Raw genomic sequence first — 72,089 nt, forward strand, 5'->3', positions numbered from 1 at the left:
CTATTATGCCTCCTCTCCTCACTCAACCTCTATTCTTCTAGTCTGTTTTCTTTACATACTATAATCTATTATTCTATCTATTTAGCCTCTTTGTTGTCAAATAGATAGCAAATGGCCATGAAATAGGCCAAATATTCAGCAGCATGAGGGCCACTGACACCTGGGCCCACCGGGGGTTTTCCTGGTATCCCAGTGGGTCAGTCTGACACTGGGTCAGTGACCCTCATTTGAAAGCTGGGAAATGTCAGAAGAAGAAGGCAAATAATTAAAAAAAATTAAATCATGAAGACAAATTGAAACGTTGTTTAGAATTAGCCGTTCTATAACCCATGAAAAGTTAACTTAAAGGTGAAAAAAAAGGGCCAAATGAAAAGTTGCTTAGAATTAGCCAATCTATAACATACCATCACTAGCCAAAAAATTCACGGACAGTGATACTACCCCCTCCATATTTTATGGCGAATACAGGTATGTGATCTGTTTTCTGGAAACCCATTATCCAGAAATCTACGGTAAGGACATCTCCCAGAGACTCAATTTTATCCAAATAATCCAGATTTTTACAAAATCCTTTTTTCCCCCCTTTTTCTCAGTACTAATAAAACAGTACCTTGTACTTGATCCCAACTAAGATATAATTAATCCTTATTGGAAACAAAACCAGCCTATTGGGTTTATTTAATATTTACATGATTTTCTACTAGACTTAAGATCCATTTTCTGGAAAACCCCAGGTCATTCTGAATAACAGGTCCCACACCTGTACCACAAATGCAGACCCCAGGCATTACATTTCTCTCTTTAATTCACAATGGTCTCCTCTTCTTCTAGTCTTCAAGACACATTTCAGGGGCAGTTTCCTGTCAGTTTAACAGATTTTGTGACTCAAACAGTTTGTTCTCTGATAGTGAGGTCACAGTGAGGTCTCAGGTCATTTTGCCTGGACATGTGTTTTCAGAAAGAGCCAGCACTTTAGGATGGAACTGCTTTCTGGCAGGCTGTTGTTTCTCCTACTCAATGTAACTGAAGGAATCACAGTGGGAGTTGGATTTTTACTTTCGAGTGCTACTTTCATATCTACCAGGAAGCTAATATCTTGTGTCATGGAGCTTTTATCTTGTTACATGTCCATTGTTCTGCTGATGGACTGCTGAGGGGGAAAGGGAGGAGGGTGACGGCACTCCAACTTGCAATGCAGCAGTAAAGAGTGACTGTAGGTTATCAAGCCACATGACTGAGGGCACCTGGGAAACTGACATGTTTTGCCCCATGTCAGATTTCAAAATTAACTATAAAAGAATCTGTTTGCTCTTTTGAAAATGGATTTCAGTGCAGAATTCTGCTGAAGCACTACTATCAACTTATGTGTTTTGAAAAAAAACAATATGTTTTCCAGTTACAGAATCCCTTTAAAGTTTGCTACCCTATGCTAGTATTTTTAAAAAATGTGTCCTATAGTGAAGTCCTATGCTAAGACTTTAAAGTCGCAGTGACTTGAATGCACAGTTTAGATAAGTAAAATCTGTAAAGTGACACAACATGTTGACACTTACTTTTTAGCAAGACTCATGCCTAAACCATTCTGTTCACACAGTCAAATCAATGCATATCGTTGTTACATACAGAAGAAGCCTTGGTTATGACAGTAGATTATGAGGGCTAATTAAAGAATTTCCCTACTGTCTGGATATATCACTGTTATTGATCCTTCAAACGTTGCTGTTTTCTCAGCTTCGGAAATAATGAAAGGTTATTATATCTGCTTAACCAAAGCAATTCTGTTTGCATGCAATCTCTGCATTATCCCCTGCCCTGATCTTTGCCCTGCTATGTCATGATATTAACAAGCTAACTATGTATGTTTATATATATTTATATACTGTATGATATATATATATCTCATATATTCCCACGTTGATCCTTGTTAATTGCTCCATGTGAAACGACCCCCCAGCACAGGAACTTAACACATACAAAATTAGCACCAGTTCACAGATTGTAGGGATTCATTGCTATCCAACTTAACACCAACCATTCAGCAGCTGCCGCACTATTAGCCCAGCACCTGCTTTTGATCCCGCCATCATTAACTCATGCAAATATATTGATTAATTTATTCTAAGAAAAATATAGGAAATTAATTTTATCACTTAGACGTTATTTACTTATTGTAACTCCAAATTGATCTCATTTTATTTGGAAAAGCCACAACCAAACTTCCATGCCTGATTTGACCTTTTTTTTTATTTTTTAATTAAAAAAACTCAAATTTATCGGACCAGGAAAAAACCTGATACAAATGAAAAAAACCTGAATCTTGCGAGTTTTTTTGGACTTTTTCCCGAATCTCTTGATTTTTTTGGGGTTTTGCCTGAAAACTCCAATGATTTCCGAGCTAAACCCAGAGCAAACCATGATATCTTCAAATTGGGATAGATGCCTTAAGAGTGCTTCCACAACCCCCAAATTTCGTATATTGTATTAGCCCTGAAGCCGTGGCTTAGCTTCCTGTGGTTTTTATTAGCACCCCATACCCGCCCCCTTTATACTAATGGTGGTCCTATGCTTTTAAATATGGGCGTTGGTTTGGGCAATCTCTCTCTCTTAAAAGCCGTTATGAGCGGGGGAGGATTTAGCCTTCAGACTGAAACCAATGTTCAACACAGTGAATACAGGTAATGCTATTATGCAGAGAACCAAGTCTTTTTATACTATGACCTGAGATAAATAAGTTAGGGACCACCATATGGGGTTTACCTTGACGTGGTATGGTGGCTTTTCAACTTTATGATCATAACTTTGTAACAAAAAAACCCTGTTTCAAAATTAAATGCACTGGCATATTTACTTGAATTACTTAGACAGGGCTTTATACTTTTTGAAATTATACTTTGTAACTAAAAACCCCATATATACTGAATTACTTATGAGACAGGGGACCAGGGAAGTGCATTGTAAATAGCACTTCCCTTATACTTAAACATACCTTGATTTAGCCTTAAAGGGCATGTAAAGGCAAAAAAATTAAATCCCATTTTTACTTTCTTTAATGAGAAAGAAACCTTTCTCCAATATACTTTAATTAAAAAATGTGTCCTGTTTTTATAAGAAACCTGACTGTATGCAGTGAAATTCTCCCTTCATTTACTGTTGTGGATAGGAATTGTCAGACGGTCCCTAACTGCTGAGCAGGGAAACAATCATACTTATGAACAGCAGGGGGAGCCCCCACCTTACTTCCCAGCCATGCAGAACTCAAGCAGCTTTGTTTATGACGATCCCTAAGCAGCCCAGACCACACTGAGCATGTGCACAGTCTTAGTCTTGCAAAGATGTTTAAAAAAGTAAAAGATGGTGACCCCCTGTAGCCAACTTTGAAAGCATAAATTATTTGTTTGATTAGGCTTGTGCTGCAGTAAGTTCTCCAAGCTCTCCAACCCCTTGGATGCTGCTCTCATTGGCCTCAAAGCAGGAGCTCATTTTTGAATTCCAGGCTTGGAAGTGAGTTTTAATTGTATAAAATTAAGTATAGTGCCAAGTAGAGCTTCCTGTAAGATGCCAGTCCACATAGGGGCTACCAAATAGCCAATCACAACCCTTATTTGGCACCCCAAGGGACTTGTTCATGCTTGTGTTGCTCCCCAACTCTTTTTACATTTAAATGTGGCTTACGGGTAAAAAAGTTTGGGGACCCCTGCACTATATGGTCAAAATTAGGGATGCACCGAATCCACTATTTTGGATTTTCGTTCGCGAAAGATTCGGCTGAATACCGAACTGAAGGGGTGGGAAGGGGAAACCATTTTTTACTTCCTTGTTTTGGGACAAAAAGTCATGCAATTTCCCTCCCGTACCATAATTTGCATATGCAAATTAGGATTTGGTCTGGCCGGGCAGAAGGATTCGGCCAAATCTGAATCTTGCTGAGAAAGGCCTAAAATCCTGGCCGAAACCCGAACCGAATCCTGGATTGAGTGCATCCCTAGTCAAAATGATCCAGACACAAAAGCAGACAAATTAATCTTTATGAATGAAAATGTTTTTAGTTGGAACACTCACTGGTAAGATTGAATGCGTCTCTGGAAGCAACGTCAGCATAAGTGCAGGTTTTTTATGGGTGATCAGAGGCAAACAAACCTCACATGAACATGTTTAGTCATGAGTCAGTCGGAGTGGTGTAAAGGTCGCTGCCACTGAATTATGGAGTGATAACACCATCTGATGGAAAATGTTGGGGTTTGGCAGATGCCACTAACTGCATTTTGCTGAACACACTTAAAAGTGATATGAATCAATTTCTTAGTACAGGGCATAGAAAAAGTAAAGCTAGGCGTGAGAGGGGGAGATCTAGCCAGTATCTACGAGCAGATTTAGTTAGATTAGTCGCCCCAGCAAATCTCCTCTTCTTTGGGGTGACAATCTCCCCGAAACTGCCTGCCCTCTGCCGGCTAAAATGAAAAGCGTTTGGGGGAAGGCACACACGACACTTTGTTTTACGAAGTCGCCAAAGTTTTCTCGTGAGGCAACTTTGAGGCAGTTCGAGGAGATTGTCGCACTGAAGAAGAGGAGATTTGTCGCTGGGGTGACTAATCTCTCCAAATCTCTTTGTGTGGCCAGACCCTTAGGAAAGAAGCCTTCTGGATTCTTTATTTACACACCAGGATACCACTAGGTCTGAATTATACATTTGATGTTACTTGTTATACAAATGTTTTTACCATTTTTTAAAAAGGGACTACTTAATTAATCTATATAGTTAACTTGGGCTCTTATTACAGCTTTTTTTTTTTTCACAAATGTTTTTATTAGTTTTAAGATACAGACAAAATAGTTCGAAACAAAATTAAAAGAAACAGAAAAGAAAAGTAATATATACAGTCAGTGCCAAGTACAGATTCTAATAATAGAAAGCAAAGACAACAACAATGGTCGAAAGTCATGCCAAGTGTTTGCAGTAGAAAGAAACGGAGAAGCAATCCCCCAATTGCAGACATTGAAAGCTACTCACAGTTGAAAATTCCGAAGACGGCAGGTTAGAACATTAGAGGCTATTCAGTTTATGAAAAAGTATCAGTAAACAATCGATTAAGACGATGACTCCTGGGGGGTCCCTTAGTAGTTGGATGTTGTGGGTTTCCCTCCGAACTCAACAGGTGGTCCGCCTCACAGACAAGATCGGTCCCCAGCAGCAGCTCCCTGTCATACCATGTGGTGTTGTGAAAGGTTTGAATAGTAAGGGATTTCGTCAGTGGTGGGAGGGTGTTTATGTAGGATATTCAAGTGTCAAAGAACGATTCTGCGTTTTTTTCTCTATGTGTAAGGGATTCTATCCAATCTAGGTGGAAGATATAATGTAGTTTACGCTGTACCAGAGATAAGGGCGGGGAGATGCGGGATAGCCAAGTGTGTAAGATAGATTTTCTGGCCGCCGCCGCCAATCTTTCAGCTAGGGCTCGTTCCGACTTGGAGATGTGAAGGGTAGAATGCAGTTTACTAAATATAGCCCAAGTGGCAGAAACAGTTAGCGTTTTACCAGTCAAGGTTTCCCAATAACTGGCGACTTCCCTCCAGAACTGCTGTATAAGTGGGCAGAACCAGAAGCAATGTATCATATCAGCTGTGGGCGCTTCGCATTTGAGGCAGTTATCCGAGTACGTCGTACCTATGTGGAATCGCTTTAAAGGTGTCAGATAAGTATGGTGTAACAGTTGCAGGGACATTTCCTGGTATACACTAGCAGGCAAATTATTCATCATTCGAGCGTGATAACGAAGAATGTCCACATTATCAGCACGTGGAATGATTGAGGTCCACTTCGTAAAAGCCGTAGTGGCAGTATCAGCATCAAGAGTTGTCCTTATCTGTTTGTAAATGTGTGCAGTAGATTTGATAGTATCGCGTTTGGGCCACAGTGAATCAAGTGGGCTATTTTTATCCCTGTCCGACAGGCAAGTCAAGCGTTGCGTGACAAAATGTAAGAGCTGTAGCAGTGAAAATTGATGAGATTGTAAAAAAGGGTATTTCTCAAGCAAGGTAGCCATGGGTTGTAACGAAATATCGGGGGTGATCACGTCTTTAATATTCTGCAGGCCGTTTGTTTGCCAAGCGTTAAAAATCAGACTATTCAAACCCGGGGTAAAGTCCTTGTTACCAAGCCAGGTGAGGTTTATTGAATTAAAAGGGGAAAGATTTGCTCGCTTCCGAATAGAGTGCCAGGTTCTGTAGGTGTGGATAAATAGGGGGTGTCCCTGCATGTTCTTAAGGATTTCCTGCATGGGTGTGTGTAATAGTGAGTTAAGTGACACCCCCTCCGACAGGGCAGCATCTAGGGAGATGGTGGTGTATATGTTCCGGTAGTGAAGCCAGTCACCCACATATCTAAGAAGAGCCGCATCGTTGTATTCCAGTATGTTCGGGAGATTGAGACCACCTTCATGTTTTTGGTATTGGAGTGTGGTGAATTTTATTCGTGGACGTTTCTTATTCCATATAAAGGTCCGTAAAATGTGTTGAAGTCTCCTGTTATCAGTCAGGGAAATGCGGTAAGGCAACATCTGCAATTTATAAAGTAATTTAGGGAACATAGTCATTTTTATTAAATGGATCCTACCCGAAAACGTTAAAGTCGTGTTCATCCATTTTTGAGTGTCTTGTTCAATTTGGTCAATGGTACTTCTAATATTGGATCTGTACATGTCCTTATGGTGCTGCGTCAAACAGATACCCAGGAATTTGATATGGTGTCTAGCTTTCTGAAATGGAAATGGAGTCGCCCAATCCGAGGGGGTAGTGTGTTGAAGGCGCAAGGCTTCGGATTTCCCCAGATTAATTTTAAAACCGGCTATGGTGCCAAATGCATCGATTTTTTCCAGAATTACTGGTAATTCAATGTGTGGCTGATGTAAAAAAAGGAGGATATCGTCCGCATAAGCTATCAGCTTAATCCTTTGTGTACCGATCGGAATACCCTGAAAAGTATCACTATCAAGTAACTGCCTCAGCAGAGGATCTAGGGCTAAGTTAAAAAGTAGCGGCGAAAGGGGACAGCCTTGCCTGGTGCCCCGTCGTATTGGGAATCTGGGTGAGTTTGTTCCATTCGCCGTGATGTGAGTGTAAGACTGGGAATATAGGGTTCTAAATAAATTGAGCATTTGTATGCCAAAATGTTGGAATTTGAGTAATCGTTTAAGGTGAGCATGCGTTATCCTATCAAAGGCTTTATCCGCATCTAGATTAATTAATATACCGTGTTTTCTCTCCTCCAGATTACAATGATATATAGCAGCTATAGCCTTCCGGAGAGCTTGGACCGGGTATCGCCCTTTGAGGAACCCTACTTGGTGAGTGGTAAGTATGTGCGGGAGGATGAGTTGCAGCCTGTCTGCCATGATTTTGGTCAAAAGTTTCAGGTCCTGATTCAATAAAGAGATGGGTCTATACGAGGAAGGAAGAGTGAGATCTTTCCCCTCTTTCGGGATCAATATGATCCTGGCCTCGTTGGCCTCATTCCACAGGGGGGAACCCTGTAGAACATCATTAAAAAGTGTAGTAAGTAAGGGGGCTAGCTCTGGGAGGAGAATTTTGTAATACTCAGCGCTTAGACCATCAGGGCCTGGGGATTTCCCGTTTTTTAGACGTTTTATCGTCGACACAATTTCTTGTTCAGTCACAGGTGCGTCTAAGATTTCCCTATCCTGTACCGAGAGTTTAGACAGCTGGGCATCTCGCAGGAAAGAAAGACCTTCCTCAGGAAGATCCTGGTTTTCTTCGTAGAAAAGTCTAAAGTAAGATTCTAGTTCAGCCATAATGGTGTCAGTATCCCGGGCCCAACCATCCTTTGTTTTTAACTTTTTAATAAAGTGTGACGTAGCGTTGAGTCTGGTCAGTCTAGCTAAAAGCCTACCCGGTTTGTTTCCCCACCTGTAAAACCTATTCCTCGTATGAGAGATTTTGTAGTGAGCACTGTCATGTAATAAAGTATTGAATAAAGCCTTTGTGTCTGAGTATTTCCTTTTATCCTCCTCAGAGTTCGTACGCTTGAAAGCCTTATAGTGAGTCGTGAGTTCCCGTTGCAGAAGCATGTATTTGTCCCGAAAGCATTTTTTTTGTCTAATTATGTACGCAGTAATATGGCCTCGTAGTACAGGTTTGGAAGCCGCCCACAGTAGATTTTGGTCTTCCCAGTGTTGTATGTTATCGTCTAGATAATTCGCCCAATGCTGTTTAAGGTAAGTTTGGAAATCAGAGTTCTCGGACAGGTAGGAGGGGAATCGCCAGTTATATGATGTCGTCCTGGAGACAATTTGTTTCAAAATCAGAGTGACTGGGGCATGGTCGGTTATATGAATGTCGCCTATGGCAGAGGCCAAAATATTGGAGGTTTGGGATTCGGCTAGAAAGAAATAGTCAAGCCTAGAATGTGTCCCGTGAGCTCCTGAATAAAAGGTATAATCCTTGGTGTCCGGGTAAGTAAACCTATAAGTGTCGTGCAATTGTAAAAACTCACACAAGGTATGTAATGGGGCGATCCTTCTGATCGGGTATCTGGAGGTGGCGTCCGATCTGTCCATAAAGCGGTCCCACACTGTGTTCATATCGCCGCCCAATATCAGGTTGGTGGGTCCCCAGGAGTCAAGCCGTTGCATTAATTCTGAAAAGAAAAAATTATTGTCATCATTTGGGGCATATACGTTAACCACAGTATATTTCGAGTCAGGAGTTTCAATGTCTACAATCAGGTAGCGTCCATTTTTGTCTCTATATGTTTTAGTCACGGAGCCATTCAATGATTTATTCAGTAAAATTACTACCCCCCTAGATTTAGCAGTGTAAGATGCCACTATTTGCTCCTGACTCCATGAGTCTCTCAATGCTATTTTATCAGTGTTTTTCCAATGCGTCTCCTGTAAAAGGACGATGTGAGCTTTCTCACGTTTCAGAAAGTCCAGGACTTTCCGTCGTTATATTGGGGTATTTAAGCCAGCAACGTTCCAGGAAAGTAGTTTAAGGTGTTTGGGTCGATTAGTCAGGGAGAAATGTTGCGCGGGTTCACCCATGTTAGTAAATTTAACCAATACCCGTTTTAGGGGTGAGCAGGGTGATCCTTAGCTGTCGGGGGATAAGCATTCTGTCCCAGCAAGCAGAAGCCATCCTGGGGGAGTCCGTATGGCAAACATGGGAGGGGCAGTTATAGAGATCTGTCTCAATCACTTGGCAAAATAAGAACAAAGTAACTATATACAAAGGAGGAAAGGGGTTTTCTAATGTAGTCATTACAACCTTAAATCCCAGATACAACCACAGTAATATGGGGAGACAGAATAGAGCTGTCACGATAGGCGGAGGAGTTCAATCAAGTAAATTAACATTGGTGTGGTAGGTAGGTGAAGAGGCAGAAAAGTAGAGAGAAAGGTGTGGAGACATGCAAAAAACAATGGAAATTAGCAACATTTGCATGGGTGCAGAAAAACAATAAAAATGAAGGTAAAAGTAATATCCGATGATGAAAACCAAATGTGGGAGAGGGTGGGTCAACAAGGTTCCAACATCTAGTCAAACCATGGAAGAATGGGATAGCATAGTCAATATCTCCAGGACAATGCCACGTACGGTGAGAGTTCCAGATGGAGGGCCATAATCAGGAGTCACAGATCACCGAATCTGCCCCCAAGTCATAGTCCCTGGATAGGTCATGCAGATGCGGAGGAGAATCATAATCAAACAGAGGGGGGAAATTGTAGTGATGTTGCAGCATCAGACCCAACCATGGAGAAGTGGAGCAGAATAATCAATATCCATAGGGAACATCCAACCACGATGACAACTTCAGAGTCAGGGACACAATCAGAAGTCACTCATCAGCCAGTTGTCGAACCATCCCCTCACATCAAGATCCCGTAGGAAACGATACTAAAGCAATAGGTAACAGTAACCAGGGTAAGTGGGGGTTCAACAGGATACTCAAAAAAAAAAAATACAAAAAAAAAAAAAAAAAAAACAGAAAAACCGGAGGCAGCAGTCAAGAGTCGGGAGCGGCCAAGAGGTGAACCAACCCCCTGTATCAAATTTCCATAAGAGGTAGTGCAAGGGGACAGCAAGCAGTAAATGGGAAAAACGGAAGGTAGGTCCACCAGCTCAGGTCTGGGAGTTAGACTCAACGTATTTCAATGCTTGTTTGGGGTCTTCAAAGAAGCGGATTCTGCCGGTATCTCTCTCAACAATTTTGAGTTTTGCCGGGAACATGAGAGAGAATTTGTAGCCAGAGTCATACAGTTTTTTGCAGACAGGTGCAAACTCTCTGCGTTTTGCCATCACGGAAGCAGAGTAATCCTGGAACAGTAAAATGGAATGTCCATCATAGTTAAGGTTACGTTTCTTTCTGTAGGCTTCCAGGATCCTGGTTTTGTCAGTGAAATTCAAAAGTTTAAAGATGACTTGTCGCGGACGTTGAGCGTCCTGGGTCGGAGGTGGGCCGATTCTGTGAAATCGCTCCACAAGATAGGGAAGGTATTGGTCCTCAATACCAAGGGCGGTGGGAAGCCAATCATGTATGAGTTTATCCAGGTCTTTAGCTTTGACTGATTCAGGAATCCCCACCAATCTCAAATTGTTTCTCCTACTACGGTTCTCCAAATCCTCTACTTTATCAGACAGGATAGAGATCTCCTTCTGCTGCAGATCAAGTGTGGATTGTGCCGTAGTTAAATTGTCTTCCAGGGTCGATATTCTGTCTTCAGCCTGGGTCAACCTCTGGGATTGGTTGGTCATTTGTTGTAGAATTTCAGAGACAGATTCCTTAATGCTTGCCAGCTTCTGGTCAAGCAGAGGGCCTAGAATGTGAACCATGTCTTCCACATGAGAAGCGGCAGAATCAGTTTGGGTTCCCATTTCCATATCACTTTCGGTCTGAGCGGCTTCTTGAGTCTGTTTCTTGTCTTTTGGCTTGGTGATTGTCCTACGCGAAGTCATAGTAGTAGGTTGGCCTAAATATTTTTCCATCACGTGGTGGCAGTCCCAAAATCATGGAATGCAGAGCCTACTTAAGAGAAATGGTCATCAATTGAACAGGTGTACAGTGGTTGTATCATCCAAAGGTCCTATATCATGGTAGAACGTAAGGTGCTATAATAGTAAGGCAGTCCCCCTCCTCGAAGCAACATCGCTGCAGTGAAAGATTTAGGCATAGGCAGCAGACGATGCCCAGCAATTGCTGTAACACAGGAAAGTCAGAAATGTGGGTGCATACCCAGTTATCCAGCTCGCAAGAGCGGTTCAGTGCGCACAGATAGCAGCAGTGAAAATACAATATGGCAGTTTCGCTGATATGGGGCAAAAGCAGGTGGCTGAACTGTGAGGTGGTGGGAGCCCAAATGGTAGCTGGTGATGCCCTCACGTTGGCGTGGCAGAAATTGGCAAATCACTGTTGCATAATAAACATCAAAACATAACTGCGTCACTGGACAGTAGCAATAAATAGTATTCACGCTGTAAGGATCAATATGAGATCAGGGAGGCAGTAGTAGTGGAAATCCTGCCAGTTTGTAAGTTAGGCCGCCTGCTGCGTCATGCAAGCAAATATGGCCCAGCCACAGTAGACAGTAACTGCATCACACAGCTGGTGGGCAAAGGAGTGCATACGGTGGGATCGTAGCCGGATATAGGAGCTGTGGGCAAGTGGTAGTGGCAATGGGCCGTGAAGGTGCGCTAAGCGCGAAGGCAATTGACAGGGCCACGTGGTATGTTGGGCCTACCAACTTGGCGTTGCCGCCGCATAGGCTTCAGCAGGGACAATCAGCGCCAGGCAGCTAGGCGAGGCCTCCCCGGGAATCAGCAAACCCAACTGTGAGTATCGCGTTATAGCAGCGTATACTTCACCGGGAGCGGGTCCACGTCCGGTCCTTCTAGGAGTCCTTATTACAGCTTTTTATATTTGCATTTATGGGCAGATGCAGATTTGGGATCAGAGAACCCCACTACCATTTCTGCCTCATTCAGCTTTAAATTAAGTTGGCATATGAATTAAGTGGAGGACACATCTCGTAATCTACCGTGAAAATAGCAACTACTGAAACTCTAAATCTAAATCTAATAGCTATAATTAAAAATTGGACCCAATGCTTTTTAATAATGTTTACAGCCTGGTGCTGCCTTTAAAATAAACATTTGGTTGGTTCATTATCTGTGCAATCAGATGTGTTTAGCACGACAGTCACTACAGGGCAGTGGTACAACTGCCTCGTGACTTTTTGATTGAAAGTGTTTTAGATGGAATACTGTAATATCAACAGAAATAATGAACTTGTGGGAGAATGTAATAGAAGTACCAAAGAGATTCAACAAAATTAAGAATGAGAATTAAGAATTATGCTTAGAGGCATAATAATGTTCATTACACGGGAAATGGAAGTTCTGCATTGTTTTTACGATCCACTTTTATTTTTTTCTTTAAATACTCACTGGATAACTATATGCTTCCAGTAATTAGATTCTATTTCAGATATTAAATAGATGTGCAAATAATTACAGAAATGCTTTGTTGAGGTTGAGATACAGTATATCATGTTCAAATGAATGAGAAACCTTTATTTTATGGTTTCACACATGGAAACTCCATTGAGGTCTATGGGAAAATCTGAATTAGGGGATGTGTTTCTCATCGAATTGAACCTGGTAGGAAGGAGTATGGATTTAGTTTCACTATGTTTGTTAGTCTGTTCCATTTATGACCTTAGAAAAGTAGGGTAGAAAACATTGGGGTATAGGTTTGATTATACTTGGGATCAGTGGTGTTCCAAATAAAGAGTCTTTTTTTAATTCGGGCAGAGACACAAGTGGAGATTCGGGGAGATTAGTCGCCCGTGACAAATCGTCTCTTCTTTGGGCGACTAATCTCCCCGAACTGCTTTCCCACCGGCTAGAATGTAAATCGCAGACAGGGTGGCATTCGGACTGATTCGGCCAGAGTCAGTTATTCTGTAGGCTTTTGTTTGTGCAGGAGTTGGTCATTTGAGCTAGCTCTAATACACCTACTAGGAAAGGGAGCTCTCCCTAAAATATGTACTAGAGCTACCTGTCAATCAAAATCTGAACAGGACTTCTGGGTAAAAAGAATATGGGGCAGATTTACTAAAGGGCGAAGTGGCTAACGCTAGTGACAATTCGATAGCATTACCGCCCGCAGGGACATCGCAGATTTACTAACGGGCGCAGGTGCCAATTCGCCAGCGAAAGAGACTGGCGCTAGCAGTCATTGCACTCTATCGCCAGGCGACTTGTTGCTCTGGCGAACAATTGTTATTCACTAAAGTGCGGATTTTACTGAATGTTATCTTTTTCACCAGAGTTGCCTTCACCACCTCAGACCAAGTGAAGTGCATTAAAGTAGCTACATCTTCCTCAATCTTCTGTCACTTACATTATATTCTGTGAGCCTGAAAATGCATCAAAGTCCAAAAAATGCTAGCGTCTTTTCCTTTTTTCAGCCTTACCTAACTTAAACTTTTTTTGGGTAACCGGTTTTCCCCATATATTTGCAAACATATGGAACATTAATTTTACAGTGGGCTCATGTGTAGGGCATTAGAATAACTCTATTGTTTTTATTAAGGTTCCCTGGACATGTGTTTTAAAAAGTATAATTTGTAACTATTTGCACCATCATTTAACATAAAGACGTCCATACAACTTTAAATTTCCCACCCTATGCAAATTGACCTGAGCTTAAGATCCCTATTGAAGTTTCCCTAGGCAGAAATGAACGCTAGTGCTCCTTCACTATCAAATACTCGCATTGCGGAAGTAATGCTAGCGAAAAGGCCCCAACGTTTGGCGCCCACGGCAAAACTCCGCATTTTAGTGATTTAGCGTAGTCTGAGTGCATTTGCGACTAGCAAAGTGTTGTGATGGGTGCATATCGGTCGTTGGCGACAATTCGCCCTTTAGTAAGTCTGGTCCATGAGGTTGCGGAGTCAGAGATAGAGAAGAGATACTCGATTCTCAAAAACAGTACAGAATTTTTAATTGATTTTATCTAGAAAGTGTTGTATTTCTGTGAGATAAAGCTTATCTTACATTTACATTTTTGCGATAGATCCCTTTAGATGTAAAAAATAAATAAACAAAAGCCAATAGGATTGTTTTGCCACGAATATGGAATTATGCACCTTAGCGGCCATCATGTACAAGCTACTGCTCTACTTTGTTGGAGAAAAAGGAAATCATTAATTTAACTTAACTTAATTAAACTGGACTCTATGGGAGACGGCCATTTAGTAGAGCAGCCTGAATATCTAACCTGAATATCTAGTCCTATTACACTTGTATTGTTATTTAGTAGAGCAGCCTGGATGTACAGTGATATTACACTTTTTACAACAGTATTTAGACTTAGGGAAGTGATGAATCCCTTGGGGTTGGAGAACTGTAACTGGAACCCCAGAATCTAGTTCAGAATAATACTAAGATGCTCTTGTATGGCATTTATAATATCTTGGAAAAATACATTTTGAGACACATGCACTACATCAGTTCCATTGAATATTACATTAAATAATCATGAATAGTGATGGGCGAATTTATTTGCCAGGCGCAAATTTGTCGCGAATTCCTGCGATTCGCAGCAGGCGAATAAATTTGCGAAACCGCTGCAAAAATTCGCCAGCGACAAAAGAATGTTGCACCGGCGAATGTGCGCCAGTGTCCAAAAAACAGATGCTGGCGTCCAAAAACCGGCGAGAAGTTTTCGACGTTTCGCGAATTTCCTTTTTTGAAATTTTGATTTACATTTCTTTTTTAATAAATAGGCTAGCCTAAGCCAGTATAAATGTGTTTATATTTAGGTTAAGTCCACACAGGGCGTTTTGGGGATATTTGATCGCCTGGCGACTAATCGCCCCATTTTTGCCGCGACCAATCTCCCCAAACGCCTTCCCTGAATGAAAATGAAAAAACGCTGGCTGACCCTTAAACACAAGAATAATAGAATTTACATTTAGTACTTATTTTGTATTTTCTGATTGAGCATTTAGCCAGTCATTTTTATGGTTATATTGTTATTGAATTTGGATTTGCTTTTGTATTATTCTATAAAATGTCAATGACTTTGCTATGCTGTGTCTCATAAACAATAACATTTGGATACATTTCTCTCAAATATTTTTAAGAAAACAATATAGAAAGAGAAAAGGACAAATGATCAGGTTATTTCATTCTTTGGTAAATCTATCTCTCCTGTTTTGAGACAGAATATTTTAATGCATTTTGTATACATTTTGTATTTCTGACAGTAGCATTAACAAAGGCAGTAACTTAAAGGCTAGGCTTAAAATACATGTATGAAATATCTGAAGCTCTTAGTTATGGAATGTTACTTTCAATAGAGTCCTAATTAAGCAAACAATTCTTTATTGTATTACTTTATATTACGGATATGGGATACATTATCCGGAAACCCGTTATCCAGAAAGCTCCAAATTACAGGAAGGCCATCTCCGATAGACTCCATTTTAATCAAATAATTGTAATTTTTTAAATGATTTTCTTTTTCTCTTTAATAAGAAAGCAGTAAATCCCAACACTTGATCCCAAATAAAATATAATGAATTGTTAATAGAGGTAAAACAATCATACAGGTTTATTTAGGGACAGATTTATTAAAGATTGAAAATTTTGAGTTTTGGAGGTTATTTTGGAGTAAAAAAAATAGATTTATGAGTTACAATTTTTCGAAATGTATTATACCCCAAACCTGCAAATAGCTTGAATCTGAAAATACACCATCTAAAACCTGTCGAGGTCATGTGGAAGTCAATGGCAGAGGTCCCTTGAACATTGGAAAATGTTAATAGCCTTCATGATGTTCGAGTTTTTTTCAGAACGTTTCGCTCAAAAATGTGATCAATTCGAGCGATTTGAGTTTTCGGATTGTTAACCCCGGATTCGAGTTTTTTCCATTCAAGTTTTTTCTTAAATTAGAAGCCATTAAAGTTCATTTGACCTTTGATAAATAACCCCCTTAATGTTAAAAAATTTTTTTAGTAGATTTAAGTTATGGAGATCCAAATTATGGAAAGATTCCTTATCTGGAAAACCCCAAATCCCAAACATTCTGGAGAACAGGTCCCAAGTCTGTACTATATAATATATAACATTACATTTTATTGCTAGTTTTTATTTAATTCTAGACATTATACAGCTGCTTATTTTTATTTTTTTAATATTAAAGCATATAATCTGCTGGCAGTTCTTTTTATAATGAGTAATTCCTCTGGGAGTACATCTATAAAAAAGCAAAATGTTCTGAACACAATTTAAGACATTGAAAACATGGTAAATAAAAATGAATCACATAAAACAGACTTGAATGGGAAGCATTTGAGACAGGTGTGTTAAGGTGCAGCATGGGAACTAAAAAAGGGTTGAGTAAGCTATAAAATTGGCACTTATAGTTAATTTTCACATGGGATTTATGACATATGCATGAATTCACTTATATCAAGGGAACAAATACTTGCATGTGCTGTATGAAGCACTAGTGTATTGTTTTGTGAAATTGCAGTAACCCATGGGAATAAAAATCGGTAAACCTTATATGACATCAGGGTGAGGGAAAACTTATATCTTCTAACTATGCCATACACTTTATTCTCTGGAACAACTCTAGTAAAGATGATTCAGAGACATATGTAAGACATTTCAATATTAAGTCTGGGTTGCTGGAAATAATTCTTGAACTTTACTCCCCTTCTCACTACTTCAAGACTTCAAGCTGCTCGGCATCCTAATGCCTCACACTGAAAAGTTATGAAATGGTCCCTTTAGTGTCTCATAAGGGAGGGTTCACCTATCCCCTAATGTTGTGATGTCAAAACTTGTTGAAGTTATTTTGCGCAGGATAGTGCTTTTTTCATGGTCCCTCTTGTAGTTTTATGTTCATGGGCCCTCTTGTAGAGCTTTGTTCATGGACCCACTTGTAGAGCTTTGTTCATGGACCATCTTGAAGAACTTTGTTCGTAGACCATCTTGAAGAGCTTTGTTCATGAACCATCTTGTAGAGCTTTGTTCATGGACCCTATTGCAGAGCTTTGTTCATGGACCCTCTTGTAGAGCCTTGTTCATGGACCCTACTGCAGAGCTTTGTTCATGGACCCTCTTGTAGAGCCTTGTTCATGGACCCTCTTGTAGAACTTTGTTCATGGACCCTCTTGTAGAGCCTTGTTCATGGACCCTCTTGTAGAACTTTGTTCATGGACCCTCTTGTAGAGCCTTGTTCATGGACCCTCTTGTAGAGCTTTGTTCATGGATCCTCTTGTAGAGCTTTGTTCATGAACTCACTTGTAGAAGTTTATTCATGGACCCTCTTGTAGAGCCTTGTTCATGGACCCTCTTGTAGAACTTTGTTCATGGACCTTCTTGTAGAGCCTTGTTCATGGACCCTCTTGTAGAGCCTTGTTCACGGACCCTCTTGTAGAGCCTTGTTCATGGACCCTCTTGCAGAGCTTTGTTCATGGACCCTACTGCAGAGCTTTGTTCATGGACCCTCTTGTAGAACTTTGTTCATGGACTCTCTTGTAGAGCCTTGTTCATGGACCCTCTTGTAGAACTTTGTTCATGGACTCTCTTGTAGAGCCTTGTTCATGGACCCTCTTGTAGAACTTTGTTCATGGACCCTCTTGTAGAGCCTTGTTCATGGACCCTCTTGTAGAGCTTTGTTTATGGACCCTCTTGTAGAGCTTTGTTCATGAACTCACTTGTAGAAGTTTATTCATGGTCCCATTTGTAGAGCTTTGTTCATGGACACTCGTGTAAAATTTAGATATTGTTTAGTGTCTTACTGTAAAAACAAGCAAGTCTGCTGAGTGTGCCTCTGTAAGTACATAGGCCATTTAGTATTCGTGTGCCAAAATTAACAAGCAAGATTTTTATCAAGCAATATTGTAATCATTTTCTACAATCTTAACATTCTTGACACTAAAAGAGCTAAAAATGTATGTTGCGCTTGTTATATTAACAATATGTTGCTGACTGTATTAAAACAGTAATGGTTTCTGGCTGCCCACTATGGAAACATAAGAAACACACATCACGAACAGTGCAGTATTTCCTGAGGGCAAGACAAAATGCCTTCTTGTACTATTATATGTAGAAATTAATATGCACACTATTTTGGAACTTTCCTGTTATTTTCAAACACAATAGCAGATTACAAGAAATGACCATCACAACGCCAAGCTAAACCATCACATTTATGCACACAATTAAATTACTTTCCATTGATTTATGAATAAAGCAGCTATTATTAAACTGTCAACCAGTTAGTAAATAAACGAGAATAATCCAAGAGGCTAATTTCTTCATGCTCCTGAAATATCACACTTCTGATAAACGTTGATGCATTGCAATTATTATTTTTTTTAATATACAATCCTTAAAGGGCATGTAAAGGCAAAAAAATAAAATCCGATTTTTACTTTTTTTGATGAAAAAGAAACCTATCTCCAATATACTTTAATTAAAAAATGTGTACCGTTTTTATAAATAACCTGACTGTATGCAGTGAAATTCTCCCTTCATTTACTGCTGTGGATAGGAATTGTCAGACGGTCCCTAACTGCTGAGCAGGGAAACAATCATACTTATGAACAGCAGGGGGAGCCCCCACCTTACTTCCCAGCCATGCAGAACTCAAGCAGCTTTGACGATCCCTAAGCAGCCCAGACCACACTGAGCATGTGCACAGTCTTAGTCTTGCAAAGTTACAAGATGGTGACCCCCTGTAGCCAACTTGAAAGCATAAATTATTTGTTTGATTAGGCTTGTGGTGCAGTAAGTTCATGTTTATATTTAGTATACAAAATACAGCATTTCTAGCCTTATTCTATTTTAGACTTTCATGCCCCTTAAAGAAATGATGCAACATTGTCCTGTAAGAGGGAACCATGGCAGTAGAGCTGGGCAAAGAAATTTTGCTCCCACGGCATTTCCCGATGGTCCGCCACACCATTACCTCTTGTCTGGAAGAGCTAGTGCTGGACATACACCAGGAAGGGACACTGACTAGTCTAGGGATTAGATGCCCAAATAGTTGCTGCTGTACATACCACAAGAAACATATTTTCTAGAAATTGTGGTCCACTAAATAGTTGCACTCTAGACAAGTGCCTTTGCTACCCCTGGTTCCAGCCCAGTGCAATGGTCAAACTTCCCTTCTCTGATCATCATCATCAATGTCTTCCACAAGGTTCCACATAGTTATTCTGATCAAGGAAACTTCTTCCTCTACATATGTTTATTTTTAAAGCATTGGGTACAGTTAATTATCATATAATGAAGTCTAGTAGCCAGATCCTGGTATAGTGCTGGGTTAGCTTTGCAAAGTGATTATTATTTTTGAACCTGTCAGAATATTTATTATTATTATTTTGTAAAACATTTAAATGTTTAAAAAAATGAAGGTATTCAATTCATCATATGGTTTTATGGATAGCCCTTCCTATATGTATACTGTAGGGATAGTGACAAGGGGCAACTGCTGAGATACTGCCTGTTCTACTTCCATATTCCTTGATTAAAGGACATATACTGTAAAGTGTATTTCTTTTTAGCAGTTTAGCATGCCCCAATGAAATACCATTTACATGTCCTCAGGTCTGGTAGTATTATGTGAAGGGTCAGTCTATCTGCTCTATTGCCATTTTACCTGCAGAAATATTGATTGGTAGCATGAAAGGTAATACTAGATAAGTTCTTGGTACATAGTCACTCAAAAATGTGCTTTTCTCTTTAAAGGAGAAGGAAAGGTTAAAACTAAGTAAGCCTTATCAGAAAGGTCCATCTAAATATACCAGTAAACCCCCAAAGTAATGTTGCTCTGAGTCCCCTGCCAAATGAAACACTGCATTTCTTTCCTTCTATTGTGTACACATGGGCTTCTGTATCAGACTTCCTGCCTTCAGCTTAAACCTCATTGCCCTGGGCGTGAGCATGCTCAGTTTGCTCCTCTCCCCCCACCCCTCCCTCCTCTACTGTAATCTGAGCCCAGAGCAGGGAGAGACTCAGGCAGGAAGTGATGTCACACCATATTAATACTGCAGCTCCTATACTAAACAAACAGAGAGTTTCTAGAGCTGTTTACTCAGGTATGGTAAAATATTCTACAGAATAAATATAGCATTCTAGCTTGCACTATTGCAGCTAATCTATTGGCAATAAAATGCCTCCGTGGCTTTCCTTCTCCTTTAAACCTTGAACTGCTGTGCATCATTAAATCTTGGTTATGTAGGGGAAATCTAATCTGTATGTTCATGTTTAATTACATTCTAATTTCTGTTGAGTATATAAGTATAAGAGAGGTCTATCCTGGCTGTGGGGCTGTCATTTCAGTGGTTTACCTTTCTGGAACACAAATCTTTACATTCTAGAAATGCGGAAATATAGAATTTGATGAAAGTCACTAACTATCTAGTCCATCGCATCTGACTATTAAAGTGATTGAATGAAGTATTGTTGTAAGTCTTTATGATTGCTGTGTATCTATCCCAGGTGTGCTAATGTAAGAATGTGATATACGTTAGTTAAAGCCTCCCTACTGGTCAGGAATTCCAGCATTGGACTTTTCAGTGTTGGCACAGGGAAAGTTTCCTTTTCTAGGTTAAAGTATGCCCTGTGGGATGGCAGTAGCATTTTATAAAATGCCCAGCTCCCTAGCTGATATATGGGGATGAATAACCATGTAACTCCATCTGGGTGCTCCATCTGGGTATTTGGGGGTCCAGATGCTGAAGTAGGTCCCTAATGGATTAAGATAAGGTACCAAAATGACATGAATGAGGATTAGATCCTGCCATAGTACACCTCGGGGTGTAAGGCAGATCAGGGTTAGTTCTGAGCCTCAATTAGGAAATGAACTGAGGTTAGTATTTCTCAGATGATACACATTTAATGTGGGCACCCCATTGTCATTAAGGGTTCAACCTGTAGTGAGATGCAGGGTTGTCATCTGTTTAATTTTGAATTTAACAATCTGATTCTAATATGGGCAGTCTGGCTCCAAACTGCCAGTTCTGTTTTTGGAGTCCTGAATCCTGGGCAAACCACTTTCAATATTTACCCTGAAATACACCAAATGCTGTTACATCATTGCCCCACCCCTTATGTCATAAGCCCTAAACATCATCAACCCCACACCCTGATGCTGTTATATTTAAGCCATTGGAAATTATCATTCCTAAACCCTTTCTATCAAATCATATGCTGTTCACCTAACACAGGGGTCCCCAACATTTTTTACCCATGAGCTAAACTCAAGTATAAAATAATGTTGGCGCAACACAAGCATGCAAAATGTTTTTGGGGCTTCCAAATAAGGCCTGTGATTGGGTATTGGTAGCCCCTATGTGGACTTGCAGCCAACAGGAGGCTCTGTTTTGCAGTATACATATTTTTTATGCAACTAAAGCTTGTCATTAAGCCAGAAATTCAAAAAGAAGCACCTGCTTTGAGGCCACTGGGAGCAACATCCAAGGGGTTGAAGAGCAACATGTTGCTCACAAGCTACTGGTTGGGGATCAATGACCTAACACAACAATATCTGTGTAAACCCACTGGGTGCCCAACTGATAGGGTAGACCTCGCCAGGTTCAAAGCAGTGGACGGGCTAGTGCAGCCAGCAGGTTAGTTAATATTAGATATGGGGTGAATGTTAACTGTCAATCCTGGATGGTGCTGGACGTATAACAATGTTTACATTGTATATAAGCGTACCGGTGATAAATGTTTTATTACGTGAGCACTCAGTTATTTGCCAGAAAACCATTAATCACAGTTCTGCTTGTTTGGTTCCACTAATTAAGGAACAAAATGCTGAAGTGAATAATAATATGTCAAGTTGGCACCTGATGTAATTACGTGTATGTGAGCTGTGTTACACAGGAGGTGCCACTGACTCACTTCAGTTCTTACCATTATTGTCACACAGAGTGTTTGCCTAGGCGAGGCGTATCACTGCACAAACGTTAGAAAGCCTTGTACCGTTTCTGTAGAATACAACAATTAAATGCACAAGTGATATTGTGTTGCTTAATGCTAATCCACAAAGATAACATTATCCTCACTGTGACTTGGATTCATTCATTGCATTCTTTCCTTCTTATCCCCCAGATGACACTTACCCACTTAAGTGCTTAAATCTCATCGTACTTCTTCTCCTTGGCTTGATGTTCCTCAAGGTCCTTTGTTTCTTATATTTCATTCCATTAGCAGAACGCCTTACTTGATCTTGCTTAAATGCTTACTTTTGTGTGTATGATTTCTTAAAATGAATGCACAGGCCTATTCACAGCTTGTTATCGTATTTTTAAAGTGTATTTGACTTGTGGGAACAATACAGGAATCACGTGTTGGCCCAAAAGCACATTTTATACGTTGTTTCTGTAAATATTTCGGGTGACTCAGAAGCAATAAATTATGACAAAGGCAAAATCTAGGGAACTCAAAAGACAAAGATCCAGATTCATTAAAAGCAGGTCTTTTTAAAAAAAATGTTTTACAGCGGCTATTGTAAAAATGGTTAGATATTTGTAGTTAATATACAGTATCAAAGTTGCCCAGATAGTTTAGAACTGCGGGTTTAACATGCCTAAAATGTAAATGTTTATACATGGATTGGGGCTCCAGTCTTTCTGCAGTGCTATAAGGGTTTACCACCAACATATCCGCAACCCTGCAAGGCTAGACTAGGGCTCACTCGTTGCTAATTTTATTTCCTGCCATGAATAGGGGAAGAGCTGGAGGGACCTGATTAATGTTTAACATTAACACAAAGCGTTCATTTACAAACTACCATCGTCATCTGAAGCATCAGATAAGACATTTATGCAGTTGCCGCTTCTGAGGAACCTCATTTGATGTTGATGGAAGTGAATCATTGCATGTTATTTGGTAATAATTGCCAACATAACTCACTCTTTGCAATTAATCATGCGCATCTCCCAGGGATAATGGGTGTAATGATTTGTGCTGCTCACTGTAACTTAGATCAATATGAATAAACACATTGCAGAGATGCGAGGAAGTCTCTCAAAAGGGAGGAGGCCACTGTAGCACAGCAGGCCCTTCGTAAGTGTCTGTGAACCCAGACATTGACTCTACTGCTTGGGGGTGGAAGGATAAAAAAGTGCCGCTGTTTGCCTCCTTAACTCAAAATTCAATGGGCCTCTTATGTAGTCTAGCAGGGCAGGATAGAGATACTAGGTATAGTAGGCTAGGATAGCAATGTAGGTGCTCCACCTTCACTGTGGATACTGTAACTCCACAGTTATCAGGGTATTGGGGTGGAGTGCCCCGTTATGCAATGTAATTGTGAATCCCAGCAATGGAGCGAAGAAGTGATGGAGGCTCCTTTTGTGATCATTAGGGATGTAGCGAATGGCGGAAAAAATGTTCGCTAAACATATTTCGCGAACTTGCGTCAAAAATGCGAACGGTTCGCGAACGTCGCGAACCCCATAGACTTCAATGGGAAGGTGAATTTTAAAAGCTAGAAAAGACATTTCTGGCCAGAAAAATGATTTTAAAGTTGTTTAAAGGGTGCAACGACCTGGACAGTGGCATGCCAGAGGGGGGATCAAGGGCAAAAATGTATCTGAAAAATACATTGTTGACACAGCGCTGCGTTTTGTGCTGTAAAGGGCAGAAATCACACTACGTCACTCGGGTGATGTTTCTGGACACGGAATGTGAAAAAGCTCACACAGCTAGGTGGCACTTGGTTAAAGACTGGGCAAACAATGCCTGCAAGGTCAACGTATACACTACAGCAGTGGATACGGAATATATTATTGCTGCTTGGAAAACGTCACTCAGGTGGTGTTTCTGGAGACGGTATTATTATTGATATTTAGACAGAATGTGAAAAAGCTCACACAGCTAGGCGGCAGTTGTTTGAAGAACACACTGGGCAAACAATGCCTGCAAGGTCAACGTATACACTACAGCAGTGGATACGGAATATATTATTGCTGCTTGGAAAACGTCACTCAGGTGGTGTTTCTGGAGACGGTATTATTATTGATATTTAGACAGAATGTGAACAAGCTCACACAGCTAGGTGGCAGTTGTTTGAAGAACACACTGGGCAAACAATGCCTGCAAGGTCAACGTATACACTACAGCAGTGGATACGGAATATATTATTGCTGCTTGGAAAACGTCACTCAGGTGGTGTTTCTGGAGACGGTATTATTATTGATATTTAGACAGAATGTGAACAAGCTCACACAGCTAGGTGGCAGTTGTTTGAAGAACACACTGGGCAAACAATGCCTGCAAGTGCACTACTATTGGTGCACTACTATGAAGAACAGCAAACAGCACTGGACACGTTAAAGAACAGTAAGATAAGTAAAATAAAAAAATATATATATGTATATTAAAAAAAAAAAAATTACTCTGGTTGGTGCTGAACTACTAGGAGCAGCACACCAGTCCCACTCCCCAACACAGCTAGACTAATAGCACTGGGCTCTTATAGTAGCAAAGTAAAAAAACAAAAAAGAAAATAAAAGCAGTCCTTACAAGGACTATTGGGTTACAGGCAGCAGTCAGCAGATGAGATCAGCAGCAGGACAGCTGCCCACAGCAGCTACATACAGAGCACTGCAGTAGAAGGTAGATTACTAGCCAGCAAAGCTAACTAACCTAAAATGTCCCTCAAATCCCTGCAGAGTTCTGTCCCTACAATACAGAGCAGTATCAAGTAGATTACTAGCCAGCAAAGTTACTATCAACTGTCCCTCAAATCACTCAACAGCTCTCTCCCTACACTAGCTCTTCCAAGCACACACAGGCAGAATGAAAAAACGCTGCAGGGCTTCAGTTTATATATGGAAGGGGAGTGGTCCAGGGGGTGTGGGGGTGGTCCAGGAGGGAGAGCTTCCTGATTGGCTGCCATGTATCTGCTGGTCTGGGGTGAGAGGTCAAAAATAAGCGCCAGCTAAGGCGAATCCAAATTGGCGAACGTCGCGCGACGTTCGTGAACATTCGGCGGACGCGAACAGTCGATGTTCGCGCGAATTAGTTCGCGGGCGAACAGTCCGCGACATCCCTGGTGATCATAATATGGAGGAGAATGAAGATCAGACAGGGTGCAAGTACTATTGGGTATCCAGGGATGGTGGGAACTCCTCACATCATAAAATGTCTGTGGTATAGGAACATAGTAATCCACCTCTCTAGCAAATAGTGAGGTGCCTATATGTTACTGGGCCCCATAGCAAATTCAGTTTAGAACCCCAAAATATTGCTAAGTTAACCTATTCTACAAAGATATTCATTGGGTCCTCAATTAACCATCTACACTCCTAGGCCCACCTGCAACTGCAGGGTCTGCTTCCTCTGTAGTTACGCCACTGCGTTTAGCAAAATACTTGGAGCCCTAGTCTTAAAAGGCTACTCCACCATAGCATATTAAGGCAGCAGGCACGAGCTATTTATGAAAAATACTTTTATTTGATACCACCACCATTACTGAAAGATGCAGGGGAGCTATGTATAGAAACTGCATTGCATGAAGATTTACTTAAGTTTTGTTTGGAGAATAGTCAAACCTGGATTATTCAGACGAATCCTGGACCTAATCCTGCATTCAGTACATCCCTACCTTAAGGTGGTCATAGATGCAAAGATCCTATCGAGGATTCGTACGATTTTCAGACAGTGTGTGGAGAGTGCCGACATTTTTCGTCCGGCGGAGATCGGTCGTTTGGTCGATCGGACAGGTTTGATTTTGTCCCGGCCGATCCTGCCGGAGCCCATTGTGCATCGTAATCGGATCGTTTGGCCATAGGGCCAAACGTTCAGATTACCCCCCGATATAGTCATGCCCTTTAGTGGCATATCGAGGAAAGATCCGCTCGTTTGGCGATGTCGCCAAACGAGCGGATCTTTGCGTCTATGGCCACCTTTAGAGTGGAAGATAACTGTTTACAGTGTCACAGGGACAATGCTCCTTTATATTGCTATTGACGTAAGTCTGTCCACATGGATTTACAATAATAAACACACTTTGTAAAAATGGATTGTGCAGATTGTGCTGAAATCTGTTGTATCAGATCAGTCTCCCTGTTTGAGATGAAGTGTTGGCAGCTCATATTGGACTGAAGAGATTTCAGAGAAATCTGGCATGGCAAATGTTTCACAGTACTGCTTTACGGAGGGGGGGGGTATCGGTGGTTTTATCACTGGATTGAGTCTAACAATGCACTTGTTATTTTGTCGTTCTAAAGAAAAGAGTTTTATATTTGTAGAATTTGCTGTATTTTAATGGTGCTATTGTTATTAGTGGTATTTCCTCCAAATCATGTCAGAGTGCTAGTTTAACCTACTTGGTGATCTGGTAATCATATAAATATATGGGGTTGACATCCATTGGTTTTTGTGCATAGCCTTTAAAATCTCCTGCCATCATCTTTTTACTCCACTCACTTTCTTATGCATTTAGCCGACGGTTGCCGGTAGGTAGCGTGTTGGCTATTTGGATACACTGATTTTGCCTTAACCCATACTTTATCCAACACTGGTGTAGATAAAGGGATCTTAGTGTTCTGAAACTTGAAAGATATACTGATATGGGATCAGTTATCTGGAAAGCTCTGAATTACGGGAAGGCCTTCTCCCATAGACTCCGTTTGATTCAAATTATTCATATTTTTTAAAATGATTTCCTTTTTCTCTGAAGCTGGATGCAAACACACAAATAGTCTTGGCCATTTTGATCACCAAGTTAGAGTCCTGCAGTGGGTCAGGTACCCAAAAAAGTTTTGGGAGCGGGTATAGACGCAGACCGGCTGTTCTGCAAAAAAGAACATTTTTTAGGTTGCAATCACAGCCATTTTTGGCATACCACTGGAACTATTTTCATGCTTGTGCTGTTTCCCAGTTCTTTTTACATTTGAATGTGGCTCACAGGTAATAAAGGTTGGGGACCCCTTGGGTTTAAGGACAAGGGAAGTGAAACTCATGGGGGGCTATTTATCATCAAATGTGATCAATTACTGATGAAGTGTCTAGGAAAGGAAAATGCAGAAAAGCAAAGAGGTGAATGTGTGTGTGTGTGAGGGACAAATGAGAAAGCAATTGTTAGCAATTCGAGTGTTGTTTCAAGCAGAAAAAAGTGCTAAAATCTGCCCTTCTCTCCACAGCACGATTAGCTTGGCATAATTAGGAGAGCAAGCTGCTTCAGCTTAACTAAATGCTTTTGCTGGGACATCCTGTCTTGCAACATTAAAAAATAATTGAACCAGCCATTGTCTCATTAAATTGCAAGTGTCTATAAGAGGTTGCCTTTGCTTAGCAAAAAACGTACAGTAGTTCCCTCCTGACCTCTCCTTTACATTAGTCAGTTTGTTCCTTATGGGCTCAAACTAAATTTTCCTGTGTGCTTAAATGGATAATATTATACCATCCTTTCCATTTATTTGCACATCTAAATGGTTCTGGGTAGTTTTCTGTATATACTGTATATATAAATAAGTATCCCAATTGAAGCATGTGCAGAAGAAGTGTCATGCTGTGCACACATATCAGACTTTTAGCCCCCCCCCAAACTCTGCTGCCGAAATTAATCAGAAAGGATCCGGCAGCAGCAGGGCGATTTTTTTCCTTATTTTTTTTAACCAAATAGGCACCCGAGGACGTATTCTCTAAAACTGCTGCCTTAGGCGCAGACCCCTAAGTGCCTATATTGTTAATACAGCCTAGAGTGCAAACATAAATAAAAAAATAATCTACTATAAAAGAGGCTGGGAATCTTAGCCATAATGAACATGAGAACTGCCATTTCTAAGTGGAAAGAAAAGATGTATCAATTGGTTATTGGACCCATATTGACCTGTAAATCTTGAGCAAGCATCACCTTAAGGTTACTTCTAGAGCCAACTGGGTAGAAGGTAGATGGGCCTTAAGCCATGTATCCTTATACACAACTGTTCTTGTCGGGTCACAATGACTATGTCATCCGAGCCCAGAGACCTAAGGTCCCATAAGGCACATTGATATTAAACACTAAAACCTAAAAGCCATAGTTACCCCATGGACCCCCCAGTGGCACCACTCCATATTGCTCAAAATCTTTCCCTTGTGCCCTTCATATGATAAAAGAATAGGCACATCCACTATAGTATCCTCTGCTTCAGAAAAATAGTGTTGTTTCAATGTAAACACGTATGAAACACACACACACACACACATATACAGTATATATATATATAAGCCCAGCGATCTGAGGAAGTACGTAGCCAAGAAATGCGTCAGACCTCAGACGCTATGTTTGTAAATTATTTATTGAAATAAAGACTGTCTGCTTTTACCGGTGATCTGAAGTATTACGATTCTTCAAAGTGGTTCCGGAGGGCGCTGCTCAAACAATTAATATGTTGTTTCAATGTAGGTTTATATATACATTATTACGTGTCTAGTATCGTATTGAAAACCTTAAAATATTTAGTTGGGGCAAATGAGAGGCCCTTAGAGAGAAGCTTTATCTGTGCTTCACTAAGCTGTATTTTTGACAAATGCAATACGTTTACTGACAATTCCTGCATAGCTTAATATTTTCCCTGAGACTCCCAAGTTCTTTCCAGAGACTCTCAAGTTTCCTCTGAGACTCCCAAGTTCTCCAACCTCGCCCCCGGTCGATCCTCTTTTTCCTTTTCCTGGGAGGTCTCTATATGTGTGTGACTGGATCTGTCTGCTCTGGCTTCTCATCGATGTCTCGTCAGAAAAAGAATCTCGATCAGTACATTTTGGAGAAGCAAAGAAAACTTCAAGAGGAATTATCAGTGCTGGAAAAATATATACAGATATTTGTGAGCTACTTCATTTTAAATATTCCTTAAGATTTGGCACTTGGATTATGCCACTGTTCACTTGATCTAGCTTGAGGTCCTTTGGAGGATTTGCCTTCACTGGCATCTAAGGTACTAAGGAAGAAACTGTTAATTTATGCTACATTCTTACATACAACTGCTTAAACTAAAAAGTCCCTTATGCAATTGCCACAGTGGGACAAACTCAATATAGTAGTTGCCACCCTCACCATACAATAAAGACTGTACTGTTTTTGCCATCATTCTGCATAAGGAGGAATCTAAGGGGAAGACTTTTGCAGAGAGGTCATTCCCTACAGATATTGAGAGGGCCACTGATTTCATTCTAACTGCTTTAATAATTGCTAATGTGTATTTCATGTTTCAAAGGCCTGCACTCTGTATAGCGGTTCTTATTTGAGAGCTTGGCTGTGTACCGGTAAGTGCTCCTACCAGGGCCGCTATTAGAAATCACAGGACCCTGTACAACAACATTTTCAGGGCCCCGTCTGCCCCGGCCCCAAAGCCCCACCCTAGATCCCACCCACTCCACACTACAGTTAAAGATCACATAGACATCAATGGAAAAAAAGGTAACCCCCACACACAAGTTATAAAAACCTATTGATGGTCAGGCCCCCTTATAAATTAAAAAAACTGTGGTGCCAGGGCCCCCCATACATTTTTTTTAAACAATTGGTGGTCAGGGCCTCCCTACAAGTTAAAAAACAAAAATGTTGATCAGGGCCCACCTATAATTTAAAAAAAAAAAAACATTGGCGCCAGGGCCCTCCATAAAAGTTTTTTTTTTTTTTTTTTAAAACATTGGTGGCATGGCCCCCCATAAAAGTTTTTTAAAAAAAAAAAAGAAAACATTAGTGACAGGGCCCCTCTTACACGTAAAACAAAAAATTGATGGCCTGCCCTCCACCCCCCACAAGTTATAAAAAAGCCATTAGTGATCTGGGGCCCCCCTGCAAGTAAAAAACAAAAAATTGATGGCCTGCCCCCCCCACAAGTTATAAAAAGCCATTAGTGATCAGGGCCCCCCTGCAAGTAAATAAAAAATTGGCCAGATCCCCCCAATATTTTTTAAAAATTGCTTGCCAGGGTTTTGTGTCTAAGGGCCATGCTTCACTTGATTAGCCAGGCCCCCCCTGCTTTTGTGCTGCCAGCTTCACTGAATAGGACACAGCAGCTCTGTGCACAAAAGCTTTTCTCCTATTAAGATTTCCTGTACCCTTGTGGTCTTTTAAGAATGAGTCCCGGTAAAGCTGTACAGGGATTGGATAAGGGGATCCAATCCAAATGCAGATTTACCGGGATTTATTCTTAAAGGACCAATGAGGGTACAGGAAAACAGGGGGGCCTGGCTAATCAAGTAAGTGAAGTATGGTTGGGCCCCCCCTTAGACACAAAATCCTGCGGGCCCGGGACAGCTGTCCCCCCTGTGACCCCCTGATGGCGGCCCTGGCTCCCACTATCACTTTGTTGCTGAACTTCTTTTTTGAGAGATATGTTACATTGAAATATATCCTTGTACTGAAGCAACGTATGACAGCCAGACCTTCATTTTTTCCACAGTCAATGTGAGTCGACCTCTTCCCCGTCGTCTCCTTGTGCCGATCAATATTTTTTAAGCTCATTTGGCTCAAGAACAGGTAAGAAATTTAGACAGGATTGTGAGGCTCTGAGGATATTTCCCAGCACAATACCTCCTAGTAACACCCTATGGCACAGGGACAGAATTTCGCAACTTATTTGCAGGTGCTTTAGATATTCCTGTTTGAGTTTAAGTATGCCAATGGACAGGGGTAGAATTAAATCAGCTTATAACATATTGGTGCAGTTTTCTGCCAAGGGATGTAAAGATTTTAAATATATTACAAACTTGAGTACCCCAGCATTGTTGGACTCACATACACTCGACATGTCAGCCAGAGTCTGGTACTAAAACCTCATCTCTTATAATAATTAATGTATATATATCTGCACAGAGTGCAGGGAATTATTTACACTTTTTTGAATCTGACAGTATGATGGATTGTGTCCCAGACAGCAGATGTTTGGGGGCACCTCTGGGGCCATCACAGCAGTGCTTTGGTCAAGAGGAATGACAACTGCTATGGTATAATTGCTACAGCATATTGTATGGACAGAATGTACATTTTCTGCTTTGGTGGTCTCTACAGACATCAACCTCTGGCTGCATTATGTGTGTATAACCAATAGAGGGTGCTGTTTTTTCGTGATACACAGCAGGAGAAAAAGGGGCACTAGTGGTACAAGCAATAGGTAGCTCTTACACAAATCAATTCATTTAAACACCCAGACAGCATGGGGTTATTTATCAAGCTCCGAATATTTGAACCTCGAATAATTCGTAGTTTTCGGAGCAATCTTTTGAGATTTATTAAAGTCTGATGGTCTAACAACTCCAAATCCGAAACCTCGGCATCTAACAGCTCTTAGGGTCCTGTATAAGTCAATGGGGAAGGCTCCAGTGTCTGCACTAAAGTCCATACCAATATCCGATGATTTCGGGGTTTTGGAGCAAAGTACTCCGAAAACTCCGAAAAAAAGTTTTATCGGAAAACTCCGAACAATTGGAGGAAAGCTCCGAAGTTTTATAAATTTTGCCCAACACTATTTTTTCGGCTTTTTTCTTCATAAATAAGCTCCATTCGGGAACTCTGAGTTGGTCGGAGATGGATTTTAGAAACACTGAGATAAATTCAGACCTTGATAAATAACCCTCCAAGTGTCCATGCAAAAAGATCATTTATAATCCATAGCAAAGAATACGAATACTGAAAATGATTATTGATAAATGAATCATTAGCACAAGGCACATGTCACTTTGGACATATTGGGTACAGATTACAGTTGACAGGCGTATGGGTGGTACTGAGAAATGGATTTGTAGTTCCCTGGAAGGAAACATATAGTGGAAAATAAAGGTCATATATTTGGAATAAAAACATGTTTAAACATTGTAATTTCCTCTTTATATTGAAATATTACTGTCAGGCTTTATATTTGTGTATTTATCGGGTTGTTTATTCTTTCTTTTTTTTTTAATTATACATTGTTTTTATATATGCACCATGGGGGAGCTTAGGTGGAACAACATTTTCAATACACTGTAACAAGTATATTGACAATAAAGTTTCTTGAATCTTGAACTTGCTGTCGACTGAGTCGAGAATCTATTACAGTAATTAGGGGGTAACTGGTTGTTATCATTATTTATCTTGTGTATGTGTGTGTAACACAAAGGTACGGTATATATAAACGGTTGATTAAACCTATCGCTAATGAGAAAGCCGGACATTAAAAAAAAATGTAATGGAATTAGAACCAGCATGTTTATCATTCTGCATGACAGTTAAGGGAGCAATTATGTCTTATCCTTCTTGATTCATGATTAAATGTAATTGAGGCTGTCTTTTATTATTCTATATATCAATAGCTGGACTTTGGCGTGACACATAAATGAAGACTAATTATATAATAGTATTAACCTTGCATCGTTCTCCGACAACTTTATTCTTAATGACGTCCATGCAGACTATCGATCCCTGTCTGTGTTACCTCCCTTCATGTTGCACTTAGATGTCTTTAGAGAAACTCAGTAGACGCACTTTCTTTGGAGGTAGAAATAAAAGCTGAGCTGACAGTCACACAAAGTATATAAATGTATAGTGAGCAAGCCTATCTGGGTTGTTTTGTAAGAAGAAAAGAAGCTACAACCATGGCAACGTTTTGAGTTACTGAAGAAAATATTTTATCTGTTCTACAGCTGTACTATATAATTAGAGCAATGCTGTGCTTCCTAAAAGTTTACAGGCGTGAGTTTAATAATAGTGAACGGAGAAAAAAAATCTGTTTCAGGGTGGGGGGTCTTGCACATTTCATTATAATTGTAACCCTATCTAGGCATAAAAGCATCTTTCCAGCTAATGATGGTAGAATTTTGTGGTTGCTAACTTGGAGGTAAGCAGTAACTACACATCTCTGCTGCTGTTTGAAAATAAAAATAGGGCAAGAGAGGTTCTAACAAACAAGACAAAAGGGGCTTTATTGGATATGGTTCAGTGATGTAGTATTAGTCTTGTCAGATACACCATAGGTAGAGCAGAGTTCTCTGATACCACTGTGCAGATGCTTGGTAGGTAACTGCTGTCCTGGATTTTAATATTCTCACTGTAGTCCGGGACCAACTGTAGGAACACCCCTTTAAGGCTACCAGCTAGTGGTCCAGATCCCCTCCAGTGGAATATGTTCAGGGAGTAATATGCTAAACCTGAATTCCTTCAGCACTGTTGTCCCTTCACTTTAGGCCAATGATGCCTAAGGAGAGCTATCTCCAACTAGGATCCATAAATGGGGCATTACGCTGCTCTTTTTAAGATTGACTCTCTATCTGAAATTCCTAGAACATACTCTTGACCAAACTAGTGATCTATGATCGAACTAAAACTTGTTCACAGTATCCCTGGTCCCCGACTCACTAGAAGGGTTGTCCCTCTATGGCAGAGGCAGAACTCTTTACTGGGCCTTGTTGACACCTGGCTCCACAGACACAGAAGCTTATGTTTCTCCTTTACATATCTTTGTTATTGAGCCATACGGTTGGTGACTATTTCTGCCACACTTTAGTGATTGGAAATGGTTTGGTTCTTCCTCTTTGCCCTCCATCTTCTGACAAAGGTGGATGTGTCTGTGGAGCCGCCACCTTGGTCAGAAGATGGAGGGCAAAGAGGAAGAACCACAACTTTCCAAATACCAAAGTGTGGCAGAAATAGTCACTAACCCTATGGGTCAATAACAAAGATATGTAAAGGAGACTACATAAATACATCGGTTTCTGCCTAGCAACTAGGCAAATAGCACATGTAGGGAATTATCATCCAAAGGGTCTGTTAACCCTATGGGTCCCTACAGAAAATATCACCTATCTAAATAGTTGTGGTTGGGGGAGTGCACTACTGTTTACATACATGTGCAATAAATTCTTTTTAGGGGCTATAATGGTCATGTCCAATTTATTTTATATTTTAATAGCCATTACATGTCAGAAAGTTCTGATTGTCAAGAGGGCATTTTGTTGGGCATGGGGTATAGAGAAATGGAAGCTACCTTATCCTTATTAATAAGGGTGGATTGTATGGCATGAGTGTCTTGGTTGACAAGGTTGATGACAAATGCTGGCATCTTATTTACAGTATACTGGTGTCTGTTTTATTAGTTTATTGGACTGGGCTGGCTCAACTGTCTAGTACTATATAACTGAAATTAATAGTTTGGAATGAATTTGGTCAGTCAACTAGACTTTATTTCTGAGTTGGGGTGTGTATTTGGCATGTTATCGACTATAATATGAATGTATTTTCTCATTAACACTTGTTACAAATGTATATATTTTTCAAAAATATATTAAATATCATGATTATAATCTGTGAACGACTTGCTGATTTTGTTTCACATGACATGCACTCATTAAATATTTCTTTTTATCTGCAAACTGTTTCAGTGTTAGTGTATGAATTATAGATCTTTGCACTTAATTACAGAATACTGTTCATGACCACCACAACTGACCTCTGGTAGGTTATTCTTTCTCCATGTACATTTAGGGGCTAGAAAGTCATAATTGAATTATCATTTCTTTTGATATCTAAAGCATACAATAAATTACTGGAGTATTGTTTAGCCATGAAGAGTTTTAAGCTTGAATAAATTCCCCTGAATGTTAATTTTGCCTATTGAAATGAGGACTTCACTTTATGGGATAAATGTAATTAACAATAAAGTCTGTAAATGTGACACCCACCTCTCAGGATGTGTTGATGTCGGCTCAGTGATCTTTAGCTATTTTTGTGTATGGCCAGCTTATACTTATATCCAGCCAATCATCTCACTGAAGACCAGCTAAATATAAGAAAACTTGGCCTATGGTCAATATAATCTATAGGTTAATTTTGCATGCTAATAACACTGGATTGATCGAATGGAAAAACATCTCAAGGCAAAAACATTACAGTTGTCGGCACAATGGTGGAAGCAGAAGGTAATGGAAGGCATGGAACCAACTCAAAATGTCTTGAGGAACAATTAATTTAAAACAATCCCAACCAAGTCATGCCATCAGTAACACATGCATGGGTCCCTCTTTATGGTAGACCAACCCATAGTGATATTGCTTCAAAATTTGAAAGATCAAGGTGGCTGCTGAGAGAGAGAGAGCAGGTACGCAATGGGGCGCTGGGGTCTTCATGTCTGGGGTGAGGGTGGTGGGCCCTTAAATTGGCAGCCCCTTTGGGCCCCATACACCCCAGTCCAACACTGGCAAAAAGCATGATTGGATGCAATGATTTGCATCACTACAAGACTGCACTTGAGGTCATAAATTACCCTTCTAATGTTTTTTGGGGGGGATTCCTCTGATTTTACATGTGTAGTATGATAATGTATTTGTATTTATAAGTGACTGGGGGTACTTATGAAATAGATTCCAACATATACAGCTTGTGATAATATTAATGACCAACGGAATGGATCAATATATAGTAATATAAATACAGGTATGAGATCTGTCAGAACCTGTTATCCAGAAAGCACTGAATTACACGAAGACCATCTCCCATAGACTCCATTTTAATCAAATAATTCTGATTTTTAAAATTGATGTCCTTTTTCTCTGTGATAATAACACAGTACCTTGTACTTGATCCCGACTAACATATAATTAATCCTAAATGGAGACTAAACAATCCTATTTAGTTTATTTAATGTATGATGATCCATATTACGGAAAGGCCCCAGGTCACAAGCATTCTGGATAAGCTGTGCTACCTATTGGGTCAGTGCATAGGAAACATTGTCCAGGGAAGGTAACTATAATAAGTAGCAACACTCTCTAAGGTTTAATAAACTTTTTTTTAATGCAAAGTAAGGATTTTCATTTTATCACAATGGCACTTTTTCACAGCCGTTTCAAAACACCTAATTGACTGTGTTCAAGGTATATTTTACAGCTCGTGTCTGAGTAAATGATTCGGTAATGTCTCTTATAATTGCCTTCGTTTTCAGTTGGGTTTTATGCCTTGAAATGTCAGCTTCCTTTTGTTTAGTGAGAGATGCCTGTGCCTTCTAAATGCAATAGCTGCCACTGCTTTTTTTTTCAGATATAATGGAGATATACAAAGACTACATTTTCAAGGTCAAGTAATGTGATCGGTAGAATGTGCCCTGTCATTGATTTCATTATGACAATAGCAGTAATTATGGCAAAGTTATACAGGAATGCTAAACACAAAGAACACACTTTAGTGATATATTTATGTCTTTATACAATGGAGCTCATGTACCAATCCCCCAGATCTCCACACGTGCTGAGTGGAGTACTGTTGGGCTCAAGGGTGCTCTACTATAGGGAGATAGTAAGTATTGGGTTCACAGGTACCTTGTAGCCCATCTACCACACTCTCTGGATGCAGGTCTACTGAATGAAGACAGTATTGTATATGTGTGTGTCCTTTGCCACAAAGCATTGTTAGATATGTCTCCGATAAAATGGAATGGTACAGTGTGATTGGTCAGATGAACAGTATCTAATTTGGGTGTAAAGAGATGGCAGATTAAAGTTTCAGCACCTAGACTCTTAAGGTGGCCATACACATAGAGATAAACATAGACATAGAGCCAAACGAGCGGACCTCTCTCCCCGATATGCCCTCCTTGAGGTGGGTGATATCGGGCTGATCCAATCATGGGCCCTAGGGCCCAACGACTGGATCATAATGGGCAGTCGGATCGTTGGACTGCATCAACGAACAGATGCAGTCCGCACTCCGACTGAATTATTACCCCAGCCCAATAGACAGCTGGCTGACTCTCGGCTAGATATCGATTGGGGAAGCCCATCAGAGGGCCTTACAAATGGGCCAATAAGCTGCCGACTGGGTCTGTCAGCAGCCTTTATCGGCCTGTGAATGGCCACCTTTAGTTACAGGTTTTGCTGTGTTAGGAGGTGGGCCCTATGGAATGTTGAATTGGTCAGATAGATTAGTGGGGTTGGTGCAATGTAATGTGAATAAAACTAGTCATCAACTTCCTTTTATATGAGTGGTCATGACCTTGGCACATATTTCTGAGTTTACTTACAGAGATACGCCCTGTTTGATAATGCAGTAAGTGAAAAGTGACCATGCCTTGACTGATCTGCATGCAAGGTATCCAACCAATTGGCCTATGAGCTGAATTGAAGGCTGTCTGCAGTTTGGGTATTTACAGGGATGGTCAACTGTCAGGGTTTCATTGGTTTGGTCCCAACAAGCAGATCTGGGAGGATGTAAGGAAAGCTAAAGCTCCTCTACCTTCCTCATCTACCCAGTACTATCTACTTGGTGTAGAAGAAGAACATTTCAGTTTGGACAGACTCTGACCCAACAGGTTGAAATTAAGCCCTCCTGTATCTGCTTGTTGGGGCCATCGATCCAAACCAATGGAACCCTGACAGTTGACCATTCCTGTAAATGCCCAAACTGCAGACAGCCTTCAATTCAGCTCATAGGCCAATTGGTTGGATACCTTGCATGCAGATCAGTCAATGCATGGTCACTTTTCATCATATTGCATTATCAAACAGGACTTATCTCTGTAAGTAAACTCAGAAATATGTGGATAGGTTGGATAACTTGCAGGTCAGTCAATGCATGGTCCCAACAAGCAGATCTGGGAGGATGAAAAGAAGAACTGAGGCTCCTCTCACTTCCTCATCTATCCAGTACCATCTACTTGCTGCAGAAGATTTCAGTTTGTACAGACTGACTGTGACCCTAGAGGTTGAAATTAGCCAAACTACTAGACATGATCTGGTCATATGTGGTCAACATAAGCAGAGACTAAAATCACGGAGGCATTAACTCTATGTAACTTATTTTTTTGTTTGGAGAAATCTCCAAAGCATCAGTAACTGTCACTTCAATGTGTTCCATTGAAGCTCTATGAGCTTATGAAGCATAGCCAGTGCACTCCGAGAGACTGACGGTGTCATAAAATCTTCATACTATGGATGATTTGGGATTTTGGTAGATTATCAGCAATTTCCTTAGTCATAATATATCTATGCTAAGCACCACCTTATGATATTTCCTATAATAAAAATGATAGAAAGTACAAGTGAATACCCATAAAATAGTGATAAATAATGACATCCAATAAAGGGCTTGCCAAGATGTAAAGTGACTAAGCACATACACAGAGGCCTTTAGCAATAGTTTACCCATTCATCACTAAGTGCCTAAATGTCTAATTCAGTAAATATAAATAATAACACAATAATCGTGAATATGGTGAAATCAATAGCTTTAATTTGGGGCTGCTACCAGTTTCCCTTTTGAAATAAAGGATAACGATTCTAATCAAAAAGTGATGTGGCTTGATTCATAAATAAAGAAACCATTGACGAAAAGCCTGCAGATGATTGATCTAATCCATAAATACACATTACCAATAACTGTTTTAAAAATTAACTGCAGAGAGGCCAATATCTGACAAGGCATATACAGAGTCTGGGCTACATTTCAAGAAGACTGATGATATGTATATATATGAGTCTATGGATGGGAGCACCCCCTTCTATGTATATAGCAGCTGATAGAATTCTGATATGTAAAAATTATATCTACAGATGAGATGAACTGCAAATTATAAAGACTTGAAGATGAGTTTTTTGGCATGACAAAGATGAAGCCATAGAATAACGGAATAAGGCAATAGCAGTACAAATATTATCTTAATCAGATTACTGTGTCGTCATTCTAAAAATTTCAAGATTCATAACTTTTTTTAAATTACACTTTTATTTTAGAATTTCTCCCTTACATCATTGATCGTTGATTACAGCTATTGATGCACTTAAATAAGACAGAATAGATCTTCACTTCCTTCAATGGCTACATATTGTTTTATAGAAAATGTATTGTACAGGTATGGGACCTGTTATCCAGAATGCTCGGGACCTGAGGTATTCCTGATAAAGGAATCTGTCCATGATTTGGATCTTCATACCCCTCTACTAGAAAATCATATAAGCATTAAATAAACCCAATAGGCTGGTTTTGCTTCCAATAAGGATTAATTATATCTTAGTTGGGATCAAGGACAAGGTACTGTTTTATTATTACAGAGAAAAGGAAATCATTAAAAAAAATTCATTTATTTGATTACAATAGAGACTATGGGGCAAATTCACTAAGCGCCGAAGCGCCTAACGCTAGCGTCAATTCGCTAGCGTTGGGCATTTTCGTTACTTCGCAAATTCAAGAACGCTGGCGTAACTTCGCTAGCGTTACTTCATACCCTTACGCCTGGCGAATTTGCGCAACGGACGTAACTATGCAAATTCACTAACACGCGCAGTGTACTGAACGCTATCTTTTACGCTAGACTTCCTTCGCCACCTCAGACCAGGCGAAGCACAATAGAGTAGATAGGGATTGCTTCAAAAAAAGTTCAAATTTTTTCTAAGTCCGAAAAAACGCTGGCGTGTTTTCTATATTATGGGTGATAGGCTGAAAAAGATCGAAATTTTTTTTGGCGCTCCCCTCCTTCCCCCCTACATTTCCTGACTCATGGCAACTTAACTATACAGTGGGCACATGTGTAGGGCAAAATAAAAATGTTATTTGATGTTTTGAAGGTTTCCCAGGCATTTGTAGTGCTGCTACATATTCCTCCACTGAAATTTGAATTTGGCGCCGTATGCAAATTAACCATCGCTAGCGTAACTTCGCTTAGCAAATCAACACTAGCGCAACTTTGCAACCTTACGCTTACCCTGAGCGCAACTTCGGATTTTAGTGAATTTGCGGAGCGCTGGCGAAGTGTGGTGAAGTGCGGCGAATCTTAGTGAATTTGCCCCTATGGAAGATGGACTTCCCCAAACTCGGAACTTTCTGGATAATGTGTTTCCAGGTAATGGCTCCCATGTCTGTTTTAGTAACCATTATGGACAATATGAATAAGAGTTTGAGAAGTCTTATAAAAACACAAGTGATTATTTATTTTCTTCTAAAGTAACTTTATGTGCAATAACTTCCCAGTTAATAAATAGTTTTTCTATTTCGTTGAGTTGCATTAGCTTCACAAGACTTCCTAGGGATCTATTCTTCTAGGATGAATAGATGTGCTCTTTTAGTAATCTTCATACAGAAAAATAAATATTTGAGTGCTGCTATGTCAAGGAGGAATATTGTGTGAACATAAAACATGGCAGCCATCTATTCATGAAAAAGTAAATGATGGATAATACTGTATATACTGCAAGTGTATGCTGCTGTATAAAAATAAGATACTTTGTTTTGTTTTTTTTAAAGGTTATGTAACCCCCTTGAAATGAATTATCAAATTGCTTAATGTGATCTTTATCAATTTACATTTTGCATTTTTTCTAGTTTCAAAATATTAGCAGTTGTCACACTTCTAATGTAATTAATTTATAACAACAGCACCACCAGCTGGTCATAACCGGCCCTAGACACGGCAGAAAATAAAGTTAGTGAGAAAAGGAGCCTGCAGAAAATAAAATTAGTGAGAACAGGAACATTTTGTGATGTTGTTCTACTTAGAACTGACCAGAGAAATGTCACTCACTAACTTCATTTTCTGAGCAGAGCAACATCACAACATATTTCTTTTAATACAGTATAATCGTTATTGTGACATATTTAGAAAGTGCCAACATATGCTGCAGTACTAAATGTGTACATACATTAAAGGTTATTAATATACATTTAATCCTTAAAATTTCATTGCTAGGAGATAAAAAGCAAATTTAGTGGTCCTTTAATGTTAGGGAGACACAACTGTCTATGATCCATTGCTAAGGACTTTTTGCCTTACATATTAAATTTTGTATTTATAGTATCACTATTGCTACTATGATTAAAAGGATAATTCAGTCCTCCACATACTTTTTTCTTTACAGAGGATTTATTTTTTTCATATGGTTAATTGGAAAACTAAAAGAGTAATAAACATTTATTTAAAGAAATGAACATTTTTTTTGTTTATTTAAAGAAACTAAGATTTTTTTTTGTTCAGTTCTAGCCTTCTTTTGACCTAAGCCTAGTGTACTAAGACACTGAGTAGAGAAATTACACTACCAGGTTGGGCTCATGTCTCTACAAAACTTTACTTGGAAAACAACAGCAAAAATTTACTTGGAGAACAACTGGAGACTGAAGAACGTTTGGGGTAATATCACACATCACAAAGGGCCAGATTTAATTTGATAAGAAAAGTGTATCACCAGATTGTCCCATAGAGCCAGATGCAATTCAGTGAGAAAACTGTTTATGGCATGAATACTATATGGGAAAAACTGGAAATGAATTAGGAGAACATTTTTTCCTCCTCAAATTGAATCTCATCCATAAATTTATACATGAAATACCACAAAATAATGTTTTCTCATTCATATGAATGTGACCCATAATTCCATTTAAGTTAACAGTCTGTTTTATCATGTATAGTTCAATTTTGAAAAGGAGAGAAACCCATGAGAAAAGAAACTTGGAACCCAGCAGAGTAATTTTTTCAGACACACTTGGGCTTATTTAGCTACACTGGGTTGATTTGCACCTGGGCAGCACTCAGTCATTAGCTATGATAAGTCACCAATAGGTAAACAAAGAAAGCAACATTTTGCCCAGTGTTTTGGTAAATGAGCCCAGAGATGAGCCAAGTTCTTTTGGTGCCCAAGGACAAATGCTCAATCATCTTGCCGCCAACACAGATGACTTGCAAGCCTTCCACCACCTACATAGTAACATAGTAAGTAATGTTGAAAAAAGACACACGTCCATCAAGTTAAACCTTTTTTTTTTATATATCTGCCTAACTGCCAGTTGATCCAGAGGAAGGCAAAAAACCCATCTGAAGCCTCTCCAATTTGCCTCAGAGGGGGAAAAATTCCTTCCTGACTCCAAATTGGCAATCGGACTAGTCCCTGGATCAACTTGTACTATGAGCTATCTCCCATAACCCTGTATTCCCTCACTTGCTAAAAAGCCATCCAACCCCTTCTTAAAGCTATCTAATGTATCAGCCTGTACCACTGATTCAGGGAGACAATTCCACATCTTCACATCTCTCACTGTAACAAACCCCTTCCCAATATTTAGGCGGAACCTCTTTTCTTCTAATCGGAATAGGTGACATTGTGTCAGTTGGAAAGACCTACTGGTAAATAAAGTATTAGAGAGATTATTATATGATCCCCTTATATATTTATACATAGTTATCATATCACCCCTTAAGCGCCTCTTCTCCAGCGTGAACATCCCCGATTTGGCCAGTCTTTCCTCATAGCTAAGATTTTCAATACCTTTTACCAGCTTAGTTGCCCTTCTCTGTACCCTCTCTAATACAATAATGTCCTGTTTGAGTGATGGAGACCAAAACTGTACGGCATATTCTAGATGGGGCCTTACCAGTGCTCTATACAGTGGAAGAATGACCCCCTCCTCCCTTGACTCTATGCCCCTTTTAATACAGCTCAAGACCTTATTTGCCCTTGATGCTGCTGACTGGCATTGCTTGCTACAGCCAAGTTTATCATTTACATCCCAGGTGCATGACTTTACATTTATCAACATTGAATCTCATTTGCCACTTAGCTGCCCAGTTTGCCAGTTTGTCAAGATCATGTTGCAAGTGCCACATCCTGGATGGAATTAATTGGGCTGGATAATTTTGTGTCATCTGCAAACACTGATACATTACTTACAATACCCTCCACTAAGTCATTAATGAACAAGTTAAATAAAAGTGGACCTAATACCGAGCCCTGAGGGACCCCACTAAGAACCTTACTCCAAGTAGAGAATGTCCCATTAACAACCACCCTCTGTACCCGATCCTGTAGCCAGTTTCCTATCCATATTCAAACCACTTCATTAGGCCCAACAGTCCTTAGTTTAGAAAGCAGTCGTTTGTGGGGCACAGTGTCAAACATTTGGCAAAATCCAAATAGATCACATCTACTGCCCCCCCCCCACTGTCCAGCATCTTACTTAAGGTGGGCATACACGAGCAGAAAATGCTGCCGATATCGGTCATTTGGAGCAATTTGACAGCTTATCTGCCCGTGTACGGGGGCTTCCGACGGGTCTTCCCGATCGATATCTGGCCACAATATCGATCAGGAAGGTTTGATTTTTAACCGACAGACCCGTCGGAGCCCCTTGGCGTATCGTAATTCGATCGTTCGGCCATACGGCCAAACGTTCGAATTACCCCCGATATAGCATAGTGGCATATCGGGGAAAGATCCACTAGTTTGGCGATGTCGGCAAATGAGTGGATCTTTGAGTCTATGGCCAACTTAAACTCATCATGAAAAGCAATCAAATTTGTCTGACATCCTTCATAAAGCCATGCTGATTGCTGCTCATAATGCCATTGACTAGGACAAATGGCTGCCTTCCTCTTCTGCTGGTCCCACCTCTGGTGACTCACTTACTCTCATCCAGGTAGAAACTTCCAGCCCATTGCACTCTAGGCAGCCACCTTTTTTTCCTACCCCTAGTTTAGCCCTAAATGAGATTGACTGTATGTTTAGGATATCAATTTATCAAGTGTGTTACTTACAAATGTGATACAAACACCCACACCACAGGAAGCAAAAGTGGTCATGCATGGGCTGATGCCAGTTGCTTATAGCCAGATATCAGGCAAGTTAAAATAATCCAGTTGGAAGAAGACTGGTTTGCCATGTTAATGTTGTACTCTCCTAATTGGCCTGCATTATGATTCCCTCATTGACCAAATCAATCAGCGATCTGCTCATTTGTTGACATTGTCGAATGTCTGTATCCTTCCATGTTTGCCCATCTTAATCCAAAAGCCCCATCCAGAGGCCCAACCATGGACTTACACATACTGTACATACTAAGCTGCCCATCTAATGATATTTTATTATTAGACAGTTAATTTGTTAACGTTATTGGAATGCTAGTGAAGTCAAGGGATTCAACAAAATTTATATTTCCACTGCATAGACAACTGCTTCTTGACTTCATTACAAACCAATAAAACATTAAATCTAGGCAATTCCAACATTGATAGAAACCAGTGGAGTGCGTTGGAGTAGTTAATGTTACTACTTTAGCGCTGTATAATTAAGGCCCATAAAGAAAGCAGCCAATAGTCAATAGATAATATGTATTGAATTTGTAAGTGCATGTATAGGTAGCTACATAGATAACTGCATATTAGTTTACATAGAGAGACCCATAGAAACAAAACAGGGACATAACAGTTAAATTACTTTCCTAGGTGTGTGTGTATTTTACTAAGAGACCTTGGCGGCTTCTTTTTTTTCTAGAATTCTTCTATTGAGGAATTCACTCAAGTGTACCCATCCTCATTTAAATTCTCTACAAAAGATATTAATGAACACTATTTAATTAAAAGCACTAAGCCTACATTATGGGCTATTAACTTTATTGTAATGCTAATCTATTCTTATGTTAAATAAAATATGCTCCTCCTTTGCAGATGGTAATTAGATTAGAGGTGCGAGAGTCAATGTACTCGGCGCTCCCTACAGATTCAGAACTGAGATACATTTCCCCGACATTGTATTCCGATAAATACAATGCCAGGGAAAAGAGATTGAACTAGCTATATTGTTTTTCTTTCTTTTAGCGGGTTGTTGCATGACATTAATCAGAACTCGTAATGATAGTTCCACAGTCATTACAGCTATAATTACAAAAAGAATAAGAAAAACTACAGACAGTAGGAACATATTATTATTTATGCCATTGCACAGGCATTGTATCCCTGCTCTGCAGAACTTACAGTCTAGGTTTGGTGAATGTAACATAGGAATGATGGTTTGGTCAAAGTCATATGGAAACTAGGGGAAAATCCAATTTCTGTATCCATGTCCAGTCTCAGAATGGAAGAAAGGCCGTTCCTTGTTCCAAAAGGCAATTAAATCAGTTCCTGGATCTAAATTCAATTTTAATGTTCTTCTACTAGTTTTATGCTCCAAAATACAGGATTGGATATGACTTGGGGTGTGAGAGATTTATTATGGCTTGCACAGGCCAGTTTGGACGGAATTTCAGATGATTATCTTTTACACAAATGCATGACTTTTGAAAATGTGGATATGTTAATTTGATTGCCATGAACTGGTCCAGTTTAATGAGAACATCACATGGTTTATCACATGGAAACCCATTAAAGCGAAAGGAGGAATGTAGAGTTGAATTAGGAAATATGTTTTTCTCATTGAATGGAATCTAGCTGACTGATATTTGGAACACGCCTGATAGAACATACCTCTGAAGTTGTCTAAAATTCTAGTACAATACACTTATTTTTGGAAATTTTTATTATATTTTTGTCTATTTTTTTGGAGAAAAAAAACAATCCCCAAACTCATTTTAACTGCTATACATTGGGATTTCATGGGATCATTTAATCAGTTTTTTTATAGCTGGTGAATTGGGTGTATGTGTTTCATGCAAAAATTTCCTAGGGGTGCAAAATATGGGCTGTGATTGGCTATTGGTAGCCCCTATGTGAACAGGCAGCAACCTACAGGAGACTCTTGGCAGTACACCTTGGGCAGATTTAACAAAGGGCACAAGCTTTACTGCCCGCAGGGACATTGTCAATTTACTAACAGGCGCAGGCGACAGTTCGCTAGTGAAAGAGACAGACGCTAGTGGTCATTCACACTCTATCACCAGGCGAACGTTACCTCTTTCACCAGACTTGCCTTCGCCAGCTCAGACCAGGCGAAGTGCAATAGATTGCATAGATCTTCCTCAATCTTCTGTCACTTACATCATATTCTGAGTGGAAAATGCATCAAAGTTCAAAAACACTGGAGTCTTTTTCTTATTTCAGAGTGATAGGCTGCAAAAGACCTTAACATTTTTTTTGTTGGTAACCATTTTTTCCCAATACATTTTCTAACATGGAACATTAACTTTACAGTGGGCTCATGTGTAGGGCATTATAACAACTCTATTGTCTTTATTAAGGTTCCCTGGACATGTGTTTTAAAAAGTGTAATTTGTAAGTATGTGCACCAACATTTAACATACAGACGTCCATACAACCTTAAATTTCCCGCCCTATGCAAATTGACCTGAGCGTAAGATCCCTATTGAAGTTTCACTAGGCAGAAATGAACGCTAGCGCATCTTCACTATCAGATGCTTGCATTGCCAAAGTAACACTAGAGAAAAGTCTCCAGCGTTCGGTGCCCGCGACAAAACTCCACATTTTATTGAATTAGCATTGTCTGATCGAATTTTTGTCTGGTGAAGTTTTGCACTGGGTGGGAAGTGGACACTGGAAAATTTTTGCCAGTTAGTAAATCTGCCCCTTGGTTTTTATGCAACTCAATCTTGACTCCACACCAGAGGGTATATTTATCAAAGAGTGAAGTTAGAGATCGCCACAGTCCGCTAGAGTGATATTCCGCCACTCTACATTCATTTCTATGGGATTTTGAATGGCGTAATAAAGGATGAACTTTTACTTTCACCCATTGATAAATGCACATTTAAAAATCCCATAGAAATAATTGGAGAGTGACGGAATTTCACTCTAGAGGACATTGGTGACCTATTACTTCACTAATAAATATACCCCCAGGAATTTGTGGTGTTTATACAAATGGCCTGTAGATGTCACTGTGCTCATACTTATACTGTGCATACTTCCTGGTATCTTAAAAGTAAAAGTTACTGTTGTGTAATGCCTGCATGACTCTCACTGTTATACTCTTCTCATCCTCGGCTACCAAAACATAACAGATTGGCGACGAGGATGGCTCTTCTACCTCTGCAGCAGCCTGCACCTTTTCTTCCCAACCCTGGTGAGCCTACAATACCTTTTACTGCTTGGATCTGTATGTTTGAAAATTACATTATTGCTGCTGACCAAGGGGAGATTTCTGCTGCTAGAAAGCGTGCTTTACTTATTCACTGCCTGGGAGCAGAGGGACAGTGTATATTCTATACATTACCATTACCTGATGATACTTATGAAACTTCTCTTACTGCTATAAAGAACTTTTTCGTGCCAAGAGTAAATGTGATTTAAATTCCGCCAACGTGGACAATGTAATGGCAAATCCACAGAATAATTTGTAGCAGCTTTGAGAGAGCTGGTTGTTACCTGTGAGTTTGGGAATCTAACAGATGAAATGCTAAGAGAACAAATAGTGGAAAAAAACAAACTCACCTCGCATTAGACAGAGACTACTCCTAGAGCAGGATTTAACCCTTGCAAAGGCTATTACAGTTGCTAGCCAAATTGAAACAGCAGTGGCAGAGGCTAAAACTCTCAGTCAAGGAACTGCTGGGAATGTACAGACTGTGAATTCAGCACTGTGGCCTAATAATGCACAGTCACAGGCAAAATACTGTGCTAAGGAAAGGGATTCACCTACACTGCAAAACCGTGCAGCAAATACAAATAGAAAATACTGCTTTCGCTGTGGTTCAACACAACACACTCCAAATCATGTTACATGTCCTGCAAAAGCTAAACGGTGTCGCAAATGCACAAAAGTAGGACATTTTCCTAAGAGCTGCCGTAGTTCTTCTAAAGATGTTCATGAAGTCACTACTACAAATGTCACAGTATTAAGTGTGGATAAAGCTGGTACATTTATTCCAGACAAGTTTATATACACTGTCAGTGTCAGTACTGCTTCTACTGACAAGGGACACTCCATTAACCTGATGCTTGATACAGGTTCAGCTCTTTCTATACTACCAAAGGATATTTTCTTGAAATACTTTGCAAATGATCCGCTTGTTGCACCTGCCCTGAAACTGGTCAGTTACTTAAAGGATCCAATCCCTGTGCTTGGTTGCTTGCCAGTGACTGTACAATTTGAATCAAATACTGCAAAATGTGACTTTTACATTGTGAATAAGGATACTGCTATACTTAGAAGGGATCTCTTTGCTGCATTAAACCTACAATTAGTTGATGGTCTCATTACTACAGCACCAGTGCCTGCCACACAGCCAGTGTCTAAAATTTCACCACAAAGAAACACTTCACTGGGCTGTGCAAAGAACTTTGTACACAAAGTTAAGTTGAGACCAGATGTAAAACCAGTACCATTCCCTGATTCAGCATGGGAAAAACTTGCTATTGATATTGTGGGTCCTTTTACAGATGCACCTATAGACTGCAGATTTGCAATAACCTTGATAGACTATTACAGTAAATGGCCTGAAATTGCATTTGTTTCTCAGATAACATCAGCTACAGTAATAACATTTCTGTCTACAGTCTTCAGCAGAGAAGGTAATCCAAAGGAGTTAATATCAGACAATGGACCACAGTTTGTCTCATATGAGTTTGAATCCTTTCTGAAAGAGAAGAATATTGTACATAGGAAATCTTCAGTGTATTACCCACAAGCAAATGGAGAAATTGAGCGATTCAACAGAAGTCTAAAAGAAACACTACAGACAGCAAATCTTACTGGGAAATCTTGGAAAGTATTTACAACAGAGTTACTACATAACTACAGAGCAACACGCCATGCAACAACCCAATCATATCCAGCTGAATTATTACATGGCAGACAGATGTGCACTAAGTTACATGTTGCAGACATTAAACTTCCACAAAATACTGTGCCTATAAAATCCTCTACTGCTGACATTGTGAAATGTCAACAAGCCAAATGCAAGGGTTATACTGACAGAAAATGTGGTGCAAGAGCACTTTCAGCCTGGATCTTTAGTCAGAATTAAGAAACCAGGAATACTGAAACAAGGTCAATCTAAATTTACTACACCACTTGAAGTGAGACGCCAGCGAGGACCATACACAGATGAACTGTCTGATGGACGCATATGGAATGCAAGTCGTCTTGCTCCTGTTAGATATGAATTTGGAGAAGCTCCATTTGATGAAGGACATTTTCTCTACTCCTGATGTCAACTGCAATAGGCCTGAAGAAAGTGAACCTATAAGGCGTACTGAGAGAATCAGAAAACTACCTACATGGACCCAGGACTATGTGATGTGAATAATGTATATTATTGCTTTAAGATGCATTGTTGTTGTTTATTACATTTGCCCAAATGCTTTCCTACTATAGGGGGAATATGTGGTGTTTATACAAATGACCTGTAGATGTCACTGTGCTCATACTTATACTGTGAATACTTCCTGGTAACTTAAAAGTGATAGTGACAGTGATAGTTACTGTTGTGTAATGCCTGCATGACTCTGCTAATAAAGCACTGTTATACTCTACTCATCCTAGGCTACCAAAACATAACAGAAAAAAAAAGCATCTGCTTTGAGGCCACTGGGAGCAATGTCCAAGGGGTTAGTGAGTAACATGTTGCTCACAAGTCACTGGTTGGGGATCACTGACCAAGACCTTGCCTTCTTACCTTTGGGTGATTCAGATAACAAGTGCAGGTGAAATCTGAAGATATTGTATTAAGCTCTTCTACAATAGTAAAAGCCAAACATCTCATTTAAAAAGTCAATTGAGGGAGTGTGTCCAACTTCTCCTGGGGGAGAATTTGCTCTAAGTTCTCAACCAATTCATATTAAACAATTATTTGGTTACGTGTACCCAACAGTTACTACAGGACCAAACAAACTGAGTAAGTTCTCATTAGCTAAATTTTTATAATATAACATGTTCACAATGTAACACAGTATACAATTCCCCAGTAATTTATTAGGGCAGGGGACAGCTAGCTAACAAATCCCTTCTAATACCAGAATTTCAACATAGAGTTGATATCTCTAGCCAGGGCCCAAGGGATCTCTGACATACACATTCTTTGCATTGGCTGCACACTTCCCAAGGAAAACCTAGAATTTTATAGGCATGGGAGAAATAAAATTTATCCTGGGTGGTAAGGACCCAGTCAAAAACTGAGCTCAGCTGTCTTCCTCTATACCTGAAAGTTCCTCACGGTGACAGTGGTGAAAGCAGGTCTCTAGGGCTCGAGAAGAGCCAGCAGGGAGTACAAGCAGATGGCTCATTTTTGAATCCACATGAGGAGCTAATGACTGCAGTAGTGGAATAATTGACACTTGGGGAATATTTACTGTACTTAATATAAAAATGGAGACTCCTCCAAGCCTTTATTATCCCCTTTCTGAGGCTGCAGCTGTTATGATAGCTGTATAGGTTTTTTTTTACATTTGTTCTAATCCTAAAAACCCTCATTATAGCAGAGAACATCCTAAAAGATATGTAAAAGTAAAATGACATTAAAAGCATTTAAATTAAGTGATCACAGATGCAAAATGTTTGAATAGACAGTAAAGAAAATCAGGCAGATATATTATGTCTGAAGTGACAGAAACCGTTAGATTTCTCTTGGGAGAAAATTATTATTTTTTATAACATTCATATTTTTAATCACAGTGCGCCATCAAGTCAAAGAAAAGTTTTACTATTGTGTCGTAAAAACAAATTTTTTCCATTTTTGTCTTTCTGTCAGATTCGTCGTAGTTGTAGGAGAGCTAAGGGCATTTGTGGGGTCCCATTATATACCACCCACCCAACAGACCATAGAGATAAAAACTGCAATTCAACAGGTACAGCACCATTCATATTTATATACTGTATATATATATAAACAAGGGAAAGTTGTGCTCACCACTACTTTTTAAAATCATTAGGCGGGGGTGCAATGAGGGTGTGACCACAAAATACATATAGACAAATACAAGAGTCCTCTGCACTCAACCCATTATCAATATATTTAAGACAGAGACATTTTGTGCATACTGCTACTAAAAAAATGCCTTACCCTTTAAACAACACAGGGATTGTTTGTCCATATATTGCAATATATTTAAGCTGGCCAACTACGTCAAAGTCATCCCATATCTGGCCAATATATGGACAAACAATCCCTGTTTTTGTTTAAAGGGTAAGGCATTTTTCAGTAGCAGTATGCACAAAATGTCTCTGTCTTAAATATATTGATAATGGGTTGAGTGCAGAGAATCTCTTGTATTTGTCTATATGTATTTTGTGGTCACAGCCTCATTGCACCCCCGCCTAATGATTTTAAAAATTAGTGGTGAGCACAACTTTCCCTTGTTTGTTATAGTTATACAGGAGCAGTGACCAGCTCCATGTTGTAGCTCCCACCCCTCCCAGCTATAGTCAGGTGATCCCACTGGTGTCTAGGCTGTAAGCTTTGCAATAAAAACTTTTTTTACGCATAAGACCTGTGAGTGCGGATCCTTTGGATTTATATATATATATATATATATATATATATATATATATATATATATATATATATATATATATACAACTAATTCACCAACGTGCAACAAAAATTTGCCATGTATTTCTAGTGCAACAAACAACAGGCCATGTATTTTACCATAATGCAAAGTTTCCCTCCAACAATTCCATTTGCCTGTAATAGGATAATTCACTTGCACATTTTTATGAAGTGTAAGTGGAAATTGGGCTCATGGGGCTAGTCTAATTTGCAGTGCTGGCATTCTGTGTAAGATTCTTTAGGCAAAAGTCTGCTGCACCTCTTGACGCAGCCAGCACTGGGAACCTTGGAAATACCACCAACTTCAAGGTGGCTGTAGCTTTGGTTTTCCCCTGCCTCAATAGGAGCACTTGCAAAAGATTCACCATGGGCTGCCTCTTGGTACCCTGGTTTCCTCCACACTCTAAAAAAACCCCATACAGGCAGGTTAATTGTCTCGTTTTAAAACTATCCGTAATGTGTGTGAATGTGGGGCCTTGGACTGTGAATTGTTTTATATCAGTATTCAGTTAATAAAGGGAGCACAACTCGCACACCACACTGGTGCCACCCTGTCTTATGGTGGCCATACATGGTACGATTAAAGCTGTTGACAGGCCGATATCTGGCCAAAAATCAGCAATCCCGCCAAGGCGAACAAAGTATTAGCTTGTTGATGCATTGGCAGCATGATATCACCTACCTCAAGGTGGGCATATCAGTAACAATCTGGCCAAACAAATGAATCTTTACATGTATGGCTATCTTATAGGGGGGAACTAAAGAATAACTAAAGTGGGGCAGAAATATTGTACATTGTGTTTTGTACTTCTCCATCAGCCCTTTAGCAGTAAAGTCAATATGTCACTGTAGCTCCACATCTTCTCTTCCAAGATGGGAAACTCCTGTAACAATTAAAAGGTCTGGATCTTTACTATTATTGAGATGCTGAACCTTTAGACTGGATCAATAAATTCAGTATATAAAATATGGCTTTTCTAGCCAGATCCATTTTAAGGGTTTAGTTTTCCTTTAACTTATGTGTATTGCAGATTGCACCCATGAGTTACACTTTGCTCCTTGCCCTGCACATAAATATGTAGATCTATTTAATACATTTATTAAATAATGAAGAATTGATTTTTTAAAGTAATATACTGTGCAGAACATTATTTTGACTATTAATAACAGCTGGGAGTGCTAGCTATGGTGCCTCAGGTTTTTATAGAGGTATCTGTTCACTCTCTCAATCTGTCAGCTGTAGCAACACTCTGTTTGGCAATGTAAGCACAACAGAAATGAATTACAAGGAACAAGCCCACCGTGACATAAAACATTGGTTTCCTTTATTTGCAGACATGAACCACCATGATCATTCGTTCCATAGGTCTGCCCGTGTGCTCTTAAAGGTGAACTCCATAAAAACATAACTTAAGCTTTATGGAAAGTAAACATAATTTCAAGCAATTTTGCAACATACATCATTTAAAAAATATGCAGACTTGTCATGATTTATAATGGTTTCTGACAGTTCCCTAAGCCTAGCCCCCTGCTCTCCTGCTTATCTGTCTGACTACTTTGCTGAGCTGGCTGACTACTGTTACTTTGTATCTGTCCTGCATCCTCCAAACCCCACAATTCCCTGCACACGTGATTTCAATAAGGAACGGAACATCACAGTGCAATGCATTGTGGGTTATGTAGTTCCTGCATGCTGTCTGTAAGCTGTGGAGAAGTTGTTACAATTTGTAACATCAGTGTTTAGTCCCTCCTTCCCTGCCAGGATTTCAAATGATGCAGAAAGAGAAGAACTGTTAAACAGCGGGATTTCAGCATAGAAAATGCCATTAATTCATACTTTTTGAAGAAACAGGTAACTGTGATGGGTATATTAGGGGTTTCTGTGTTATGTGGCCTCTTTATCACATTTTGGTTTGGAAGCCGGAGTTCCCCATTAAAGGAGAAACAAACCCTTTACCGCATGTAGACTCCCCTCCCCCCCGCCTAGCTGCCCCCCCCAGGCAAATGCCCCTAACTTTTTGCTTACCCCTCGGGGCAGAGCCACGGCATCAGAGTTCACAGCAGCCATCTTCTGGGTCTTTGGTAAGCTGAGACGGAGACCGGAGAAGCGACGCACGCGCAGTTGGAGCAATTTACCAGATTGCGACAACTGCGCATGCACCGAAATCGATGGAAATTGCTGAAGTGCCGGAAAAAGAAGACATGAAGATGTCTGCTGTGAACTCCGATGCTGTGACTCTGCATCAAGGGTTAAGTAAAAAGTTATGGGTATTTCCCTGAGGGGGCAGCTAGGCTGGGGCTGAGGAGGGAGTGGGTCTACGTGCGGTGGGGGGTAGGGGTTTTTTTTTGGTAAAGAGTTTGTTTCTCCTTTAATGACACTACTCTCCTACACCTTCTTCTAATTGATTGTGCGTCATGGTACAACTGAGTCAGAGAAGATAAAACACAACTAAATAAAATCAGCACCTCGTATGGATAACCTCCTTTTTCTGAATTGCCTTAATCCTTAAGCAAGAGTACTTATCATTAACATTATGTCTTACATGAGTCCAATTGTATTCATCAAACAAAATGTAACTGTTGAGACAGTCATGCTGTTGTTTCATACTACTTGGGAATTGTCCTTCATGCTGCATAAAATACCGGCGAGGAGCCCCAAAGATTTATTGCATATTACTATCTCCACCCAACAATTAGCATTTGGTAAGGTTCCAAATATTGTGCAAGTGGATAAATAGTGATGAAACCGTAGCCGAGAACTTGTCCCACAGTATGTAAATATGAAGCACCTTGAGGAAACCTGACTTGCGGTCATACAGAAAATTGTTTGTCAGCGCCACTAACTGATACTTAAATTCAAACAAAGGTAGACGTCAAACCTTTGCATAGCTGCAACTTTGATATTGGAGCTTAAAACAGTGAATCATTCTGTTGTGAAAGTTTCCTCGGAATGATTTGCATGCATGTTTAAAATGAGATAAAGTCATTATGGCTAACATCACAGGATTTCCTTTCCGAGGAGGTTGTGTAAACTGTGAAAAAAATTGCAGCATTATGAAAATGAGCCTAATTCGTTACGGACCCAGGATTAACTTTATTTCCCATTTACAAGGAAGTTCCTTAAATTGTGAAACATTAACATTTTAAATATTAAATAGACAGGTACATTTCTGAAGTGACCTTATTAGGAGTTCAGTGCTCTGACTGTATCTTGTCCCAGTGTGGTTGGAGACCCAGACCCTCTTGAGCTTAACTAGAGAGAGTTAGGGCTGTAGCATCAAACTGAAGGCCACATCTATTATTATTTTAATCGAAAACATTTATACTTCAGCAGATAACTTAAAGGAGAAGGAAAGTCGTCTTGCACTTGGAAGTGCCAAATGTTAGGCAAATGTTAGGCACCCCAAGTGATTGTATTTACTTACCTGAAACCCCAGGCCGGTGCTCCTATCAGCAGAAGACTGCATCGGCCCCAGGTTATACCAGTGAGCACCACAGAGCGATCCTCTTCCAGATTCTTCTTTCTTCAAATTCCCCCGGGCAAACGCATTCGCAGTAGAACAAAATAGCCGACTTTTTAGTTAAAGTTCTGCTTTTCATTCTACTGCGCATGCGCCGCCCCGCGAAGAAAGAGGAAGTTGATCTCTCCGTGGTGCTCACTGGTATAACCCCAGGTCGATGCAGTTTTCTGCTCATAGGAGCAACTTCAGGTAAGTAAGTACAATAAATTGGGGGTGCCTAACATTTGGCACCCCCAAGTGCAAGAAGACTTTCCTTCTACTTTAAGGGCCTGCACCCTACTTCATTTTTACCTTCTTCCCTGTACTACTTGAAGTTAACGCTGCTAGTGTTTGTTATCCTGTAGCAGTTCTTGCCAGTGATCAGCTTTTCTACTTAAATGAGAAGCAAACCCAAAAGTTAAAAAACCCTACCCCCCCTACAAATAGACCCCCTCCCTTCTCCCACCAGCCTAAGTGGTCCCCCGGGCAAATGCCCCATAGTCTTTACTTACCCCTCGGTGCAGATTCTGTCCAGCGAAGTTCACGGACGCCATCTTCTTCTCTTCTGTAATCTTTGGAATGAGACCGGCGGAGCGGCATATGCGCAGTTGGAGCAATTTTCTGTTTCACGACTGCGCATGTTCCAAAGGTGAAAACTGCACACTCAGAAATTGAAAAAATAAATTTATGCCATCAAATAAATAATCCAAAACATAAACGCCCCATAAACATAGGCCTGTGTTTATGGGGCCTTTATGTTTTGTATTATTTATTTGATAGAATAAATGTATTTTTTTAAATTTCTGAGTGTGCAGTCTTCACCTGTGGAACGTTCCTTACCCTTGGTGACTCTATTGGGGAGTCCCGTAAGTACTGCACCTCACTTTTGTTAAATTGAGTGTGTGCTGTCTGACTTTGTTATTTTTGACAACTGCGCATGCACCGAAACTTCGATATTCGAAGTCGAAGGATTTTACTACGACGGATAAATATGGAGGGTTAATTAACCCTCCATATTCGACCCTAAGTAAATGTGCCCCCTGGTATAAAGATCCAAATTACTGAAAGATAATAACTTGTATTATAGGTTAAATATGTGTTCAGCAGTAAAATAGATTAACAGTGGTACAAAGATGCAATGACATCTCTGCTAAATGCTTCACATCATATGGTTCCACTTCATAATGTCTGTGCAATAGCGCATATTATTCATCCCAATATCCCAGCTGACATAATGAGATATAATTATCTTTTCCATTGTTCATTTTAAATGTTAATTGTCTTTTAAATTACAGAACAATTTAGAAAAATATGATAAATCTAATTGCTCGTTGTGGTCACGTGCATTTTTGAATAGTGATCTTATTTAGAATAAGGACATTATTAGCTGTTGTATATTCTTGGGGTGCAAAGTTCAGAAAGGGGCCAGATCATCCATATGACAATAGCTGCAGTGACGTTTTATTTTTATTCATAACCTAAAGAAATTCTGTGATTCATATGCTGATGCACTGCGTACATTGCAATTAATTCATTTTACCACTTAAAATGTTATTCTTGAACTTATAAATGTATTTTGATTTAGTTGTAATATTGTGTAGGCAGCCATCTCAGGCCATTGTGTCTGATTCTGTGATTTCAGAAAGACCCAGCACTTCATCATGCAACTGCTTTCAGATAAGCTATTGTTTCCCCCTATTCAATGTAACTGGAGGAGTTGCGACTTGTGTTAGCTAGACTTAGGTCTTTACCATTATCTTGTTACCTTCCCATTGTTCTGCTGATGGGCTGCTGCAGCGAGGGAAAGGGAGGGGAGTGATATCACTCCAACAGCAATAAAAAGGGACTGAAGTTTATAAGAGCACTAGTCACATGGATGATGGCACCTAGAAAACTAACAACATGTCTAGCCCCATGTCAGATTTCAAAATTGAATATAAAAAAATCTGTTTGCTCTTTCGAGAAATGGATTTCAGTGCAGAATTCTACTGGAGCAGCACTATTAACTGATTCATTTTTAATAATATAATGCACTTCTACAGCAGTCAATAGGGGTCATTTTTTAATTATGGGCAGATTTGGCCATGGGCAGTAAACCCATGGCAACCAATCAGATTGTTGCAGTCATTGTTCTACTTGCAGCTGGCTTTAAAAAGCTTATCACTGATTGGTTGCCATGGGTAACTGCTCATGGGCAAATTTGCCCAGTGTTGATTGTATTGAGATGGGCTCTTGTTCAGTCTGTAGAGTGATTAAACTGACACACACACAGGTAAAACAAACATAATAGATTTAGTGATACTTAGCACAGTCGCTGAGTGACTCCTCCACGCAAATGCCTCAGCAGCTATTCCAACATACCATAACCAGGCACTTTGAAGTCCAGGCAGAAGTCAAAGAGCCTCCCCCCAAATTAAGCTTTATATATGTTTCCCCCACACAGGATATAAGAAGATTTATATATTTTAGCAGCTAGCATACTATATATGGTAAAAACTACACTTAGAATACTATATATGGTGAAAATCAAGCATTAAACAGTGTCATATTCCTTGAATTGCTAAAAGCTCTAAACGCCATCTTTAAAGGGGAAGGAAACCTAGTTGGCGCAAAAACCCTCCCCCCCTCCCGTGTGTTGCCCACCCTCCCTCCTCCCTCCTGGCCTACCCGTCCTGCTGGGCAAATGCCCCTAACTTGTTACTTACCCTTCTGCGCAGGTTCAGTCCAGGGAGTTCACAGACGACATCTTCTTCCACGCGATCTTCTTCCTGGTTTAAATGGCGCATGCGCAGTAGGAGCATTTCGCCGGTAAGATCTACTGCGCAGTACATTGTGACTTTTGGCGCATGCGCAGTAGATTCGTACCGGCGAAATGCTCCTACTGTGCATGCGCCAAAATGCCGTTCAAAGCAGGAAGAAGATCGCGTGGAATCTTTGAGCTATTTTTTGTGTACTTCGACTAGGGAATAGTCCAAATTTGATTTGAATTTGAAAAAATTAAAAAAATTTAAATATTGAAATTTATCATGTACTGTCTCTTTAAAAATTCGACTTCGACCATTCGACCATCTAAAACCTGACGAATTGCTGTTTTAGCCTATGGGGGACCTCCTAGAATTTGGAGTCAATTGGTGGGAAAAAACTTTGAATCGAATTCGATCGAATGCGCTATTCCTTCGATTTGTACAATTTGGATTTGACCGAATACGGACCTATTCGATTGAAAACTGACCTAGTTAACCAAAAAAAAACCTTTGACTTCATTTCGGTTGTTCTTTGTGAATTCGAATTTTGAAATTTTTTCAATTTCGAAATTCGACCCTTGATAAAAAGGCCCCTTAATGTGATTAAATTTAACTGCATTTTTTGCATGTTCAACCTGCAAATAAACTTGAATTTGTAAATTAATAAATGCCCTCCTTATGTGATATTGTAATATTCTTTGGCAAAGCATTTATACAATATTAAATGCTAAACTTAATATCTTATTAATATTATATAACAAGTATTGTTTATTTGTTTAGATCTTTTATTTAAAACTTTTAGGTAAAATTGCATTGTAAAATGTAATATATATATATTGTGTGTATATATATATATATATATATATATATATATATTCGTACAAACTGGAGTGGAGCGGTGTCCCTGTCGTGGACAAACAATATATCAAAACAAAAAAGTCCAGACCAATATCGTGAATAAAAAGTATTGCTTTACTCTGCAACGTTTCGAAGCTCCCGCTTCTTTATCAAGCAGTATACATCAAATTGACATCACATCCTATATAAAGGCTATGCCTTAACACACCTCACACGTGAAACAAATCAAATCAAAACTGGTCCTATCAGAATCCTAGAGACATGCAAATCAGGTTACACCCATATTGTATACATCACAATCTAGCAATATAGCTTATTTAACATTATAACGAATATTCCAATGGTCCTATGACAGCACATATCATACTTAAGCATGCATCGATGTATATACAATATTGTAACCACTTATGGTACTAACTAGTTACATTCAGTTACAATGTGTGTTAAAGGCAACATAGTCCCAAATCCCACCCAAAAGACATTACATTATTATATAAAGGCATACAGATCATATTCTCTATTGAGGCCCTTTGGATGCAGCGTTTGTAGAGTATGAATCCAAAACTTCTCCCTTTTCTGGAGTTGTAAGAGTCTGTTGCCCCCCGACGTGGGGGGGCAACAGACTCGATTACCTGAAATCTCAAGGCCGCTGCTGAGTGTCGTTCATTGTGAAAATGTAGAGGAACCGGTAACTTAAGTACCTCTTTTCTTATTGTGGATTTATGCTGACTGATCCTATCACGGATCGGCTGTATGGTTTCCCCTACATAGGCCAGACCGCAAGGGCATTTCAGTAAATAGACCACGTATTCAGAATCACATGTGAAATGTCCCTGTATCGAAAATCTTTTTCCTGAATAAGGATGCGTAAATGTGTCACTGCGAATGACACTTGAACATTGGTTACATCTACCACAGGGATACATGCCATTACGTAGTGGTGCTAATAACCTCTGTGTATTCTGCTTTGTAGTGCCCAGATCTGCCTTCACTAACCTATCCCTTAAATTGCGGGGACGTTTATATGACAAAAGTGGTGGTTCTAAAAACTCCTGTATATCTGGATAGGCTCGCTTCAATAGGGGCCAATGTTTATGTATCACACGGTGTATCTTGCGTACACAGGGATGATATGTGTGTGTAAACGGTATGCGTTTCTTTTTCCGCGTATCTGGTGACCTCTCCTGAATCACACTATCACGATCTAAACTTTGTATTTGTGTCATTTCATCCTGCAACATATCAGTGGGATACCCTCTCTGTTCGAATTTGGATGTCATTTCTGTCAATCGTATGGGTAATCGCTCTCCTTCACTCACTATCCTTTTCACACGCAGAAGCTGTGACCTGGGGAGAGAGGTAATGTTAGCTCGTGGATGTGCACTCTCAAATCTCAATAAATTATTGCGATCCGTAGGTTTCACAAATAAATCAGTAAATAACCTCTCTCCTTGCCGGTACACTTTGGTATCCAGGAATGTCACACATTCCTCACTATAAGTTAGTGTAAATTTAATAGAAGTGACACAACTATCTAGGTAATCTTTAAATGACAGGAGGGATTCAACGTCGCCCCCCCATATGACCAACAAATCGTCAATATAGCGCCACCATCTGATGCAATGCTTCTTAAATAAATCATGTGTGTATACAAACTCATTTTCGAATTGGTTCATAAATATGTTGGCATATGTGGGGGCGACGTTAGATCCCATCGCCGTCCCCTGTAGTTGAAGAAGGAAAGTATCCTGGAAGAGAAAATAGTTGCACGTTAGTACCATCGTTAATAACTCCATAAAGAAATCAATTCGTGGCGTGTCATAATGTGAATTTGTTAGTGTGGTACGTATCACAGTTAACCCCAAACTGTGGGGTATTGACGTATACAGACTGCATACATCGAACGCAGCCAACAAAACCTTATTTTCTCTTAAATTCACAGATTGTAATGAACGTAAGAAATGGGAGGTGTCCTTGACAAACGATTGCCCTAGAGGTACAAAAGGAGCCAATACCTTATCCAAAAAGGTTGCTATAGGAGAAAATATAGAGTTAACTCCAGCTACTATTGGACGACCAGGCGGATATTGCAAATTTTTATGAACCTTTGGTAAGGTATAAAAAACTGGTATACATGGAAATTCCTGTGTCAAATACTCCTTTAGCCCATCGCTCAATATCCCCATTTCTTGGTATCTACTCAGTACTTTTTTGTTTTGATATATATATATATATATATATATGTGTGTGTGTGAAAAATTAAATATTCAACTATCCCTTCTAATTTTAAATTGTCCTAAAATTATTAAAATTTAAATTACAATAAAAAAACAATGCCAATGTTTTCTTCATGACTTAGAAAACCTTTAGATTTTTTTCTGTTTTAATAAATAAGAAACAGAATCTATTAACTGGAAACCTGTTGTCAGAAAGGCCGCCTCCCATAGACTCCATTTTATCAAAATAATCAAAATTTTTAAAAATGATTTCCTTTTTCTCTGTAATAATAAAACAGTAGCTTGTACTTGATCCCAAATAAGATATAATTAATCCTTTTTGGAAGCAAAGCCAGCCTATTGGGTTTATTTAATGTTTACATGATTTTCTAGTAATTTATGGTATAAAGATCTAAATTACGGACAGATTAGTGATGGGCGAATTTATTCGCCAGGCGCGAATTCGCATCGAATTCCCGCTTTTCACCAATGGCGAAGAAATTCGGGAAACTGCTGCGAAAATTTGCCGGCGTCCAAAAAAATGGACGCTGTCGGCGTACCACTAATTTTTCGCGAAAAACAGGAACTAAATTCGCCCATCACTAGGAAAAATGTGTTATCTGGAAAACCCCAGGTCCAGAGCATTCTGGACAACGGGTCCCATACAGTATCTGTACTTACAAAGAAATCAGGAAACGTTAAGGTACCCTGCAGGAAATGATGTGTCTAAAGTCATAAACACACATCCCTTGATATTGTAAGTTTTGCCGTGTAGACAAACTATTTTGACTTACATAGGAATTAAATCCTTAATAAAATCCAGGAAATGAGCCCGTTTTAAACTAAATTGAATTGTTAAAGTTCCTTGACCGTGAATCTAACAATTCCTGTGAATTCCCAGTAGTCCAGTAATTACTTTCACTGGTCTTAGCTCGAACTTCTGTTGTACATTTTTAGCTGCAGAGGGAAATTGTTCCATTGTGTTTTTGTTCTGTTGTGTTCCATTCACAATTTTCCCTATGAAATTATTCTTTTTTTTTTAATTTCGTATTTAAATTTCCTGTGACCACATTATGAAATCAATTAGATTTAAGGTTTTTTATTGTTAAAATCCATGGGTATAACAGGAAGGCTTACAATCATTTTCCAACATTAATAACAGTACAACTTGGGAAGGAACTATGAATCAAAATGTCAGGAAACCTAAAGAAGAACCGTGATATAACTGCCATATAATATCCAGGAGAATTTTATGATCAGGAAGAAAACTTTCAAGGTATTTCCTTGCATTAAATTGTGCTAGAAATGTTAAAAATACATTAAGGTGTGGTTTGTGAAAATGTCACTTTGGTTTACTCAGATTTTCTAGTTTCTCTATTGCCAAAATGATTCAGCCACTTTGTTTTCTCATCTTGCAAAAGAACTGTTTTTTGACAGCTACTTAAAATGAAAATGCTACATATAGGGGCAGATTTATCAAGGGTCGAATTTTGAAGTAATGGGAGTTTTTTTGAACTCCCATAACTTCAAAATTCGAATTAAAATAGACCAATCAAAATTTATCAAAAAATCAAAGGGTTTTTATTTTTTTGGCCGAATAGGTCAGTTTTCGATCCAATGGGTCTGTTTTCAATCAAATTTCGTACGAATTAAGGTAACAGCTAATTCGATCGATTTTTTTTTCACCAACTGACTTCAAATTGGTTCTAGGAGGTCCCCCTATCGGCAGGTTTTAGATGGCGAATGGTCGAAGTTGAATTTCAAAGACACAGTTTATGATAAATTTTGATATTCAAATTTTTATTCAAATTCTAATCAAATTTGGACTATTCCCTAGTCGAAGTACACAAAAATTAGCTTGAAAATTAATTTTTTAAATTCAAATTTTCACTTCGACCTTTGATAAATTTGCCCCATAGTAATGTAATTCTAGCTCTAGATTTTTTTTCAGGTGAAAACGTTTTATTACATTTAACTTTAATTAAAGTGTATGAAGGAATCATTTACTATGGGATTGGCTTAGAAAAGGACAGTAAATTTAACCCAGTAGTTAAAATGTTTAATTATAAACTTAAAAGAAAGATTAATCAACTATGTAACAGAATTTTACATGGACATGGAGACAATTTTGATGAATTTAACATTCATTTTGATGAATTTAACATGGAGACAATTTTGTTGAAAATATTCCCTCTCGTAAATTCAGTATAGTATATTGAATAAATATATGAAAGTTTTGCTTTGTGGGGTAGCAGTTGTCTTTAAGCTACAGGTAAATATAGGTTAAAACACCAATTCAGGAGGTTTTATACCACCATCTAAAATATCACCATTTTAGATGGTGAATAGTCAAATTAGAATTCGAATTTGGACTATTCCCTAGTCGAATTACACCAAAATTAACTCAAAAATTCAAAATTTTAAATTTGAAATTCGAATTTTCACTTCAGCCCTTGATAAATCTGCCCCTAAATGTGTAGCCTTACAGAGCATTTGTTTTTTGATGAGGTCAGTGACCCCCATTTTAAACCTGGAAAGAGTCAGAAGAAGAAGGGAAATAATTAAAAAAACTACAACAAAGAAATAATGATGGCCAATTGAAAAGCTGCTTAGAACTGGCCATTCTATAACATACTAAAAGTTAACTTAACGGTGAACCACCCCTTTAATACTACTTTAAAACATGTTCTGTATTTCAAAGATTTATTTCTAAATGAATAAAGAAGCAAAAGCTTGATAATAAGCATTGCAAGGTATTCTATACTTTGCCATGTTTCTTTTACTTGAATTAAGTTTATTGTAGATACTGACTTTTTTTCACTGTTTCTTCAAATATTTTCTTCATGAAGAGCATCAGTGCTGAAAGCTCTTTATCATTAGTTCACAGAAAGCTATCACCAAGACAACTGGCTTGTATTTCCCTGAGACCAGAATGGAAGAGAATAAAGTTCACTGCATTATTAGAAGCAGTAGTCTATGTACATCCACAGAAGCCACTTTGCATTTAATTTCCGGCATGGGTCGATTTTATCCATAAAAGAAAATTTCTTCTTTTACTGGGGAAGGTTTGATCTTAACTGACCAAATGATGTTATATCTCTTGAATTGATACAGATTATTGGATGACAGAAGGGCCAATGGTTTGTAGAAATCACTGTGTAGTGTCTCATTGTTTTCCTTTCTAATTTACTGTTACCCCAAAAGGTTTATTTACTACCTTCAGAGCAGGGTGCAACGTTCAGAGCCCAATCCACCATGCCTTTTGAACTTTGCACCATATGGGGCAAATTTACTTACCTCCGAAATTGCGCCAGCGGCGGCTTCGCTGACATCGCAACACTTTGCCAGGCGTGGATTCGTCAGGACAACGCTAATTCACGAAAATCCAAAGTTGCGTCCAGGGTTCCCGAACACTTGCGAAGTTGCGCTAGTGATAATACGATAAGCAGTTCGAAGTTATGTTAGTGATGCCTAATTAGCATACGGCGTGAAGTTAAAGTACAATGGACGTATATGTTGCAGTAAGTACATTACACTACACAAGGCCAGGGAACCTTAATAAAATAAAGTTGTTATATTGCCCTACACATGAGCCCAGTGTATAGTTTATGTGCCATATGTTAGGAAATGTAGGGGGGAAGGAGGGAACCCCAAAAAAAATTTACAATCTTTTTCAGCCTATCAACCTGTAAAAAGTAAAAACGCCAGCGTTTTTTGGGACTTTTTTTTTGAGGAACTCCTATCTACTCTATTGCACTTCGCCTGGTCTGAGGTGTCGAAGGCAAGTCTGGCACAAGAGGTAACGTTCAGTAAAATCCGCATCTTAGTGAATTTGCGTAGTTGCGTCCATTCGCCAGAGCGAAAATTACCGCTAGAGTCTATCTCCTTCACTAGCGAATTCACACCAGCGCCAATTAGTAAATCGGCAATGTTCCCGAAATGACGTCACTCTGTCGAATTTTTGCCAGCGTTAGTCACTTCGCCCTTTAGTAAATTTGCCCCTATGCCTTTCAAGTAGAAGAATTTCTGAATTCCCCTATATACAGTATACAGTGTTGTTTGCTTTTGGCTGCAAGATATTCATGAAGGTTGGGTAAAAACAAGTAGCTATGTCCATTTCCATCCCTAACTGGTGCACAACTCGGTTCTCTTGCACTTGTATCTGGAGTTTCACAAGCCCCAAATGTTTTATTTGTCAGTCTTCTCATCTAGCTCTGTACAGCCAACTCTCAGGGTCTGCTCAGCTCATTACTCCATAGCCACAGCACCAGACATTCACCTTACAGTCCTTTACATACCTTATCCTAATACATATCCATTTCAACAGAGGTACTTGTGCTGCATTATAGGAAACCTTGGGGTTTGTAGGTAAAATAAGCAACCATTACTCTAACGTGTTAATCATTCAATAGCCCCTTTCCTCCAGGTAAGATGGAATTTACTCTGGCATTTATTTTGCACATATGATTTCACTTGCCAGTAAAATTAAAACCAAGTGAACAGCAGAGCCGTTAATAATACCCAGTAATTGCATTAAAATTAAGCTGTAGTTCTAAAATGGTATTCTAGGAATTAGAGGCTTGTCACTGTGCCAGAATAAAGACAAAATATATATTTGTTATTTAAAACCTCAGTTTCTCCTCCCAAATAAATCCTTAAAAAACCATATGCTGAGGTGTAAAGCCTTGAGAAATACAATGGTAATTGTTTGTAAGGTAAAATATTTGATGTTTTGTGGGAAATTTTAACTTTATGCTGTTTTATATTTTGTAATAATAATTTTATACAATGACAGATTTATTTATGTATTCGTAGACACCTTTCTTTTGTAAGTTATTTGGGTTCAACTGCACCCTTGCCCTACACCATTTTATTATATGATCTAGGTATGGGCTTTCCTTGCCAAATTTGTCCATTAAGTCCACCATTCTGCCATATGATACAGGTAAGTTTTAACACATCACAACCTTAATGTTCCATCATTTAATTGTATGAACAGGTAAAGGGGTTTAGCTACACCTTTACTCCATTAATTCACCATTCTCCAATATAAATCAAGTATAAATGTCCACATGTACCTTTCTTTTTCTACTGTATTACTTAGATCAAGGGTCTCCAACCCTTTTTACTCCACATTCAAATGTAAAAAGTGTTGGGGAACAACATCAGCATGACAAAAAGTCCTGGGGGTGCCAAATAAGTGCAATGATTGGCTATTTGGTAGCTCCTATGTTGACTGGCAGCCTACAGAAGATTCTTTTTGGCAGTACACCTTGGGGAAAATTGGGGCGAAGTGGCCGACACTTGCATCAATCGCCAGAAATCCTATCCGCAATTCACTAACAGGCGTAGAGGACAATTCTCTAGCACACGAGACCGTTGTTAGCGTACATTCGCACCCTATCGACAGGCAACTTTTCGCTCTGACGAACGGTCATTAGATGCAAATTTTATTGAACATTACCTCTTTCGCCAGAGTTTACTTCGCCCCTCCGACCAGATGAACTGATAAAACTGAGCTACATCTTCCTCAATCTTATTCTAGTGACATCATATCCTGTATGCCGGAAATTCATTAAAGTTGTAAAAAACGCTGCCAACTTTTACTTTTTTAAAGTGGGATTGTCTTCGAACCATTATATATTTTTGTGTTAACTTTCCCAGACATTTGAGGGGCATGCCACATTTGTTTTAGGGTGGGCTCATGTGTAGGGCATTAGATGATCTTATCTGTCTTTATTATGGTTCCTTGGACATTTGTAATCAAAAGTGGAGACTTCAAGAATTTTCACCAACATCACTAATAAAGATGTCCATACGACTTTTATGTACCCATCCTATTCTAATTGACCTAAGTGTATGAGTACTAACGAAGTTTCGATAGGCAGAAATGAATGCTAGCGAAACTTCGCTATGAAATTCTCGCACTGCTGAAGCATTCGTCAGCGTTCGACTGCTGAGATGCAACTTCGCATTTTAGGGAATTACCTTAGTGGTAACGAATTTGCTCCTGGCCAAGTAGCGTAAAGTGTGGCGAATCAGTTACGGGCGAAAATTCGCCCTTTAGTGAATCTGCCTACTTGTTTTTATGCAATCAAAACTTGTTTCCAAGCCTGGAATTCAAAAAGTACCTGCTTTGAGGCCACTGGGAGCAACATCCAACATGTTGCTCACAAGCCATTGGTTGGAGATCACTGACCTACTGTAGATATAGGGATCCACGGTCAACCTTGCCCCATTAGAACTATCACTCTTTTAATCTATAAACATAAGGGTGCATTCACTTACAGAGACACAGTGAATAAAGTGCAATTTTAAAGTGCAAAATCAAAATCCAGTTCTAAGCAGTTCAAAAAGGTGATGCTTAGGCCTCTTGTTGTGACCTGGTCACTTTGTTATAGCTGCCTTTTGGCCATGAGTTGTAAATGCATAATAATAATAATTGTATCACTTTAAAACAATGTAATATTACATTGATAAATGCTCTTTCAAAGTCAGAAGGATTTGGACTCACTAGAGTTCTAACCAATGCTATTGGAATATAGGTGCACAGTTACCTCTGCTACAGATGGCCAAGCAAGCAACATTTTTTCCTATCACTGCAGTGGGGGGTGGCCACTAAATTACTCTTCCCTCTATTAGATTAATAAACTGGTTCATCAAATGCCATTCTTTTTAAATAGAATTGTAAAATTCTAATTAATATTAATTAATCGTGTAAAAAAAATGGATGTTTCCAAAAGCAGGCACCCTGGTGCACTTATATTATTATGGAGATGCAGTCCTCCATAGTGAAATGTGTTTTTTTTTCCTTATTTAAATAGCAACAGGAGCTTTAAATGTTATTTTACAGAGTAATGAAAATCCTTTCAGGTGGTTAGAGACAGTTAAGCCGCTAATGGCATAATTTCAACTATTTAATGCATTCAAGAATAATCAGCGTTTAACTCCAAACAATTACTTTCTGGCTTATTTTCTGATAAAAGAGAATTGCTGGAGAAAGCAAGGATACATGAAAACAAAGCAAATAGGTTTTTTAGCCAGACAAATAACCTACTTGCAGCTACGCGATATTGTATCTACTGAGAAAGAAACACCAAAAGCATATATGAAAATGGAAGTAGGGGTCCATGTGGGTCCAACGGACATAGATGTCTCAAAAAGTTTCAACTCTAGTTTCAAACACGCCCTTGAATGCCTTCAATGTTGCTAGTGCTTAGTGTAGGATCGGCATGCCCAATAGCAATGGGTGAAGAATAAATACTCAGTGATTATGGGGCATGTTCCACCTATCTGTGCCATTTTTCCTTCTTTAAGCATACTAAAGTTGCACATTTATTGGAAGATTTTGGCGCTGATATGGCCACTCTTTACTGAGATGGCAGGCCACTAGCCTGTATATGGGCCCAAGTTTATGTCCTCCCCAATCAAAAGCCACTCAGGGCTGGGTTAGATAGCGAGCAGGCCAGAAGATAATTGTGTTAGATGAGTTCCACTTTAGGTTGAAGCTATAGTTCTATGGTCTAATTACCAACCAATGTACAAATACACCAAAATGAAACACCAAGAGCATATAGGAAAATGGAAGTAGGGGTCTATGTGGGTCCAATGGACATAGATGTCCCAAAAAGTTTCAACGCTAGTTTCAAACACTTACCTTAAATGTCTCCAATGTTCCTAGTGCTCAGTGTAGAATCGGCATCCCCAATAGCAATAGGTAAATAAGGAATAGTCAGTGATTATGGGGCATTCTCCACCTATCTGTGCCATTATGCCTTCTACTAAAACTTGCCCATTTATTGGCAGATTTTGGCTGCTATGGCCCTCTTTACTGAGATGGCAGGCCACTGGCATGTATATCGGCCCAAAGTTCTCCCCAGTCAATAGCCAATCAGGACTGAGTCAGATAGCGAGCAGACCAGAAGAAAATTGTGTCAGATGAGGTCTACTTTAGGTTGAAGTTATAGTTCTTGAATTGGCCCCCTAATCTGATGGTTGTAAAGATGGTGGTCAATAGGACATTAGGTATTTGGTAAGCAATGCGCCAAATATTAAAACAGGGGCCAAGGGTAGCTGCCAACCTTGTTTTTGATTTGCTGTTAGTCCCCAAGTGGTACGTACTAGTAAGTATGCTTCATATGCTGAAATACCATCCAATGTACCAATACACTTCTTTTAATATGTGAAAGAATGTGATGTGGATCCTGCAAGGTGTCAGTATATTATGCTTCAAAAATGTCAGTGTATTCAGAATCTTTTCAGTTTCAGTGGCTGAACATACGTACTTCTCATGCTGTCAGTATTTCACCTTCACCTCTATTTGATATCGTCCAAACGTCCTATATCTCCTATTACGGTCTATTATCTTGTTATCAATAAAGCAGCATTGCCAGTTTGATGCACTTGGTAATTTACTGTTTATCAGAAGCAGAACTAATCCAACACAACTTGACTGCTGACCACAGGCTGATTATTTTATATGAAACTGTTCTTTGTACCACATATTATAGTGTATATAGGAGTTTTTAGACCATCGGACTTTAATAAATCTCAGAAAATTCATAGTTTTTTTTTTGCTCCAAAAACAACAAATTATTGGAGGTTCGGATATTCGGAGCTTAATAAATAACCCCCTTAGTGTCCATTTAAAGGAAAAGGGCACACACACACATATAAGTTCTCATAAGTCCATAATGGACAAGGTTCACTCGTTTACTTCCAGTTAAATTATTTCTGCTGCAGTATTTCTGGTCAGGTGATCTCTGAGGCAGCAAACAGACCATCACAAAATGGTGGTTCGAGGGAAAAGATGTAAAATGGCAATATTTACTGATTTTTATATTCCAGATTGTTAAGATTCTGAGGGGGTTATTTATGAAAATCCAAATTTTTCTGATTAATTAATAAAAAAAATCCGACCAAACTAGAATCCACTATTTACCCTTAATTATCTTTAAAAAAACATGAAAAAATTGGATCATCAAAAAACTTGACTTTTTCAGATTGTCGCTCCAAAAAATCTGAATTTTTCAGATTTGACCGCCGAAAAGTCCGAATTTTCCATGAAATTGGCTTGAAAAGCCAGAAATGTTCAGATTTGCGTACAAAACCCAGTTCAGGCAATTATATCTTCAAACTGCACATAGGACCTCTGCCTTTGACTTGTACAGGACCTCAATAGGTTGAAGATGGAGTACTTTCAGATTTGGACTTTTTGCAGCCTCGGGGTATAATAAATCTCAAAAAATTTTAGTTTTTTCCCACTAAAAACTCTATTCAAATTTTTCGAGTCTTTACCATTCACTTAATGTCATTTAAACTATCTGTTTGCTAAGTATTCATTCTGGAGGTGTTATTTTCTTTTTAGAAATTTGCACTTGCATCTCCATTATGTTGTCTTATTATAGGTTGGGGTGATCTCTTATGCCTTGCCTACAGCTAGGGTTGCCACCCGGTAGCCGGTAAAATTGGTAGCCCTTGGCCCTCCACTGGAAACGTAATTGCGCAACATGGCCCTACCCCTTTTGCAACATGCCCCAGTGGCTCCACCCCTTTTAAATCACATCCTGCACCTTTTTGTCACGACCCGCCCCCTTTGTTCCCGTTCCTGTCCCCACCACTAACCTGTAAAAAATTTCTGAAAAGGTGGCAACCCTACCTACAGCAGAAAGGGGAGAGGTTCTAAGACTTGATAATGACTTATTTTATTCTATCTAGAGGTTCCATCATTTCAGAGATGTTGGTATGATAATGGCAGCACATCTATATACTCTGAATGAACAAAGCCCTCTATATTATTCACACATTTAGGTTTTTAGTCAGCGCTAAACATAATTGAAGAAGTAGTCAAACCGTGAAGAAGTAGTCAAAATGCATCACTTCTGTTTCCCTTATCAACCTGTTTTTTTAAGAAACCAAACAATGCATTTTTCTTTGATTTAATGCAATCCCTTATTGTGAATACGCACTTTTACAATCCTTTTCTTTAGCAAATTGCATTTTAAAAATCAAATTACACTATGTTAAATAACATTTTTACAGTATCATTTTATGGCAATTTGACATTTTTGTGCTTTAAATTAAATGTTTGAACACTAAATTATGCAGTTTTATGATGCAGAAGATAAGCAAGGCTATAAAGATGCCTCTGAGACTTTAGAAAGACAGCATTAGAAACTCATTATTATCGGCACATTTAACATGGTTAGGGTAGAAAACCCATTAGGTTAATGTAATAGTTAAAGTGCATTAATATAAAACCTCTGAAATGAAAATTGCATTGATATTTTTTCCTTGAAAAACTCAGTTAAAATGTAGAGGGACTGTTCATTGTATCTATTTGATATGGAAAATAACAAAATAGATTATAGGTTGAATTTATTGATGTGAGCCTGTTCTTTCAATATCAGACGTTTCTAGGCAGCTTATGTTACACGTGACACCTTTATCTGGGGGATCATTTCCTCAAGGACACAGCATGCATGGTTGCATGGTGGAAGCTTCGTTGTTTTAGCCGCCCAAGTAAATCACATGCAAATGCCATTTTAGACAGTACGGGAACCAATGACCATGGGGCAAAGTGTAGGGAAGCAGGGTATGATGGGGGTTAGAAGGGCAGTTGATGGGGATTATTAGTGTAAGGGAAAAGGAGGAGTAAAAGGGAGGGTTGTGCAGAGCGGTGCAACCCTACTTTGCCAGTTGGTTCTGAGCAACAGGAGGAGCAGCAGTTCATGACATCCCACTCTCCCTTCCTATGTGTTGTCAAAGTTATTTGAGGGGGCCTCCAGGGGGAAGTAAAATGGGGTATTTGGCATGGAGCATGAGTAGCTTGGTAGGCCTGGGGTCCTGCTAGGAAGATAGTCAGTCTTTGTTTAAGGCTGGGGTAAAGGAGGCAGCTTCCGGCCTTTACAAAGACATTGGGTTCAGTTCCCTTGGAGGCAAGTAAGGATTGTTGGTTAATGAAGATGTTTCTTATACAAAAGGTTTGTTAATGTAAAACATGTTAACTGATGTTACATATTATAGTTAATAAATAACTTCTGCCTTCTCTTTATTTTAAAAAGTCTTTATTGGGGAAAACCGGGGAGGATAAAGAGTTGCCATTTTGACGGTGCACCCATTAGGGCAGTGAAGCACCTGAAGTGACTCCAGTCCAAAATCTAAGCCACTAATCACGCCCATTAGCAAAAACATACATGAACATTAGTTTTCATTCAACATCTCATGGGCAAATGCGGCAGAGACGATTTGGCTGGTGCTTTCAATCATACTAGAATTCTGGGGGAAAAACACTGCATTGTGGGGGGGAAACATGACAATTTGCATCTTTATACACTGCATTGTGGTGGTAAATGAGGCTTAAGGACAGTTAAAGTGACAAAGAGAACACCCCCCACCCTCCAAATACAGATGGAAACACAGGCACACACTCAGAAGCACATCAGTGAGAGAAAGTAATTCTGCAGTTCCGAGAGATTTGCAAAAGAAAGACAGACGGACAGAAGGCACACACAGAGGCATAACAAGAGAGGCATTATTTTTGATATTAGGACACTTTCATTGCTGACTA

Source organism: Xenopus laevis, chromosome 1L (assembly GCF_017654675.1).
Source record: "Xenopus laevis strain J_2021 chromosome 1L, Xenopus_laevis_v10.1, whole genome shotgun sequence".
In the NCBI taxonomy this organism is placed as follows: domain Eukaryota; kingdom Metazoa; phylum Chordata; class Amphibia; order Anura; family Pipidae; genus Xenopus; species Xenopus laevis.